Below are 60,945 nucleotides of genomic sequence, written 5' to 3' on the forward strand. Positions count from 1 at the left end.
AAGGGCAGAGGGTGGGGTGGGAACTGGGTGGAGGGGAGCTATGGGGGAAAAAGAGGAACAATTATAATAATCTGAACAATGAAGATTTATTAAATTTAAAAAATAAAAACAAAGCAATCCCATTTACTATTGCAACAACAAAATAAACTTAACCAAAGAGATAAAGGACCTATACTCAGAAAATTTCAGAACGCTGAAAAAAAAAAGATTATATATATATGTATATATATATATATATATATATATATATATATATATATATATAGAGAGAGAGAGAGAGAGAGAGAGAGAGAGAGAGAGAGAGAAAGGAAGACATAAACAAATGGAAGAATATACCATGTTCATCAATTGGTAGAATCAACATCATTAAAATGTCCATACTACCCAAAGCAACCTATAAATTTGATGTAATACCCATTAAAATACCAACAGCATACTTCAAAGACCTAGAAAAAAATCTCCAAAAAACCATCTGGAATAAAGAAAGACCCTGAATAGCTGCAGCAACACTGAGAAAGAAGAACAATGTTGGACGGATTACAACTACAATATAATGATCTGAACAGATACAAAAGCAGAGAAGCCATACTATAAAACCATTGTTCTCAAAACTGCCTGGTACTGGCACAAGAACAGACATATAGACCAATGGAACAGAACAGAGAACCCAGAAATCGACACAAGCCATTATGCTCAATTTATATTTTACAAAGAAGGCAAGACCATACAGGGGAGTCAAAACAGTCTCTCCTATAAATGGTATTGGTAAAACAGGACATATACTTGCAAAAAACTGAAACTAGACCACCAACTTACACCATACACAAAAATAAACTCAAAATGGATAAAGGACTTAAACATAAGATGGCAAACCATAAAAATCTTGAAAGAAGCCATAGACAGCAAAATAGCAGACATTTGTCATAGCAATATATTTAACTATACAGCTCCTAGGGTCATAGAAACTAAGGAGAAAATAAACAAATAGGACTACATCGAAATAAAAATCTTCTGCACAGCAAAAGAAACCATCAACAAAACAACAAGAAAGCGCACTGCATGGGAGAACATATTTGTCAATGTTATCTCTGATAAGGGCTTAATCTCCAACATTTACAGGGAACTCGTACACCTTAACAAAAGGAAGATAAACAACCCCATAAAAAAATAGGCAAATGATGTAAATAGACACTTTTCAAAAGAGGAAATTCAAAAAGCCAAGAAACATATGAAAACATGCTCAAAGTCACTAATCAGCCAGGACCGGTTTGGCTCAGTGGGTAGAGAGTCGGCCTGCGGACTGAAAGGTCCCAGGTTCGATTTCAGTCAAGGGCATGTACATTGGTTGCAGGCACATCCCCAGTGGGGGGTGTGCAAGAGGCAGCTGGTCGATGTTTCTCTCTCATCGATGTTTCTAACTCTCTGTCCCTCTCAATTCCTCTCTGTGTAAAATCAATAAAATATATATTTTTTTAAAGTCACTCATCATCCAAGAGATGCAAATCAAAACAACAATGAGGTACCATCTCACACCTGTCAGAATGGCTATTATCAACAAATCAACAAAAGACAAATGCTGAAGACCATGCGGAGAAAAAGGAACCCTTCTTTACTGCTAGTGGGAATGCAAAGTGGTACAGCCATTGTGGAGAACAGTATGGAGTTTCCTCGAAAAAATTAAAAATGGAACTAACATTTGACCCAGTAATACCACTTCTAAGAATATATCCAAAGAAACCAGAAACATCGATCAGAAAGGATACATGTACCCCTATGTTCATAGCAGCACAATTTACAATAGCTAAGATTTGGAAACAGCCTAAGTGCCCGTCAGCAGATGAGTAGATTAGAAAACTGTGGTAAATTTGCACAATGGAATACTATGCTGCTATAAAAAAAAGAAGGAATTCTTACCAATTGCAACAGCATAAATGAAACTAGAGAGCATTATGTTAAGTGAAATAAGCCAGTCAGTGAAAGATAAATATCAATACATGATCTCACTCATTTATGGATAATAATTAACATTATAAACTGATGAGCAAAAATAGATACAGAGGAAGAGAAGCATCGAACAGACTGTCAAAAGGCAGCAGGAAGGCTAGGGAGTGGTGGGGGGAGGCGGTAAGAGATCAAACAAATGGCTTGGATGCATGTATATAAGCATAAGCAATAGATACAAGACACTGGGAGGGGGGTGAGGGCATGTGCAGGGGGTAAGGGAGGCTGGGGGAAGTCAATTGGGGGGGAAAGTAGTCATGTGTACTACTACCCTGTTTCCCAAAAAATAAGACAGTGTCTTATATTAATTTTTGCTCCCAAAGATGCACTAGGTCTTATTTTCAGGGGATGTCTTATTTTTCCATGAAGAAGAATATGGTACACATTTATTGTTAAATGAAAATAAAGGAAATTTATTACCTGTATATGGTACAGTAGTACGGTAGTTGTCAACACAAACCAGACAAACTGTGAATCCTATAGTATCAAGAATTTACTCATTTATTCAATGACAATCATGTCATCATCTTCTGGAACATCATCATAACAATCCAATTCCTGAATTTCCTGGTGAATTTCTTGTGACTCAATTTCTTTCAGAATCAGTGGACCAAATCTCTCATGTTTAGCAATAACACTGTCTTTAAATGAGTACTTCTTGTCAAGGTAGCCTGCTCGCAGTGCATTTGCAATGCAACTGTCAATGATTTTCTCCCATGAATTCTTTACCCAAGTCACAACTTCTTGTAGTTTAGGTTTCACAAAGTTTCCACGCTGATTTCTCTCCATTCTATTTTCAATGTAGTCATTAATTTCCATGCGCAAATTGTCTTTGAATGGCTTGTTTATTGCAATATCAAGAGTCTGGAGATAGGCCGTCATTCCTGCGGGAATCATTATCTGATCTATTTTTCTTTTGTGAAGAAATGTCTTCATGTCTTTAGCGCAGTGAGTGCTGGCTGCATCCCAGACTAGCAGACCTCTTTGGCTCCCTCGTATAAAAATCGGCCGCATTAAATCGACCCACTTCCTTATAACTGCTTGTGTGGCCCAGGCTTTTTCAGTTTCAAGAATAAAAACGCCCAAAACACGTTCAATCTTTTCCTTCTTGCCTTTAGAAATGATTAAAGGTGGGATTTTAGTGCCCTCCAGACGAATTGCCAAAATACAGGAAACACGTGCACTTTCATAAGCAGTGGAGGGAATGTACACTAAGGAGGCACCCCGCTGTTCAATTATTGTTTGAGATGATTGGCCAGTAAACACTGCAGTTTCACCCATAGCAATCATGTTGGAAAGATTGTATTTAGAGAAGTCAGCATTATCAATAAAGGACTTGAATGCAAGTGCTCACTTAATAACTTGAGTATCTTCCAACCTAAACAATGTTGTAGATCTTCTTAAAGACAGTTCACTTCGCTGAAGGAAATTATCCAGCCAGTGATGCTTTGAAGTCTTCTGGGGCTATGTCAAACTGTGGTGCCATTGCAAGGGCAAACTCTTGAATCTGAGCCCTATTCACAACCAAAGCCTTTGCTCTCCTGTCAACAACCCATTCACAGATCAGGTCTTCCAGCTCAGAAAATAATGGTTGCCGACCTGATCCATACTTGTGCTTTTTAGCATTTCCCTTGTCCACTTGTTCAATGAGGTTACCATACTCTGCTTGCCATTTTTGGACCAATTGAATACTCAACATCTTCTCTTTGCAGAAAGCAGTAAGATTTTGGCCCCAAGAGTCTTCCATGATTCCGTTCTTGTACTCCATGGAGTAGCTTTTTCTTTTTGTGCTTATTTCTAGGGGTAAAAAAAAAATTTAAAAAAAAAAAAAAAAAAAGGAATTGGGGTATCAAGGTGGGGGGAGGGGAATCACTTAAAATGACACAGGGCGGATCAGTGGGGGGAATCAAATGACGCAGGAGAATCAGAGTGGGGGTTCCATTTTAGTAACCCCTTTTGATCCTCCTGTGTCATTTTGATTGCCCCCTTTGATCCTCCTGTGTCATTTTAAGTGACACCCCTCCCCTTACCCCCGTGCCACTGAACACCTTCACCAGACATTCCCCCTACCCCTTTATCAGACATTTACCCCCTGGGGCCTGCCTGGGGACTGTCACTGGGCTTGCTGAGGCCTGGATCTGGGTCTGCCACTGAGTGAGAACCTTCAGTCATCATGAGGGCAGCCGCGAGCATCAGGTAGTGTCACCAGAGACAGACCAGCACTCACCACCTTCGCCACGTCCCATCTGCTCTAATCCTCCTGTTCTTCTACATGCATCTGTGAAAGTCTCCTCCTCTCTCCCGCCCCATGCTCACCACTCACTCCGACCTCAGGTCCACTTCCACACAGCAGTGACATCAGAACTCCGAGTAACGTCACTGGTTGCTAGACACCAGTTGGGGAGGCCCTAGCGAGCAGTTTACGGTAAATTAATTTTCATTCTGAGACAGAGCCTAGGGGGGGCCTTATTTTCAGGGGGATGCCTTATATTTCACTCAGAAGGAAACCTGTAAATAGGTCTTACTTTCGGAGGATGTTTTATTTTCGGGGAAACATGGTATTTGTAATACTTTAAACAATAAAAAAAGAAAAAAGAATAGAAAGAAAGAAAGAAAATGTGGGGGCTGTTATTTTTTTTTAAGTCCTATTTAAAGTACTAAAATATAAAGGTTTTCTTTTCCATTGTTCTCTCAACCTGGTATGGTGCTTTATTTGGTGTTTAATGTTTCACTCCCTCAGGCATGGGCATACTTGTGGGACAAGGGCTCCTCATTTGTTTCTGCATCAAACCTACTAGCTGCTGAGTTTCCCTTCTTACCAGCCACCGAACTACATTCCCCAGCTGTGGGCAGGAAAGTCAAGCCAAACATCTCTCTTTCCCATGGTGTATTGCAATCCCCATGGGTATTGTATCCCTGCTGGGGGCAGAGAGTAGCAGTGGTTGTTAGCAGGTACTTGGAGGGTAACGCTGAGAACCCATCCAAGGGAGATGGGTAGGAGGCAGGATCATACTTGAGCCGAGGCTCCAAGTTCTTTTTTTTTTTTTTTTTAATATATTTTATTGATTTTTCACAGAGAGGAAGAGAGAGGGATAGAGAGTTAGAAACATCGATGAGAGAGAATCATCGATCAGCTGCCTCTTGCACACCCTCCACTGGGGATGTGCCCGCAACCAAGGTACATGCCCTTGCCTGGAATCGAACCCGGGACCTTTCAGTCCGCAGGCCGACGCTCTATCCACTGAGCCAAACCGGTCCTGGCAGGCTCCAAGTTCTTGATGCATGCTTCATTGTCCCATTAGTCTTCACTCTTAAAACAAATTTAAAGATAATATTAAGAATTTCAAGATGGCAATTGCCTACATGCCCTTCTGAGCAATAGGCCCTGTGTAGGGCACTTGTTCATCCCTAAAGCCTGTTCACTGCTGTCTGTTTTCCACACAGCAAATGACATTTTCAAACCCAGATTTGATAATGTACCTTCCCATTATCACCTTGCTGTGATTTCCCATTATTTTCAGGACAATGGTCCTGTCCTTACTCTGCCTCCTCACTGGCAGTATAAACTCTGAATGATATGGCCCTAGCCTATCCTTTAACCTTATTTTGTATAAGAAGAATCTGAAGCCTTCTAGAGAGAGCACAAGGCTACAGAGAAGGAGTGTCTCAAAGCTCTTGGTGACATCGGGAAACGAGAAGGCCCTTATCATGAATTTCATTTAGAAACAGCATTGCTACTAGTTCAAGGGGCATTTGTTCTGTCCCTTTCATTACGAACATGCTGTCTTAATATCTGCCATTCGCTAGGCAGACCATTCGACACCTGTATCTCCTTCCTGAAGTAGCTGAGTACACTGCCATGATGCTGGCCATACTGCTACTCATACTGCTCTCAGCTACTCACTCACTCACCACATAATTGAAGTGGAATGTTCCTGTACCTGGCCATTGTGGGTCACTGTTCTTGAGTGGCCAGAAGCACATGTTTACTGGGCTGGGGTTCCTACTCTCATCCCCACCTTTCCTTGCCCCAAAAGAGAACAAGCCCCACTGTATTGTAGCCATAATTACATTTACTGAGCCTTCCTGTCTTGGGACATAGACATAAACAAGGAAAACTTTCTGCTAATCTGCTGAGGGTGGTCACCCAAGAGGAGAAGTGTGCTGAGTAGCAGCAGAGCAGTGTATGCAAGGAGAAAGGCTCTGCTGAGGATCATAAGCTGAAAAGACCTCCCACAGGAGGGGAACTGGGGCTTATTAATAAGAAGAAACTCACTGGTGAGACCAGGCAGGAAAGAAGTTCCAGCATAATAATAGGCTGCTGAGTTTTACTGCAATGGGCCATATGCTAAGCACTTCACATGCCTTGAATCTCACCTAATTTAGCAGATAAGAAAACTGAAACTCAGAGAGAGCAATTAATTGTCAGAGTCCTATTCTAAGTGGGATCTTCATTCCTAGAGCGTGGAGCTGAAGGTGAAGGGCCAGGCCAGGGTCTGGGGCAGAAACATGAAGAGCAGGGAGTGGAAAGAAGGGAAGTCCCCAGCTGAGAAGGAAGTGCAGAGACCAGGGGCCATGTGGGGTAGGGGTGGGGCTACCACATGGTAAATCTGACACCAGGAGACATCCTAGACTCAGGCCTTGGTTGATATTCAGGGAGTGGCACTCAGTGCTCAGGATGTGATATAGATTGTTTTTTCAGTTTGCCCTGGAAAAAGGGTTGAAGAAAAATAAAGCACACAACTCTTCTGAGTTGACAGGTAGCTTTCAGATTTACTAACTTTCAACCACAAGAGTGTGATTCGGAGTTTCCAGGCACAGAAGCTAGGGTAGACACAAAAGAGGTGTTAACATGGTGAATAGGCAGTCAGCAGAGTAACTGAAACATAGGCCCAGTAGATGTGGGGGAAGGGTTCCTTCAGTGAGGACCAAAAATTACCTCACCACCAGCTCACTGGTCAAAGGGAGGTGGCTTGCACTGGTGAAAGGGTCTTCAGAGACCATCTACATGAGCCTATCAGAAACTATAGAAAAACATAAGGTCAGGCCCCAACTTAGACCTGCAAACTGGATGGGAGTCAAGCAGGCTGCATAGTTTTTAGGTTTCATAAGTGAATCAGACACACACTGCTGCAGTTGCCTTACTGCTTCACTTTATAGATGGGGAAACTGAGGCCTAGGGGGACACAATGACTAACCTGACTCTAATAGGGAAGGCAGGGTGTAACTACCTCCCAACCACAACACCCTTTCTCCCCCACTACCATCTTTTCAAGCTGTTGTTTTCTTTTTTCTATTATGGCAGCTGTTAACCAATGATCTCACCGATTCAAACACCAACAGAATTCCCCAATTTGGGATGTGGTGAAAAAAGAAACTTTATTCAGTACAAACAGCTCAACAATGATACAGCACAGCTGTGAAAACAGCACTGCATTGGAACAGCTCAATTTGAGTCAGCGTGGCTCTGAAAACAGCACAGCTGTGTGACTGCCCCAGAGCCAAGCCTCTTTTCAGTTACCATAGGCAGCTCTGCTCTACTCTGATGAGACATATTCAGAGTTTCAGCTCAGCTAGGGAAACAGTCTTTAGTGGAAAGGGAAAGTGCATTCCCTGAGCCAGAGGGGAAGCTGGCATTTTTGCCAGGAATCCCCACCCCTAGTTCCTAATTGGTTCATTTTCATGTAAATGAGGACTCCAAATCTTCACAGTTTAATTGCTCCAAAAGCACTGTCCTGATTGGTCAGAATAGAGCCACGCTGTTTGGTCAGAGTTACACAGCTCTGATTGGATGGAGAAAGCCTCAATCATATTGGTTGAAATTGATTCCAGGAAATCCTTTACAAGAGCTGGTTCAGATGGTAGAAACACAGTGTAGGCAGACTAGTGCAAGCTTCTTTGTGAAGTCAGTTTGTGTGAGAGGCCCCTGTGCAGAAATGGCTGCTGGGCTCTGTTTTCTAAAATTTGAGTAGAGTTATTCATATGGAGCCCTTCTTAGTAGATATCTAACCCTCGTGTGTTCACAGCTGTCTTCAAGTTCCAAGCACCTGGGGCACCTTCAATGCTGAAGGTGTTTGTTAGCTCAAACTGAAGGATTCTGGAGGTGGGGCCTATCAGGATCAATCTTACTGCTCAGCAATTCTCCCTGATGTATTCTCTCTTGGTGGCTATTTCAGAATAGCTTGGGTGTCCCCCAACTCTGACTTAGCCCTTGAGGGTGCTGATTTGTGAAGAAGCTGACTCATCCCTTCTTGCCAACTGGCTCTGGGTTTAGGCCCCACACCAGCTTAGTGGGCAAGCCATAGCTCCTCAGGCTGTGTCTGGGGTTCCAGCCTAGGGCTCTTTTCAAGGTGGTACTTAACAGTGCCCCAGCAAATGCCCAGCCAAACCAGAAACTCCAGTAATGGTCTCAACACTTTCTCCCTTTCAAAGATTGCGGGTGGCAGATGGGGAAATGGGGACTTATTGTGTTAGAGGGACAATTAAGTTTCCTCAACTATTGAAGGCTAAGGCCCAGACAAAACAGAAAGTGGGCCTCAACCTGGGTTTTTTAACTCCAACATCTATACCATTATAATGCTGTCTCTCTGGGTTTAACTATATTCTTCTGGCCTGAAGACATCTTTAGAGGGCTTCCTGCCCTCAGAAAGTGTCTAATCTGGAGACTTGGTGGGCAGAAGGTTGATGTCCATAAAGCCTCAAGCTGTTCTCCATTCACCCCACCTCAGTGTTCCTACAGCCCACCCCTGTTGCATTTGCCCCAGAAGCTTTGAGGGTAAGATGTGGATTAGGACACCATGTAGCCAGGATTTGATGAATGATAGTGAGTGTTCATCCTAGGGAAGCCCCCACCCCCAAATGGTTTGCTGGTGAGGCATGGAGAGTCTAGCATTTATGTACCTGGTCTGGAGTGAGGCTGGGGTGGTGGGCAACAGCACTCCTGATTCCTGACCCCTCTTTTCCCTCACCTTCTGTGATTTCAGTCTCCCTAAGTTTATGGCCTCTGAGAATAGCTCAACTAGGACATCAGAAGGAGGCAAGTGGAGGAGCACAGGAGGGAGGCAGGCTGCAGGCTGCAGGCGGAGCTACACACAGGAACACAGCAGCTCTACTTCCTGTGGGTGAGGGGCCTGATGCCTGCCCGTAGGGGGTGACTGCACAAACCTTTCTGCACAGGCTGCCTGCCCGCCCAGCCTCTGTACCTACCTGCCTCTCTCTCTGGCCACTGGCTCCCATCTGGGGCTGGCATTCCTGCTAAGTCCTGAAGCCTGGGCTGTGTCCTCTATCACCATGGGGCTGGCAAGGGGTTGGGCCGGAAACCAGAACCCGCCCTTCATCACTGGGCAGCGCTCCTTCCTCATTTTGCTGCTGATTCTAACCCCAAACAAAACAGATTGAGCTCTTTTGCTCCCTCTGGCAGCTCATCTCTAGCTTGTGGGTGTCTTCTGAGGTGCTGCAGACAGCATCAGCCAAGTCGGGGACGACTGGGCCAACACTGTCAGTACTGGGGCAGTGTGCCTGGTTCCTGGACCTCGTTCAACCCTGTCTGTGGGAGGAGAGAAAGCTTTGTCGTGGCAGCCTGAGGATGATGCCCCAGCTTCAATTCAGAGATGCCTTTTGGGTGAGTGAAGACTTCAAGGAGTTAAACAAGTAGAATGGGAAGACTGGCTGAAATTTCCCCAGAGTAGTTGATTGGGATGTGGTCAAGGGGAGAGAGAGATTTACTCATAAAAATAGTGGTTGTATTTTGTATTTGCGGAGGTAACCTGGGCCACCGTCCCTTCTAAGTTGGAAGATAAAGGGGTTCCTCAGCCTAGGGTATGATTGTTCTGCAAGCTTCAAGACAGAGGGTGAGAGATATCCCCTATATCTCAGGACTGGTTTCTCCTCCAGGTGACTCTCTCCCCGTAGCAGAATGTTTTGAGAGGAGAGTCCAATATGTGGGTGGGAATTTGAGGAGGCCAAATGATGAAAAGAAGGGAATGGGTCACGGTTTGGGGACCAAACGAACGAATCGGATATTGGCTCTGCTATTTAAGGGCAAGATAAGCTATTTTACTTCTCTGAGCCTCGTTTTCTCTACTCATGTAATGGAGGTAAACATTAATAAATATACCAGTCTACTGGGAGGATTAAACATGTTGATTAAATGTAACAAAGTCCCTAGTACCTTGGTGACATTCAAATAGTAATTCTCTTCCCTCACCCAAACCTCCTTCCTTGCAGTCTTTAGGGACCCTTGGAAGAGGCAGGAGGGCTGGTCAATTCCTTGCTTGTTTTCTTAAATTCAGTGCAGAGGTAAATCAAATCCTTTCTTCCATTAGAGAATGGCACCCAACTGGTGGCTTGGCCCACCCTATAAGCCCAGTTTGGGCCTCAAATCCCCTCTGATTTTTCCGACTGTTTTTCAGCCTTCTCCTCTGCTCCTGGACTTCTAGCTATCCCCAGTGCTCAAGGGGGGGTAAGCTGAGACCTCTCTGATTAGAGCTGAGGAATGTGATTGTCCCAAGAGCCCCGCTTTCAACCCCATATAGGACTCCATGGTCCTTTGTCTCAGTCAACAGCCTCCCCTCCCTGTATCCTTTTCTGGGACCTGGGACTAGCATGTGAGTGACCTATTTTGTGCCTACTCTGGCCACACAGTAGAGAGAGGGCTGCCTGGGTAGGGTACTCTGTGCCTCTCTGGACCTCTGTTTCCCCATCTCTACAAAGAGGGAGTGGGACCAGCCCAGAGGAGTCAATGGAGACTGACCTGGCTCAGCTAATCCCACCACCAGGTTGGCAGCTAGGGATTACAAAAGGAGGTGGATAGGTGGCTACAGTGGGGGAGGCAGGGAGTGGTGAATCACCACATCATTGCTCTAACTTAGAGTATAAGGTTGGGGAAAGGGGTAAGGCCTGAAAATCCAGGTTGCTCTGTAGCCCAGGAGACCCTGATTGTTTTCCCTCCAGGACATCTATCCCACACCAGGGTGCCTGGGCCCATCTTCCCTAAGGCAGAGCTGGGGGCAAAGAGATCTGGGCAGTAGGAGATAGTTATGAGGAAGCAGGGCGTGGCAGTAGCAGCAGCAATAGAAGCAGCAGCAAGAAAACAGCTTCCTGAGCCATATCCTGCCACACTCTGCACTTGCCCCACCTTTGAGCCACTGTGAGCTTCATGGGCTCCAGGTGCCTCCTGTCCTCTACTGTTGGCTCCCGAGGCCTGACGTGGGGGCACAGCTTCCCTGGAGAAGTCAGATCTGGGAGGGGGAGAGAAGTGATCAGTGGGAGCCTGACATACTGACCCTGGCAAATGCCTCAAAAGTTCACTATCACCCTCATTGTTCTCAGGGCTCTGAATTCTAGCACCACTCCCTGACCCTCAGCCCGTGAGGACATCTAACACTCACAGAAACATGTGTCAATTCACTCTTTTAAACCAATGAAGTAGTTTTTTGTTTTCCATATTACTTGGGGATAAATAAAGAGAGCTTAAGTAACTTGCCCAAGATCACAAAGCTTGGATTAAACCCAAAAGGCTGGCTCCAGAGTGCTTCATTATTCTCTATCAACATGGCAGATCACTAAATATATATATATCTGTCCTTCCTACCTCAGAAGTAGGGAGATCAGGCAAGGTTTATAGAAGTACCTTGAAGCTCAATTTACACATAAAGCTGTAAAACACAAAAGGCATATGATCTAACTGCACAGCCTTCCCCCTCTACTATTTCCCCCCTACCCAGCCCAAGGCAATACCACTAAACCCTGCAGCTTGGCAGCACACTAAAAATGACTAGTCTTTAATAATGGTAGTCTTTAATTGGACATCAAAAATGATGTCCAATACCACAACAGTTTAATTATCTGGCAATCTCAACTTTCTAGAACACAGGTGTCACCAGCCCTGTTTCTGGTACTAGCTAATAGTAAGGAGAGAAACAAAAGTCATTTTTAATGAGCTAAGAGCTTACACTAAGGCCAATATACTTTACTTATACTAGACTAGAGGCCTGGTGCACAAAATTTGTGCATGGGAGTGGGGGGAGGGGATCTCCTTAGCCCAACCTGCATACTCTCCAATCCAGGACCCCTCGGGGGATGTCTAACGGCTGGTCTAGCAGGCGTCTTCAAACTACGGCCCGCGGGCCACATGCGGCCCGCAGAGGAGTCTGATCCGGCCCGCCAGGTTTTTTGGGCAGTGAGCGCAGCCGAGGTGTTACAGTAGGAATTAGTAGTTCATATAGTCCGGCCCTCCAGCTCTCTGAGGGACCATGATCTGGCCCCCACTTTAAAAAGTTTGAGGACCCCTGGTCTAGACCGACAGTTGGACATTCCTCTCATAATTCTGCACTGCTGGCTCCTAATTGCTCACCTGCCTGGTTGCTCCTAACTGTCCCCCCCCCCCCCCCGCCAGCCTGATCATCCCTCACTGCCTCTGTGTGTCAGCCTGATCAGCCCTAACTGCCCTCCCACACCAGCCTAATCACCCCCAACTGCCCCCCGCCCCGCCAGCTCGGTTGCCCCCAACTGCACCCCCCCTCACTGGCCTGATCGCCCCCAACTGCCCCACCACCAGTCTGGTTGCCTCTTACTGCCCCCCTGCCAGACTGGTCACCCCTCAAGACCCCCCTGCCAGCCTGGTCATCCCACGCAGCTTGCTGTTCAGTCCTTTGGTCGTCCCTCATTAATCCCCCCTGCCATCCTGGTTGCCCCCAACTGCCACCCCTGCTGGCCTGGTCACCCCCAACTACCCCCCTGCTGAACTGATAACTCCCAATAGCTCCCTCTGCTGGCCTGGTCACTCCCAACTTCTCTCCCTTGCCAGCCTGGTCACCCCTCACAGCCCCCCTACTTGCCTGGTCAACCCATGCAGCCTGCTGTTCAGTCATTCGGTTGTCCCTCACTAATCCCCCTGCCAGCCTGGTTGGCCCATGCAGCCTTCTTGTTCAATCATTTGGTAGTCCCTCAGGCTGGCCCTGATGATAGGCAGCTGACATCTGAGGCTTGCCTGCACCTCTAGCAGGCCCTGGGTGGCTGGAGGTCTGAGGGGACTGGGGGACTCCAGAGGCAGACAGGTGGAGCGATCAGACCTGCCTGGGGGTGGGCCTGGAAGTACTGCATGCCTGCTGCCCCAGCGGGGCTGAGGAGACTGGGCGCCACCATCTTGTGGCTATGGGTGCTGCCAACTTTGAGGATGCGACAGTCAATTAGCATATTCCCTCCTTATTGGATGTGACAGTCAATTAACATATTCCCTCCTTATTGGATGTGACAGTCAATTAGCATATTCCCTCCTTATTGTCCCCACATCTTTGTGAGGGCATGATGGTCAATTAGCATATTCTTTCTTTATTAGATAGGATGGTTCATAGATTTTACATAGGGCCTATGAACTCTGGTTTTACCCACAATTTTTACAAAATCAGTTTTGTGATTTTTTTTAACAGATAGACGTAGCAACTAGTAGGGTTCTGCATGGAACCTGATGTATATTGGTGATTCATAAATATTGGTGGACCTGAATTTTTAAAGATAGTTTCACAGATACCTAGTAGTCTGATAGCAAGAGGAGACAAAAAAAATTATAAAAAGCAAACAGAATGGCTCATAAGTGGTGGAAACATTCAGCATAGGAGTAGAAAAGTTCTGTCCCTAAGTGGGTCTGTATTTGCTAAGTTGTCAGTGTTGCCACAAAGTATTTATAGCCTGCTTTTTTCTGTGGCAGAGCACTCAGATGCAGGCTGCTATGAGAATGGGGTGAGAGTAGGACTAGCCACGTAAGGAGGGAAGGGATAATTTGATTTATATTAAACACACACCAGGAAAAAGAGGATCATGGCTTTGCATGAAGTTTGTGGCTGAGCCTCAGAGCAGGGCCTCTCAGTGAAATATAGCTGTGGCTGAGAATACAGATGCCCAAGCTGAGAAGGCCTTAGATCTCCAATAACCTGCCTCATCACCAAGTCAGAGGCGCATAGAAGCCTAGAGAAGTCAGGATGCTTCCCCTCACCCCTCTCGTACACACAGCTCTCCTCTCCAGTGGCTGTGCTCCCAGCAAACAACCAAACTGCATTGCGAGAAACATCTGTCTGGGTCCTCAGCACAGGGCTGGCCAGTGGGACATATACTGAGTCAATGTTTGTAGAATAAGTACCCTTTTTCCTGAAAATAAGACAGTGTCTTATATTAATTTTTTCTCCCAAAGTTGCGCTGGGTCTTACTTTCAGGGGATGTCTTATCTTTTCATGTGCTAGGTCTTATTTTCGGAGGATGTCTTATTTTTGGGGAAACACGGTAAATGAACAGTGAATATCTACATGGTCCCACCTGTCTTTCTGAACCTATTTTCTCCTCCATTTTACTTTAGTTATATTTACAAATATTTGTTAAACAGCATTCTTGACTAGATTGTTTAAACTGTACTGCTCAGCCTCACCCCTACATCCAATCAGATGAATGAGACCATCTTGCCGTCAAGGAAGTCACGCCCCAGTGCTAGAAACTCAGGTTTCCTGATAACTGGGCTAGGCCTTGTGTACCAAGTGGAGGAGGGCTCTAAAGCATGCTTATCCCTCCTAGTGTCTCACTCTCTCCCAGACCTATATATCTAATGGCCTTTGCCAAAAAGTCACTGGGTATTGCTTTAAGAGGAAAGTTCTAGTCCAGGACCAGGTTTTATTGATATCTACATCCTACTTGTTTGGGGTTATTAAAAGGAAAAGTAAGAGCCTGAGGAGACTAGGCCAGAGTTACTACAGTGGCCTCTCACCTTTAGGCAGAAGCTACCAAGGGGGACTGAGAATAGGCCTGAAATTTTCCTTCTTCTTTGTAGTTACATCTCCCTTTTAAACTGGTGTCAGCTTCATCTGGAAAGCTCTGTGCCAAACCTCTCAGCCTCAGCTTTATTTCACTGAGAGGCCCTGCTCTGAGGATCAGCGTGGAGAGTCTGAGGGCCCCAAGAGACAGAGGACAGAGGAAAGTACTACTTCCTGGGTCGGGGCATGAGTTACTAGGGAAGCACATGGGACTTAGGCTGGGCCCCACTCCTCCCCCACTTGTCCACTCAGCTGCTGTAGCTTCTTCCCCTTCCCAGTTTTGAGATTCTGAGGTTCCTCATTTAGGAGACTACAGAGAAGGGCCCCACTTTTAACCTGTCCTAAAGCTGCCTGTCCACTACCTCAGGACCTGCCAACAGTGGCCCCAGGACTTCATGGAAAATCAGGAGACGTTGATGTTCACTGGGTACCTGTTCTGTTCTGAACACTTAAAGCTACGTACATAACTTAAAATAAAAAAATATAAGATCCTAAAAGGAAAATGGAAAAATAGAAAACAAAAACAGGAATAAAACAGCCTTAGTTGCCTCATCACACAGAGATTGCTGGTATTATTTTTCGGTGTTTCTCTAAGATTCTTAACATAGATGCAAGCTAATTTTCTTGCATTTTACATTTTATTTTTAATCATGGGAAAATATATCTAACATAAAATTTACCCTCTTGACCATTTTAAATGCACAGTCCAGAGCCGTAATTACATTTACATTGTTATAAGACCTGTCCCCAACCTTTCAACATAATTCCATTTTGAACATGTGGTTATGGATGTGGTTTCCTTGTCTTCAAAACAACATTGTTAATGATTGCATAGTCCTCCAGCTTGTGGATTTGGTGGACATGCTATGATTTATTTATTCAATCCTCTATTGTTGCACATTTAGGTTATTGCCAATTATTTACTATTCTAGATAATGATGCAATGGGTAGATCTTTTTGTATCAGAGTTTGCATTTGAGGATTACTTCCTTGGGTAGATTCCCAGAAGAGGAGATATTCGTGAGTAAGAAAGTGAGGGTTCTCTAGCATTTGGCACTAGCAGACCCTTTGGAAACCCTCTATGCCTCTGGCTGGATAAGAGCTGGAGGACCAAATTGAGAGGGGCTCTGCTGGGAACCTGTCTGCTCAGACACTGGGTGAGGACTTGCAGTAGGACAGGCCGTATGGCCTTGAAGGCTAAGGATGCCAGTGCCTGAGGAATAGGTCCTCCTGGAGCAATAGGGACTTAGAGGCCAGAGAGGGGGGCCTGGCTGTTCCACCTTTCCAACTGCCTTGTCAGTGTCTCCCGCTCATGGCTGACAGAAAGAATGAGGACAGAAGTTCTCTCTGTACTACTTAGGAGAGTTCTTCTGTTTTGTGTTTTGTGTAAAAAGCACAGAGCCAAACTGTGTGTGCCTGGTATTCAACCGGATGTGAAAACTGGGGAAATAAGCATTTATATTAGCTTAGGCTTGTTTTAACAACGAGAATCTCTGGAATGACGCACAGAGAACTAATTAAAGTGATGACCTTTTGGGGAAGTGAAAGAAAAGAAATTGGTGGGGGACAGGGCTGGTGGCAGTGAGTGCTTTCACTTTTTTATACTGTTTAATTTTTAGACTATGTAAATGTATTACTTATTGAAAATTTTAAATTAAAATAAAAATGAAAAAGGAGACATTTATTTCAAGATCCATGAATATTTTTTTATCCAAGTCCCAGCTACTTAAATCAACCCAGAGGAGTGGTAACAGTGCCTGTCTGCTGAGTACCTAAAAAAAGCCAGGTACTGTGACAGTCATCCACATGTATCCAAACCCAACCTACACGGGAGGGTTGTCAATGCCCTCCCATCTCCTACACAGAGTCATGGGCAGGTCAAAGGATGTTCTACAATCACATGTCTAGGGCAAAGCAAGGGATCTCATGAAGGTCTTTCAGATGCCATCATGCTCTGCAACTGACTTCAAGGCAATTGGCTAGTTCGTTCTTGGTTCAATTATAACTCCTGTAGGATAAAGGGAAGACATTGGTTTCTATGGTCTTGGGAGCAGGGTGATTTTTTTCCTCTCCATTTCTCTAATTTAATGCAAAGTGATCACAAATTACATGTGTCATTAAAAGAAAAATGTCTGAAAACAAAACTAAGAAATTCCTGTTTGCAAGGCCAAGATGGTAATTTTAGGCAAAAATTGTGGTTCAATGGTATTCCTTTCAGATACTTTGTGCACACTCTGTAATATATGAACCCCTCCCCATCCCTCATTCTACCCCCACCCACCCCTAGAGGACTGAGAACTTGGCTCATCTGTTCTCATCCCACAGGACATGGACAACTGTCTGATGGTAATGGTAGATTGCAGAGGTGTGTGGTCGGGCTTGCTATGCTTTTGCAATGCCTGCAGATGATCACCTATAGGTTTTACCGGCTGTAGTGTCCTGGGTCAAGAGTGTAACCCATGCTTCCCCCCCCCCCCTTTGGTGGAAAACAAGATCTGCTTCTCAATGATCCTCTTTACACTGCAATTCCCAGGAACCTGGAGGCTTTTTCTTCCTGCTCCTAATATCTATCCACAACTGAGGTAGCCCCTGAAAAGGAAAGGAAGGGTCTTGCTTGGGCTTGCTTGGGCAAGGATTTGGGAAATGGCAAGAGGACAAGTGACACTCCAGGTGGAAGGATGACATGGGCAAAGGTGTGGAGGGGGAGTGGGCACAGTGTGTTTGAAGACAGTTTTCTGGCCTAGAGGATTGTTCAGAGTAGTAAAGGAAGATCCCAGCTGGATTGTGAAAAGTCCTAATAAGTCTTAGATGGTGACAGAGATACTGTTTTTTGCCTTTTCGCAACCTCTCCAGTGGTAGATGTTTCCTCTCATGCAAAGGGGCCTGAAGGCTACAAGTTGTGGGCAGGGTGCCCTTTCCCTCACCTAGAGCCTAACTAACACTATGAACTGCACAATCAAAGGAACTTGGTGTAGAAACTAAAACCGCTTTTGGCTTCAGCAAGAGACGATGGTGCTCACACGAGGGCTCCCCACTGGGATAGCTCCAGAAGTTCCCTTCCTTACAGGCTCAGTAGCTCCCCTTCTTGAGGCTCAGAAGGAAACAGGCTTCTTTGAAGCCTCACCTGGCCCTCACCCTCACTTGCTGGGGGCCTTGAAGAACCATTTCCCCTGTCTGAACTTCAGTTTCCATATCTGTAGGATGTCAGAGTGATGTTCACCTTAGATGAAGGCTTTGAAGATGGGGAGGCTCAGGCCAGTGCTAAAGGGACTACCTTCTGCTGTCCTTCATAAAACAAGTCCCAAGGGACCCAGACTTATAATTGGATATGTACTATAGGGAGAGCCTCATATATGGATTCTCCTATTCCCAAAATGCCTTTCCAATTCTGTTCACCATTGCATATTAAATATCACCATCAGAGACCCTTACCGATAAGAATACCAAACTCACAGGGCTATTTAATTCCAACAATAGCCCTGTGAGTTTGGTATTCTTATTCCCATTTTACAGAGAGAAAACCAAGGGGATGTGTATGACACCCAGATGGACTTCGGGACTACTAGGCCAGGCCTGGCTGCTATCTTCTCAAACATGGGTCAGAGAGACCTTTGGGGTTAATGGGAGGGTGTGGTGGTTTGCTGAGACCTAGAACCCTGAGCAATTTGTGACCATACAGGCAGGCGAGTGACAGCCACTTCTGCTGATGCTGATAGGCCACCTACTATTGGGTAACAGGAAGTGCCAGTTGGAGCTCAAGTAGCAGTCCGGGTGGGGGTGGAGTGCCAGATGATACTCAGGGCTTCCCAGCAATGGATATGGAGAAACGGAAGCTGAGCCATAGTGGAGATGAGAAGAGGAGGTAATGAACTGAGGCAAGAGAGTGCTTTAAGGAACAACAAAAAGACCTGTGTGAGTGGGGCAGAGAGATGAGGTGAAGAGTAGTTGGAGATCAGATCAGAAATGTACCAGGAGCCAGATCTTGTAGGACTATAGTTCTTAAAAAAAAAAAAAAAAAAAAAAATCCCAATGTCCAGGCCATACTCCAAGTCAATTACCTCTGAATTTGGAGGTGGGATGTTGGCATCAATATTCTTCAAAGTTCTCCAGTGTTTCCAAAGTGAGACAGAATTGAGAATTATTGGTGTAGATAACGGTGGTGATCCTGGATGCACTGCCATTGCTAAGGAGCAGATATCTGGCTTTTACCATTTACATGTTTTTTTAACCTTAAAATCTTATAAAATTATTTTTTTATTTTAGTAAACTAGAGGCCCGGTGCATGACATTAGTGCACTGGAGGAGAGATCCCTCAGCCCATCCTGCACCCTCTTGAAATTCTGATGCCCCTAACCACCCTGCCTGCCTGATGCCCCTAACTGCTCACCTGCATGCCTGATCACCCCTAACCACTCTGCGTGCTGCCTGATTACTCCTAACTTCTCACAATCCAGGACCACTGTCTCCTAACTGCTTTCCTGCTTGCTTGATTACCCCTTACCACTTCACCTGCCTGCCTGATGCCCCAACCACTTTGCCTGCCTGCCTGATACCCCTAACTGCTCACCTACCTGACTGCCTGAATGCCCCTAACCACTCTACCTGCCTACCTGATCACCACTAACCACTCGCCTGCCTGCCTGATTGCCCCTAACCACTCGCCTGCCTGCCTGATTGCCCCTAATCACTCACCTGCCTGTCTGATTACCCCTAACCACCTCTGCCTGCCTGATGTCCCTAACCACTCTGCCTACCGCCTGATTGCCCTAACCACTTGCTTGCCTGCCTGATCACTCCTAACCATCTCAGACTCAGTACCTGCTGCTGTGGCTTCGTTCAGAAAGACATCTGGAATGATGTCCAGAAGGTCATTTGGCTGTCTGGTCTAATTAGCTTTTTTATGCTTTTATTATTATAGATATACATAACATAAAATTTATCATTTTAACCATTGTAAGTGTGCAATTCAGTAGCATAAAGTACATTCACACTGTTATACAAGCATCACCACTATTTCTGGACCATTTCATCATCTCAAACAGAAACTCTGTACCCATCTATACATATAAAAGGCTAATAAGCAAAGTGTCCCCATGGGAGTTCGACCAAGAGACTGGGAGTTCAATTGCTCTCTATGATGTGCATTGACCACCATGGGGTGGCAAAGAATGAAAGAAGGCCCTGGCTGGCAACTGGAAGGCTTCAATCAGCCCTGATCGCTAGCCAGACCAAGGGTCCCTACCCATGCATGAATTTTGTTCATTGGGCCTCTAGTTAAACAATAATTCTCCATCTCCATTCCCTTTTCTCCTACTTCTTTCTACTTTCTGTCTCCATGAATTTGCCCAAGTAGGAATCTCATATAATAATTGTCCTTTTGTATCTGGTTTACTTCATTTAGCATGTCTTTCAGGTTCATTCATGTTTTAGCATGTGTCAGAATTTCACTCCTTTTTATGGTTGAACACTATTCACTCACTTTGCTAAACCTCAGTTGCTCATCTGTAACATGGAACAATAACAGCACAATGGACATTACAGGGTTCTCTGAGAATTAGAGGTGATAAGATATCAGGAACACTGGCCTCTCTGTACACATCCTACCCAGTTCCCTTCCCTGAACTTGGAACCTGGCCTTCGCTCCTAGGAAAGTCCCACACCTTTCTCTGCCTGGCTCAGGACTCTTATTCAGCTGTCCTCAAGCCACATCTTCAGACATCTGTCCAGCCTCCTCAGATCTCTCACTGATGCCTTTCACTCAGGCCTACAGCTCTGAGCATCATCACACTTCCAGGCTCTTAAACCTGAGGGGCTCATTTTCTCTGCCTGGACTTGTGCTCACCTCCAAACCCTACTCCTCTTTGTTCTAAGTTTTCAATACATTTTGGTTTCATAAAGCAGAAGGAAGAAGTAGGATATTGAGCTGGGCCTTTAAGATTTGAGATGGTGGAGGGGAAGTGGACAGTCATCACAGACTTGGGAGAGGGGACTGTGATAGGGGAGACTTTTCCTTCCTGATAATGGAGGAGGCCTATTTAAAAGAACAAAGTTTTCAAGCCAGACAGACTTTGGTCTAAAGTCTGGCACACCCATAAAATTGCTGTTTGGTCTTGGAAAAATTATAAAACTTCTCTCATCCTCAGTGTCCTCAAACAATAGCACCATTCAGTCACTATTACCGAGATAAGAGGCACCAGATACACACAGTACGTCCTCTTCTGGTGCTTGTGTGCCCACCCCAACCTCACCTAGGTATGTGGGATTCCTGAGAGGCCCTGGAAGTTCAGAGCCTGACAAAGCCTCCATAAGGTTGCAAGGTGACTGTCAGACACAGACCTTCAGGCTTCCCAGCATGTTGGGACCAAGCCACGGAGGGCCAGATGTGTTAGGAAACTATCCAGCTGGCTGCCACTCTGGTGAGGAGCCCTGGAAAGCCCTGCATGGCCATCCATCACATGGGGGAGGGAGGGTGGTCAATAAAAATACATTTCTAATTTCAAGCTCCTGTCAGCCCTGCTAAAACCAGAATTAGCTCATCTAACCACATCACATTTGGTTCTTAAAAAATAAATGGCTGTCTATGCCTTCTCAACTTGCTTCCTGTGACACCTATCTTGAACTATCTTAGAAAAGCTGCAAATCATCTCACAATTATCTGCATATTCATGGTTCCTTCCAATCCTTGGGTCAAGGCATATCTAGACCCAAAATACCTAGTATAAGGACAGGTCTCTGTGGAACCTCCAACCTGCTCATAGACCACTAGTGAAGAGGTGTTTTCCACCTATTTTTTTTCTTTATATTTTTCTTTTTTTAATATATTTTTATTAAATTATTATTTTTGTACATATACCAATACCCCCCCTCCTGTACATACCCTCCCTCCCCAGAGTTTGTGTCCATTAGTTGTATTTATATGCATGTATACAAGTCCTTCGGTTGATCTCTTATCTCCCCCAGATCTCTCCAACCTCCCCACTGTAATTTGACAGTCTGCTTGTTGCTTTACTGTCTCTATATCTATCTTTTGGTTCTTCCGTTTATAATGTTCTTTATCATCCATATATAAGTGAGGTCATGTGGTGTCTCTCATTGACTGGCTTGTTTCACTCAGCATGATGTTCTCCAATTCCATCCAGGTTGCTGCAAACGATGAGAATTTTTTCTTTTTTATGGCAGCATAATATTCCATTGTGTAAATGTACCATAGTTTTTGGATCCAATCATCTGCTGATGGGCACATAGGCTGTTTCCAAATCCTAGCTTTTGTAAATTGTGCTGCTATTGAGGCAGCTTGCCCTGCATTTCATAACTGGGGTCACTTAAGCTCTTGGAAAACCCTTCCTTATATTGAACTGGAATTGGCCTCCCTGACTTACTGCCTGAGTCTTGCCTAAGGCTCTGAGAACATCATCCATAGATGTCTCCCTAAAAAAGCTCTAACACATGCTGAACAATGTGGAAGAGAGAGATAATGACTTTAGAAGGTAGAAGAAAGGAAAATTGTTTCCTGCTTTCACCCTACCATTCTTGTACAAAATCTTTCTAGTGTCTGACATGCTCTTGGGTTGATAAGCTTTTTGTTTAAAAAAAATTTTTTTTAAAAAGAACAAACACCACCTCTGTTTCTAATGGCCCCACAAAGATTTACAGATATTATTCCTCAATAGTTCCTTTTTTGGCTTGGGATCCTCTCCTCATTCAACCCTCCTCCTGGGATACTCTGAGTAAGGAACCAGCTTGCCTACTCTACTGAAGTCTTAAATCATCCATCCATCCATCCATCCATCCAGAGCAGTGTTTGGTCCTTCAGTTTCCTCAGTTTACTGAATAAAAACAGTGAAGGCGAGACCAAGTGTGGGGTAATAGGTGTTAGGCAGGGGAAAGAGCCTGGTTGCTACTCATTGACTTGCTCTCTCAAACCCTCAGTTTCCATATTTCTACAACTAGTATTGTATAAGAAGTAGAAGGAATGAGTCTGTCTGGTTATTTAAAGATGTTGGATAATGAGTTTTTGAATCTGTAAGGAAATGGTCTGGTTTCCTCCATCGGCACCTCAGAAGCCACCAGTCATGAAGCCACATTATCTCAAGAGAATCGCTGAGGCATGTGTTAGAGATTTTCTAGATATACTTACTCCAGTTCAACAAATTAATATCAAAATTTCACTCTCATTCAGCTTAAAGCTTCCCAGGCTACCATCTGTGTGTTTGAAGCATATGTTGGGAAATGAGAACAGGGTCCATTTCTTCACTTGCTACTTCTACACATCCCCACTTGCTGGAATTAATTCCAGCACCCACTGCCAGCTGCTCCTGGCTTCTCCATGGACAGGAATGGCATGGTTAAGGGCTCTAAAAGGGTGAAAGATATATTTCACTGGTACTGTTGTAGCTGGTGAAAGTGTAGTAGGTGGCAGGTATCCACAGATCAGTTCTTCCTCTTCTGGATAGCTTGTCAGGTTCTTTGCCAACTCGCCCCTCTGGAGTAGTACCCTCTGCAGTATTCACCCATTTTCTGCTGCTGTCTGCTCTGACCCCTCATAATCATATCCAACAGTTTGCTCCACACACTTTTTTTGGTGCCTCCTCTCTCCCTGCCAGGCAATTCTAAAGGGTAGAATTACAATGATGCTCTTCCGAGTTACCTTCTATTGGCCCTCACTTAGTTCCAAAGTAAAATATCAGTGCAATCCCTGGACAGGCCAGCTACTCTCACCCCAGACTCACTCTTTCCTCAGCCCCCAGGCAGCTCCAGCGCATCTCCTGACTTCAGATTTCTTTAGGTATGATATGATACTGCCACTGGTTACCATGGCTTCCAAAAGGCAGCATACACATATCAAACTCCCTACTAGAAGGTCAATTGAAGGTAACTTCTTCCCCTTACAGCTATTTCATAATTATAAAGGCCCAGAGAAGGCAAAGGGCTTTACCAAGGCTACCCAGCTTAGTCCTGACAGATGGGAACCAAATTCTAGGCTTCTCCCTCCAAGGTTAGACGTTTAGCTGTTCTCTGATGTGCTTTATGTCTTGAAATTCCATGTAAAGGACCACTTGAAAGAGTATACAGCCTTTTAAATGGATCTTTTGGTAGGGGAGAGTGTGTGGGCTATTGTAGGTAGATGGTGCTGGCCACACTGGGGGAAGGCTCAGTCTGGTGGGGTGGTAGAACAGGCAGAGATGAGGCAGGGCATGAGGACTTACCATTTGCAGAACAGTAACTGAGGTTGGGGCTTTGAAGAGAGGTGAAAGAATGGGAGGTTAAGAGCCAGGATCTTGGTCTGGAAGAGCTGCGTTCAAATCTCAGCTGTGCCCTGCAGGTTAGGTAACCTCTCTGGGTTCCCTCGTCCTCAGCTCTTACATGGGAGTAATGATCCTTAGCCAAGCATCTGCCTCCGAGCAAGTTCTGATCACTATTCTCACCTGATTTCATTGTCTTCTCAGATTACCATAGGTGGTAGGAACTATTAGAACCATTTTTGTGGGACTGGGGATGGGAGGAGAGTGGAAGTTGAGAACAGCCAGGGTCACCAAATAGGATGTGAATCCATATCTAGTCTGCTGAACTCTGTCCAGTCTCTGAGACAAGGCCTGGGCACCCTCCCTCACTTGGCAACCAGTCTGTCTTGATAGATTTGTGCTCTAGAGGGGTGACTGTCAGGGTCAGGAGAGAGATGGGCCTCTGCCCCCACTTCCTCAATTTGAAAACCAGGTTTCAAGAAGGGAAATGACTTGTTCAGCACCAGGGTCTCTGTAGCTACCAAGAGTGATATGGACAGGAAAAGAAGGAAGTGATGCTGGGTACAGAAAATGTTTCTCTACCCAATAGAGGCATGACAGAGTCATAGTCATTCCATAGGCCAAGACAATGGTTCACACCCAGATCCACCTAGAGTGGGAAGCAGGTGGACTGTCCCTGAGCAGAACAGGGTAATACAGGCCTTCCGTATACTGTCATAAGGCAGTGGCAGGAATATGCTTCTTCCTACCCAGAGCTTTCCTGAGTACCTCCTCCTGAAGCCTTAAGAGGTAGCCTGCAGCCTGATCTGGTCCCTTCATGGAGAATGTGAGGCACAGAGTGGTCACCCACAGAGCATAGTTAGCAAGCCTGTGATCCGCATCTGGCTTGAGCAAGCCTCTCAAAGAAGGGAACTGCATCTGTTGGCCACCTGGCACCCTATTGCAGGGTGGGTTACCCTAGATGCCACATTGTGGAGTTTCTGGCTGCTTGCTCCTTGTCAGTGCTTTGTCTGCAGAGCCAGCACAGCCCTTCTCCAAGGCAGCATTCCTCAACTGAATAATAGCCTGAAGTATAGCTTTGATTTGAACTGGAATTTGAATGATCATTTTTAAAAATAATTTTAAATAATTTTTCCTGATGTTTCAATTAAAAAAAAAAAAAAAAAAAAAAACCTTCATGGGAAGCTAAAACTAGTTTGGCTCAGTGGATAGAGTGTCAGCCTGCGGACTGAAAGGTCCCAGGTTTGATTCCAGTCAAGGTCATATACCTTGGTTGCAGGCACATCCCAGTGTGTGTGTGGGGGCGGGGGGGGGGGGGGTGCAGGAGGAAGTTGATCTCTCAATGATGTTTCCAACTCTCTATCCCTCTCCCTTCCTCTATGTAAAAAGTCAATAAAATATATAAAAAATGAAAATAGAAAAGTTCATGGGATTGAATGACGGTGTAGGTATGCGGCTTTGGGAATAGGCCAACCTGAGTTTGTATCCCAGACTCCGACCTTTACCAGGTGAGGACCCTGGGAAGTCACCTCCCCTCTTTGGGCCTCCTTGTCACCATCCGTACATCCTTGGGTGTATGTCTTCAATTATTATAGATAATGGCTGTGATGTTCCTGTTGCAGTATGTGGAGGTGGACTCCACAAATAGCAATTTCACAAACGGCAAAGCCATGAGCAGATTTCAGGTGACAGAGGCAGTAGGTGGAAAGAAAGAAGTGAGAAACCTTCCTTCTGGTAGCATTGGCATTGTGGAAATGTCAGCCTGAGCCTATAAGTGAGGGGGACAAGGAGGGGGCTCTTGGTATTTAGAGGGTGAAGTTAGGTGGGTACAGGAAGAGAAAGTCAGGGTAGACTCTGGAGGGAGTGATCTGGTGCTGGGTCTTCTATTGTGGACCTGGAGAACCAACTGATTATCTGATTGAATAATTGGTACATTTCTTTCCTCAACAGCATACTTCCCAGCTCTGAACAATGAATCATAACTCACCCCCTTGAGGAGGTGGCTGAAGGTGCAGTCTCGGGGAGGTTGCATGCAGCTCCTGGGGAGTCAGGCACTTCCTTAGAACAGGCTAGTCATTTGTGATGGTAGCACCACATGCTAGTACCACATGCTAGTGCCTCTGGCTCTGAGCAGATGAACAAGATTCTGGAGTCTGTGGCACTTTGGGGACATGAGTTCCTGGGGACTCAGCCTGCAATACCCCCCACTGCCTTCTGCTTCCACCAGAACAATGTAGGTTTGGTTTTGCTTCTCTTTCTACTCTGAGAATACAGACAGGGATTCCTATGGAGAGTCAAGTTGAGCATGGATTGGCAAGAAAGAGGAGAGTGTCTTATTGCAGGGCTGAAGTCCTGTCAGAGTTCACTGTTCAACTAATTCCCTGCCATCTCTCCCAGACACATCATGTAGTAATAATAGGTCCCTTGTCTTACAGAAGTAAGATCTGTGTGATCTCAGGTAGGCCCTTCATTTCTTTGGACCTCAGTTTCGCTAAGAGAGTGCACTGGACAAGATGTCTCCCTTATAGTTATCTGTGGAGTTCAGACCTGAATACTGGTGTCCAGCTTAAAGTGACCTCCTCATGAGGAGAGGGCAGGAGGCCTCCAGATTCATTTTCCTTCTGCCCTGTGGGTCCAGAGGGAGAGCAGATACTGGGGGGGGGGGGGGGGGGGAGGGCGCAAGAAGTCATAGTCTTCTGGCTGATTAATGGGCAATGGCTGTCCATGAAAGCCACAGAAATGGAAGTCTGACCCAGCTTAGCTCAGAAACATCAGCCTGGACACTAAAGCTATCCCTGGCCCCAGAATAGAACTGCAGAGGGCTTGGGGTTACTTCTTTCTGCTGGTGCCCTTAGTGGTCAACCACGGTCCAGACACCCTGCTTGTCACCCTGTGGGTAGTGGAGCCTAGGCCTAAGGAATTTCTAGGAATGTGGAAGAAAGAATAAGCTTGGGGTCCTAATTACTACAGGCCTAAAGATGCCACAATTCTGAGTTTGTTGAGTGTGGGCTGGGTCTGACACAGGGCCAGTTACATAACTAATGCCACCTCTACCATTTCCTACTACATCTGACTGTCCTTCGGAGCACCAGCAGCTTTGACTTTAAGACAGGAAACTTCCACCTCTAAGTATGTGTGGAAGCTTCCATGATTCTCTGAGAGTTGGGAACATGGCCTGTGAGATCTGAGAAATGGATCTGTTTTTCCCAGTTTCCGGGGCTATCTTGGGGTCTTTGAAGAAAGAAAAAAAGACACTAGGTGCTAAATCTTGACCTTATTTGCAATTATCTGGCTGAGTGCCTTCAAGGTTTGGGACCTTTCCTCAAGAATGGATGTGCGGACAAGAAACCAAGGTATTCACTGCCTCCCCAAACTACTTAAAAATTATAAATAAAATACAGAACAACTTTCATTCATAACCACCTCAAATTTGACTGAATAGAAGCCCTTCAGCTGGAGAACTAAAAATGAAACCACACCGAGTCTGGTAGGATGGGGTAGAGGCATGGAACCGGCTGGTCTGACACCCATATAAGGCGTGTTTTAATTGGGAAGGGTATCTTAGCCACAAAGGCCCCCATGAGGCGCAAGGGGTCCCAGCCCCATGCCAGATCCAAGCCTAGGGTTCCAGTGTTGGGAAGAGAAGTCCCCATAACTTCAGGCTGTAAAAACTAGTGGGGGTTGTGGCTGAGTGACATAAAGGCTGCTGGACTCCCAGGCAATTCCTCTTAAGGGGCTAGTGCACAGATTTACTCAAACCCTAATCTCCTGCACTAGGATAACAGCTTGAAAGGATCCAGGGATATACAGGGAGGAACTAACTTGTGTGGCATGAGGGAAAGAATTTGGGGGCAGCTTTATCCCAGACCAGCAGTTTGCTGCTCTGTTGATTAATGAGTTTGCCGACCACTTGATAGGGGCTTAATTACAAGGAACAACAACAGCCTGTAATTATTGGAATTGAGAGTCTAGGCCAGTGGTTGGCAAACTCATTAGTCAACAGAGCGGCAAACCGGGGCTTGTGAGCTGCATGTGGCTCACAAACCACAGTTTGCTGACCACTGTCCCAGACAAAAGTGTTGGCACCTCCCCCTAATAGAGCTGACTGGCAGACCATATCTGAGTCTCCATCAATCTGTTCCATACTGTTCAACCCATCTTGATGATTCTCTGAAATCCCACCCCACCCAATTTGCAGCCCCACCCAAACTATTTATAGTGGCTTTTCCATACAAATGGCCTATTCTGGCTCAGGCTTTAGACTTTCCTAAAATCTCTCAAACAAGCATCATCTGGATTTAGTGTGCCTCATAACTCTCAATAAGTGGCCCCAGGCCTAGTACTAGCAACAACTTGCTAAGGTGCACAGCTTAGCCTCCCTGGGCACCTCCAAGCCCAACACAAATAGCAGCCATCTACAGGTTGGCTCCAGGCAGGGCATAGGCAGTGATTGACTTTGTACCTCCTGAAAGGCCCCAGAGCCAGAGCACCTAGTGGACAGCTTCAGACTACACTATATTACAACTCTACCACATCTATGAGTGACACACTCAAAGGATGGAGTTAGTAAGTGCCAAAGCCCCACTGAAGCCAGTTCTGCTCCCTAGGGATATCTCTTGAATTGCAGCTCTCCCACTGTCCTCACAGCCAATTGGCCTGGGGGTCAATTCTTCCCCATGATGCCAACAGCAATCAAGGCTCAACTACAACAGAACAATGCACACAGCCCACAAAAGGGCACACCTAGAGTGCCCAGCTTAGGTGAGACTTGGAAGGCTGTGTCACTAGGCCCTATAGGACACCTACCACACAAGTCCATAGCATCAGTTCCAGGAGACATAGCAGTTCTACCTAATACATAGAAACAAACACAGGGAAGCAGCCAAAATGCAGAGACAAAGAAATATGTCACAAATGAAAGGACAAAAGAAATATCTGGAAAAAAAAGACCTAAATGAAGTGGAGGCAAGCAAATCACTAAATACAAAGTTCAACTGAAACTGGTTTGGCTCAGTGGATAGAGCATCAGTCTGTGGACTGAAAGGTCCCAGGTTCGATTCTGATCAAGGCCATGTACATTGGTTGCGGGCACATCCCCAATAGAGGGTGTGCAGGAGGCAGCTGATTGATGTTTCTAGCTCTCTATCCCTCTTCCTTCCTCTCTGTAAAAAATCAATAAAATATATTTTTAAAAATAATAAATAAATAAATACAGAGCTCAAAACAATGATAATAAGGTTGGTCAAGGAAATAAATGAGAGCTTCAAGGGACTTAATGAGAATGTCAAGGAACTTAGTGAGAATTTTAAGGAAATAGTGAGAACATCAAAGACATGAAAAAGGACCAGTCAGAAATGAAGGCAACACTAAAAATGAAGAATAATTTATAGGGTATCAAAAGTAGAGTAGAGGATGCTGAGAATCAAATCAGTGATTTGTAATACAAAGAAGCAAAAAACATCCAATCAGAAGAGCAAAAAGAAAAAGAATCCAAGAACATAAAAATAGTGTAAGGAGCCTCTTGGACAACTTCCAGCATACCAACATTCACATCATGGGAGTACCAGGAGGAGAAGAGAGGGAGAAAGATATTGAAAACCTATTTAAAGAAATAATGATTAAAAAAAAAAAAAAAAAAAAAACTTCCCCTACCTGGTGAAAGAAAGATATACAAGTCCAGGAAACATAGATAGTTCCAAACAAGGTGAACCCAAACAAGCCCACATTAAGACACATCATAATTAAAATGCCAAAGACAAAAAGAGAATCTTAAAAGCAGCAAGAGAAAAGCAGTTACCTGCAAGGGAATCAGTATGACTGTCAACTGATTTCTCAACAGAAACTATGCAGGCCAGAAGGGATTGGGAAGAAATATTCAAAGTGATGAAAAGTAAGGACCTAGATTACTCTACCCAGCAAACCTATCATTTAGAATTGAAAGTCAAATAAAGAACTTCACAGACAACCAAAAGCTAAATGAGTTCATCACCACTAAAACAGTATTACATGAAATGTTGAAGGGTCTTCAAGAAGAAGGAGGGCCAAAACCGGTTTGGCTCAGTGGTAGAGTGTTGGTCTGCAGGCTGAAAGGTCCCAGGTTCGATTCCGGTCAAGGGCATGTACCTGGGTTGTGGGCACATCCCTAGTAGGGGGTGTGCAGGAGGCAGCTGGTCGATGTTTCTCTCGCATTGATGTTTCTAGCTCTCTATCTTTCTCCCTTTCTCTCTGTAAAAAATCAATTATATATATATATATATATATATATATATATATATATATATATATATATTAAAGAAGAAGAAGGAGGAGGAAAAAGAGGATGTGGAGGAGGAGGAAGAAGCTAAAAATATGAACAATAAAATGGCAATAAATACATATCTATCAACAATTGAATCTAAATAAACAAAATCAAAATAAACAAAAAGTCTAATGGGTAAAATAAACTGGTGAATAAAATAGAATCAGAGGCATGGAAACATGGAATAAAGTAATGAATCTCTGAGGGAAGAGGCAGGGTAGTGTGAAGAGTTTAACCAAAGAACTTATATACAAATATACATTATCGAAGGACTCAGACAATGGGGTAGGAGGGGGGTCTTGGTGGAGGAGGGCAATGGGGAGGGGAATAAAGGGTAGGACATCTATAATACTCTCAACATTAAAACATATATATAATATGAATGGATGTTGGGACCAGAGACATAAAAGCCTCTCTTTTCAGTATGACATTTTTCCACTTCCTCCTGAATGGAGCTCCTTCCCTTGGCAGTCAGGTGTCCAGTGAACTTTGAGGAGCAGCCTGAACCCAGACCTACCCCCTAGACCTAGAGATGTCTTAGGAGAACTTCTGTCCCTTCCTAGTCCTTGAGTATGATCTCCCTCCCCAACTTCCTACACCGGAAGTTCAGAGTCCACTCCAGGGATGAGAACAAAGAATTAGATGACTCAGAAACAGCCAGCAAGTGCTGAGTGGGAGGTAAAATAGAAGCTGTGTTTTGAATTCTCTAAGATGTGCTTCCCCAACTGCCCTGATTAAGAGGTGGACCTGGGATGAACTAGGTGTCCTAGTTTTGTGTCAAATATGCTAGCCGTGCTAGATTTGCCCTAAGTCTCCTTGTCCTACCTGTGTTCTAAATGTGTGTCAGTGTGCTCAGTCCTAACTTAAGACACCTTCAGAGCCTACCTTACTTGGTGGGCATGAGAGGATTACCTGAGCCCACACAGACAGCCCATATAGTGCAGAGACCATATAGTGTAGAGGTTAAGAGCATGAACTTGACCCAGATGACTTTCAAGCTGTATCACCCTGGGCACACTTCACCCATCTATGACTCAGTTTTCATACTTATACAGCTGAAATAATAGGGCTATTGAAACAATGAAAGGAGTGAGCAGTGCAGGGGACCCTGCAAAGGCTGTCATCATGGGGCCTTTGTAGTGGCTCTTCCCATGGCTGTCCTATATTAGGGAGATGTTGTCTCCTGGACTTTAAGCTCTGATTCCAGGTAGGTCTCATTTATGTACCTGGTATCTTTACATGTGGAGCAGTGGGGAGAGAAAGAGCCTCCTGTGTGCCTGTGTGAAGCCAAGTCCTGAATCTTAAGAGTTTTTGAATGAGAGATAGAGGCAGAAAGGGAGGTGGTCAGAGCAGTACTTGCCAGGCTGTGCTCCCCACCCAGCACTGCCTAGTATGGCCCTCTCACATCCCTATGTTCTGTGTGACAGTGCAGGGACTTCACAGCCCACACAGGCTACGAGATGCTGCTGCAGCGGCTGCTGGATGGGAGGAAGATGTGCAAGGATGTGGAAGAGCTGCTGAGGCAAAGGTGAGCACCAATAGGGTCAACAGGGTCAGTGAGGGTAGGTGTAGGAGGAAGGCTACCCTCCACCTAGTTCAGGAAAATGACTGAGGCTGCCCATCTCAGCCAAGCTTCAGTCAGGAAGAGGGTGGTGGGGATAAAGAAGTTGAAGAGATTAGCCAAAGAACATATAAGTATAGCCCATGGACACAGACAACAGTGTGGTGAAGGCCAAGGTGGGTGAAGGTGGGCAAAGGATGGGGAAAGTGGGGGACATCTGTAATGGTGTCAACAATTTAAAAAAAAGTTTTTTAAAAAATAAATAACAACCATTTTTTCCTGATATTAAAAATATGAGTACATAAAAAATATTCAGCAAAGTGGACCATTTTTCTTAAAACATGTTGCTTTTTCCTATATTGTATTATAGCACATTTCATACATTAAAGTTATTTTCCTTTAAAAAAAAAAAAAAGTCATGACTGTGGCTTTCCTGTGTTTCCCCCAATGTGGGCCTTCCCCATGTGAGCAAATAATATGGACTCTTCAGATGTACCTGTATTTGGCCGACATTTATTTAGAATGAGTGTGGGGAACCTTTATTCTGCCAAGGGGCATTTCGATGTTTATAACATTATTCGTGGTCCTTACAAAATTATCAACTTAAAAATTATATTGCTATGAAAAAACTCCTAGACTTATTGAATTCTGAGTCCTGCTTGCTGTTGCCTTGGCAGGGCTAGACCAAATTGATAGGGCTTCAGGCTGGACATTCCCCAGATTTGGAGAAAGTGCTGGGGGCTTAAATTCTGAAGGAGGAGTCTGGAAAACCAACCTGCTCACAGATGCTAAGAGGGTGGCTTCTCTGGTCCTGTCACAGACTTTTGAGGGATCTGAAGACATTTGAGGGAGCCATGGCAAGCAGAACTGGAGGAGATGCAGCGGCCATGTTTTGTTCTTGCAGGGCCCAAGCAGAGGAGCGGTACGGGAAGGAGCTGGTACAGATCGCCCGGAAAGCAGGCGGCCAGACAGAGATCAAGTAAGAGGTCCCAGGCCCTGGACTTCCTTCTCCATTGCCAGGCACTTCCTAGGCATTTAGATAAGGTTTAGAGTGGACTGGGGATGGCCAGGGAGCGTCTGGGTGGCTTCCAGGGCAGGGGTGCCTGGAGGACACTGCTCTTGAGTATTGAGAGGTCAGAATCTGTGGATGGGAGAAAATCCAGTGGTCTGGGTGGTGGAAAGGTCCTGGGCAGGAGGGCAGGGGCCATCTGTCCTCAAGCACTTGCAGCATAACTATATAACCTCCTCCAAAGTCCTGAGAGCCCTGAGGGGCAGGTGACAGGACTTCCATGTGTTACTGAGCCCCCTACAGTGTTGGCTCAGCCTAGGCTGCAAAGTGAGGACACACATGCATTCTACTACCAGCTCCTCACCCTCCAGCTGTGTAATCACGGTCTGGTCACTGACATTCTCTGTGCCTGTTTCCTCGTCATTGAGTCAGGATAATAATGCAACCTTCCTCAAAAGATTAAAGGAGTCCAGGGGCATGTATAGAGCACCTACTACATGCCATGCCCCACACTAAGACAGGGGATTCAAAATTTTAAAAATAAATAAAATAAAGGACCCCACCATCCTGAAGCCAGAGTCTAGTACACTGAGGATGATTTCATCTTCCCTCTCTTTAGAACCCTCTAATGAAGGGGTTCTCAACTTTTTTAATGCCTTAACTCTTCAATACAGTTCTTCATGTTGTGGTGACCCCCAACCATAAAATTATTTTTGTTACTACTTCATAAATGTAATTTTGTTACTGTTAATGAATCGTAATGTAAATATCTGTGTTTTTCCCATGGTCATAGGCCCTACAGCAGCGGTTCTCAATCTGTGAGTCACCGCTAGCAGGGTCACCTAAGACCATAGGGAAACAGATATTTACATTACAATTCATAACAGTAGCAAAGTTATAGTTATGAAGTAGCAACAAAAATAATTTTATGGTTGGGGGTCACCACAACATGTCGTGGCATTAAAAAGGTTGAGAACCATTGTTCTAATGCCTATCACCTCCATGAAATTCTCCCACCTATTCTAGCTTTACCTAACAATCAGGGTCTTGGCTTTGATCAGATCACTCCACTCCCATAGCAACCTGGAGGGCTCTTTGTGGAGTGAATGACAGCCTGGGTAACTTCTGTGTTGTGGACTTTTGTGGAGGTATATTTGGGGTTGGCCCCTCTGGGGAAGGTGGCCTGACTGTTTAGCTTGGGGGCTGGCACCTCCTCCTATAGAGGGAGCCCCTAAGCTCCCTATGGCCAAGATCCCCAGGTCCCACAGATGCTCCTTCTCAGCCCCTTGGAGGGCAGGCAGAGGGCTGGGGATGCACAGGCTTGGTGGAGGCAGAGACAACAAAGCCAGGAAGTTAAGTGATACCAGAAATAACTCAGCGAGAGCCAAAAGGTCAGAGCTCATTGGCCTCCCTCACCTCTGCTGCCTAAAGAAGAAGCATTTCTGCATCAGCCCTACCCTCAGACTGGCCAGAAACCTCACTAGGGTCTGGAGGATCAACCACGTACATTAAAGAGAAGTTATTCCTGTCTTCAAATGATTTTTCTCATTCATCTTCTTCACATATTAAATCAGCAAGCATCCACTGGGCAATGGAGAATGCACAAATAAGACCTGGTCCCCACAGTCAAGAGATCCCCCATAAGCCCTTTCAATGCATTTTAAAGACAACGTTAGGAAGGCAGAGGAGTGTATCAATATTGCTTCTAGCCCTGCAGAAAGCTCACCTTGACTCTCCCTTCCAACTCCTAGGCCTTTGCTCTGACTGTTGCCCCCTATCTCTTCCCTGTCCAGTCCTACCTGCACTTTGAGCTCTGGCTGAAATATCAACTCCCCCCAAAAGCTGTACCGCCTCTCCCACTTCCTCATCCTGTGTGCTGGGCATGTGCTCCCAGAATTCGCACAGGGTAGAGGTTCAGGAAATGAAGAGGAATCAAGGTGGACATGGTTGGGGCCAATTTCCTTTAAGCCCCTGTGTGGTTACCTCAAGTAAGGACAGCTCCTGAAGGAAGATCAACTTATACCATTATATTCCCACATCACCGCCACGCTGTGGTTTTCCCATCAGGAGAGGGTTTTGTTGTTGCTGTTGTTTCCATAATTTCTCTTCCTCTGAGCTCAGAGAATGAAGACATCACTAAAGATGTTGGAGAGAGATAGGCAGGCCCTGTTACCAGAAGGGGCTCTTTGACATCAACTCACTTCAGGCCCAGCTTCCAGCAAAGGGAAGTGAGAGGAGCCACTCTTACCCTCTGGGAGGCAGCAGCCTCCCGTGTGCTGGTAGGCAGTGGGTAGGGAAGCCAAAGCAGGGGCCTGAGGTGGGTCATGCCACATGGTGGGATGGTTGCAAAGGAAAATATTTATATTGGAAGTGCATGCTGTGTTTAAGCATAAAATCTCAGGCTGAGCATCCTGAGATCCAAGTCAAAAGGGGCATCTGGATGAGATATACACAAGGATAGCAGTGACTAATAGCAGAGGGTAGAGGTCTGAATGGGGTTCCTGCCCTTGACATGCAATGAAGATGCAATAGAGGAGAGTTCAAGGTCTCGGAAATGATTTTTCTGAATGGCAAAGGGAAGAACCTGGAGATGATAGAAAAGCTAAGAGAAACCATCTTTGATGGGTCTCATGGGAAGAGAAAAACTTAAAATGGTCCCCAAATCCTCTATAAGATCAGAGTTTAAGGCCATTCCCCTGAGGAGAGTTGTGAGGATTGAATAATTTAGGCCAGCAGCTCTCACATTTGAATGGACATCAGCAATACCTGAGGCTTAACACAGTTTGCTGGGCCCCACCATGAGTTTCTACCTCAAGACTGGGGTGGAGCCTGGGAATCTGCATTTCCAACAAACCCTCAGATAATGTTGATGCTGCTGATGTGCAAACCACACTTTGAAATTCACTTAGTTTAGGGCTAGGGTCTGGCAGTGTGCTGCCAGTGTGCTGCATCTGCATCTGCTCAGCCTCAGTTTCCCTGACTGTCCAATGGGATGAAGGAGTCCCCTGGAAGCCTGCCTTGCATGGATTGCTAGGAGATGCAGACAAGAGGGCACCGCCAGGAGACCTGTGAAAGGCTTGGCCAAGGGCACCTGCGAGATGCATCCAGGACAGAACACGTCCCTGTTGCCTCCTATTGTGACTCCAATAAGCCTGGCCATTCTCTGGCCTCAGTTTCCCAGAGAGTGGACAAACTCTAACATGGAACACTGGAGATATAGCTCATGTTAGGTTCAGGGGCCTGGGGGACCCCCAGGACTGGTGGGGTATGCAGTTGTGGACTCAGAAAAGGTCTGCACAACAATATCTGGATCCCAACAGAGATGCTTTGTACATATAAATTCACTTAATCCTCACAACTATCCTGTTTGTGTTATTATTATCCCCATTTTACAAAAATAGACACAGATATAATTAGCTTGTCCAAGGTTACACAGAGCCTGAACTGAACCCAGGTTGCCTGGCTCTAGCGTCTGCATGTGGGAATCCAGCACAAGAGCCCCTATTCAGGGCCTGCTGCCTTCCTATGCTGGAATTCCAAATCACTGCTCTCCTGCACAGAACAGGGAGCTCGCCCCTCTGAAAGCTGATGTGCACTCTGCCCACCCATGCTGTTTCTGACCCAAAGAGCACTCTGTCTCATGGTGCCCCATTACCTATCAGCAGACAGAACTGGGTCCTGACTGGGCTCCAACATCTTTACTTAGGCCTCAACTTGGTTCATGGTTCTGGGTAAGAGCCCCCTCAGCTGGGCTGCCAGATAAAATACAGTACTCCCATTTAAATTTGGATTTCAGATAAATAGCAAGAGCTTTTTAAATATAAGTATGTTCAAATATTAATGGGGAATACATATTAAAACTGTATTTGTTGTTTAATCTAAGTTCAAATTTAATTGCAGTCCTGTATTTTTATTTGCTCCATCTGGCAACCCCTACCCTCTGGTGTCTTCTCCTACCTTCCGTGCCCAGTACCAGCCTCTTCCCTTCCTGCTCTCCCTGCTTCCCACCTTGCTGCCTCATGCCTCCTTCTTCTGGGTTCTCTCAGGCACCTCAGGTTCAGCACACCATAAAATAAACTACTTATCTTCCTTCCTAGGTCCCCCTCATAGGTGTCACCAGTCTCCACTGAGCCACCCCAGCCAGGGGCCAGAAATAGCCTCCCACTGTCCTCATCTGAACATCCTGTTCTCTTTGCTGCCTCCCCCCATTTCTCTCCTCCTTCACGCCTTCCCTGCTTGCCCCCTCCCATCTACCTTCCTCCAAAATATCCTCCAGACCAGCTGCCTAAATCCAGGTCTAAACCTTGTCTTCTCCTACTTCAGCCAGGAGAAGGGCTCCAAGGAGGAAGGAAAGGGGCCCTGAGGACATGCAGAAGCCAGGATCATTCCCCAGTGGGGAAGATCTGATAGTTTTATAATTTCCAAAGAAAGAGCTTTGCCTTCTAGAAATCCCAGCTCCCTTGGGTCTAGGTCAGTGTATGTGAATGAGTGACCTAGGGCCTTCCCACCAAAATAAAGTCCCTGGGGCCAGGTGAGACTTCCAGTTCCACTGCATTATCCTCCTGTTGACCCTGGCCTCTCTGTTTTGCAGCTCCATGAGGGCCTCCTTTGACTCCCTGAAGCAGCGTAAGTCCCAACTATCTTCTTCCCCAGGCTGTAGGGAACAGGACTTCTGGGACCATAAACAGAGGTGGATGGATTCTGGCCTGGAGAGGAGTTTAGGCTGCACACAGGTCTGTGGGACTAACGAAGGATTTGAGACGACAAAAGCTAGGTTAGGTGGGGTGAATGTGTATGTGGCTGACACCCATCTGGTCTGATATGGGACCAACGTCTATTCTCTGCCCTCAGAAATGGAAGACATTGGAAACTCCCACATACAGTTGGCCCTTTCCCTGCGTGAGGAGCTCCGCAGCCTTGAGGACTTCCGAGAGAGGCAGAAGGAGCAGAGGAAAAAGGTGAAGCAGGTGCTGGGGTGTTCCTCCATCACCAAGACCCCAAGTGTGAGGTAGTGATCTTCACTCTGGAGGTGGTGGGAGATGGACACTAGGTCAATGTATGTGAATGAGTGACCTAAGGACTTCCCACCAAAATAAAGTCTCTGGGGCCAGAGAGCCCATAGAGTATGGGGCAGTACCCCAGGTTTGCGGGTGAGGTGGATTTGAAGATAAAAGGGAAGGGCTCAGTTCACAGGCCTAGGAGCTCCCTTGGAGCCCTTCCCTGAGCCATAAGAAAGAGGAGAAGATATTTGTCTTATTGACCATCCTACCACAGCAGACTGTAGAGGGACAGTGACAGCTTGGAGTTATTCAAAGAGAGCAAACTAAATTGGGGTGTCACCCAAAGACTGGTCCTGAGCCCAAAGATCGAAGCTGTTCTTCTGAGAGAAAAGCAGACCTGGAGGCAGTCACTGGCCCCTCTGCATGACTGCCCAAGGCTGAGAGGGTAAACAGAGCCTACTATGAGTAGGGGGTGCCATGCTTACTTTAGCATCCACAATACTTCTCACCCAGGTGTAGGGCATGGCTGTTCCTAGATGGAGGAACTGCATGGAAAGGAAGTGAGGCTCTCATCATTGGAGGTATGCAAGCAGAGGTTGAAGGCTCTGTGTCAGGAAAGCTCCAGTGGTGGGGTGAGAGGTGAGCTTGGTGATCTCTGTGTCCCAGAGTCTCCTCCCAAACTTGAGACTGATTGGCTAAGCATATGGCCTGCTGGGAAGACAAGTGAGGACACATGCTCAAATTCTAGGGTCTTAGTGATAAGGGTGGTATTCTGGACTGGGAGGGAGACATCAGCACACAGAAACATTTCTTACTTGAAAAGAAAGTATTCTTGTGAAATATATATATAGATAGATAGATAGATATAATATAGATATAGGTATAGGTATAGGTATAGGTATAGGTATAGGTATAGGTATAGATAGACATAGACATAGACATAGACATAGACATAGACATAGACATAGACATAGACATAGACATAGATATAGATATAGATATAGATATAGATATAGTTATAGATATAGATATATAAAGGAAATGGAAAAGTCCATACAACTGAGCTGTAAAGGAGAAAAAGGTGTCAGCTTATTGTTGGAGCTAGGCTGGGCTTGGGTGTCCTCATCCAGCTACTTCCCCTCTCTGTGCCTCAGTTTTCTTCTTACAAGATGGGACACTTATTCCCGCTGCCTAAGCTTTGGGGCCCCTGTTAGTCTTCGCAGATAGGGCACCAGCTCCAATTAGTGGCTCTGGCCACAGAAATGCAATGTGGCTGCACTCCCTGTCTGCCCATCTGGTCAGGCAGGGTCTCAGGCTTTAGGGATTCTTAATTTGGGTTCCTGGGCAGACAGTGGGTCCCCAAAGCTAGCTCCAGAAGCCTGTCCTATCTTGAGATGCTGAAACAGGTGACCTCTTGGAGAGGAGACTTGCCTGTAGAGCATGCAGAGCACTTGCTGTGACAGTGAGGCCCCAGCCTGGCTATTTTAAGCTCTCCTGTGGCCAGAAGGTCTGTATGTTTGCAAAAGCTATTTTGGACAGACCAACATCTTCCCCAGATCGGCCAGAACCTCCACAAGTTGTGAACTGTGATACAGTGTTAGGGGAAGTCTGCGTGGGCATGTGCGTATGTGTGTGGGGAGGGGGTGTAGGCACACATGTGTGCACACCTATGAGCATACTTATGTGTCTCAGTGTGTCTATATGTGACCAGGTGGCTTGCCTGAGGTCTCACCACTGGCACAGGCCCTACTGTGACCTCAGACACAAAATGGCTCCAGCTCCAACATGAGGGTCATTTCATTTCCGATTCTTCTCATAGCACATACCAATTCTCTGTTTAGGCTGAGTGTTGTCTTCTCTATTTGAACAAGCTGCCTGGGAGGAGAGTTGAGATTACAATGGCCTGTGTACCTTGTGGGGTCAAGACTAAGTGTGAATAGGCCTGATAGGGGAACATGAGAGTTTGCTTGTGTATACTTGTGCATGGTGTCTATGTGAAGGACTGCGTATGCAAGTAGGAACAGTGGGAGCAGTAGGAGCATGGGGGGCTGTTAGTGTGTACTGCATGCCTGTCATGTGGAACTAAAGCGTGTACACAGTGTGTGACAGCTGTGAGTGTGCAGAGGCTTGTGAGTGAGGAGTGTGTGTGTGTGTGTGTGTGTGTGTGTGTGTGTGTGTACATGTAAATTGGATATTCTCCAGCTAGAGACCAAGTCCTGGCTCTAGTCTGCAGCCAATGAGAGAACACAGTGACATACACATGTCCTGATCTTCTCTAGCTTTCTGTTCTGAGAAGCAATTGTGAAAGAACAGACAGTGGGAGAGGGAGGACATCTTGTCTCTATGCCTTTCAGAGCTGGGCGAGGAGGAAAGATACTTCCCTACTCATGTGTCTCAGTGTGTTTGTATGTGACCAGGTGGTTTGCCTAAGGTCTCTCCACTGGCACAGGCCCTACTAAACGATCCCAGGAAAGCCCCATTCTCTTGGCCTAGGGGACCGTCCAGAGGCCACAGCCCCCCATTAAGAGCTTCATGTCCCCTGCAGTATGAGGCTATCATGGACCGTGTCCAGAAGAGCAAACTGTTACTCTACAAGAAGGTCATGGAGGTGAGTGCAAGGCTCTTGGGCTGTGAGGAATGCAGAGCACAAAGTGTAGACCCCAGGAGAGCTGGGATGGGCCTGGGAGAGGGCTTGCCTCAGATCTTTATCCAGAAACATCCACGTGCTCAGGACTGCACTGGGTACCAAAGCCCCATATGCATCAGTCCTGGCACTGCTCAGGGGAGACTCTTGATAGATGGGCAGGTGGTCAGTCCCAGACAGTGGCCCACAGTGTGATCCATGCTGTCAGCTGCAAACTCCAAGAGTGGAGGGAGAAGGAACCCCTGAGCTGTGTCTCTTAGAATACTGGGTGAGGGGGGAAAAGGCTCCACGAGAGGGGATAGCATGTGCAGAGGCTACTAGTATCATGAGGATGCATGGTATTTTCAGGGACTTATTGGTGGTTTAATGTGACCTCCCCTTTGAAAAGGCTGGGGCCTTGGGCAGGGCTGTCCCTGGTGGGTAGGGGTCTGGGAACAAGATCCCCTCTCCCTCTTATTCTGGACCTTCAGATCCCTGTCCCTGGGGAGGAGGCCCCCTCTCCTCCATAGCCCCCAACAGGAAGAAGGGAGACTGGGCTCAGGGAGCCTCACTCTGGGCCCCCGCAAGTCACACCTTGCACACCTCCAGTCCAAGAAGACATATGAGCAGAAGTGCCGGGACGCAGATGACGCTGAGCAGGCCTTCGAGCGTATTAGCATCAATGGCCAACAGAAACAGGTGGAAAAGGTGTGTGAGGCCACTGAGGCCATATGCTGGGAAAGGGTAGATAAGGCAAAGAAGGTAGACACCCTCCCCCCCAGGCAAGGTCTGCATATGGAACATGCTAGCTGCCCACCCCTCTGAACCTCACATTTCCATCCTAGAATCTTGGGGCATGAACTGACAGGGCCAGCTTGATCCCCCTTTGCCATCTCCAGGCTACACCCAAGGACCAATTCCTCAAAGCAAGCCCTCTGCAGCCCAGGCCCAGAAATCACAGGGCAATGAGAACAGAGACTAACTCTCACATAACCCTTGGAGAAGGGTGCATTGGGCCCATATCACAGAAAGGAAACTAAGGCCCAGTAATGGTGAGTGGCTTGTCCAAGGTCTCAGGGCCAGGAAGCAACAGAGAAAGGATCCAAACCTAGGTCATCCAGAGCCCAAGCTCATGACTACCGTGTTTCCCCGAAAATAAGACATCCTCCAAAAATAAGACCTAGCGCATGGAAAAATAAGACATCCCCTGAAAATAAGATCTAGTGCATCTTGGGAGCAAAAAATTAATGTAAGACACTGTATTATTTTCGGGGAAACAGGTACTATGGTCTCTGGGCCAGAGTGGAGGTAGCAGAGCTACCAGAGCCCAAGAACATCACTTGCCCATTGCATATACAGGAAAACTGAGGCCAGAGAGGACAGGGGCTTGAGGGTGAATTTAGGGGCAGAAAGTTGGTGACCAGAGCCCAATTCCCAACCAGTAGATTCAGCACTGGCCACATGGAGCCTCAGGTCCTGGCTCCTGATCTGTATTTCTCTTTCTAGGTCCTGACATCTAGTTTTCATGAGCTACAAGTTTCTGTTTTTACTTCTTTTTTATTAAAACCTTTTTTATTGTGGTCCTTTGTGAGGTGAAGCTGGAGTAAAAGTTCACAAGTTGGCTCTTGATTGTCCCTTGGGTGCTCAGGGAGTGGGGTGACAGAGGCACTTCAGGAGGCTGGGTGTCCTAAGCTGGGGCTGGGTGACTCCAGGACAGAGGTTCAGCACTGCTTTTTCTTTGCCTCCTCAGAGCCAGAACAAAGCCAAGCAGTGCAAGGACTCAGCCATGGAGGCAGGTACGTGGCCCACCTGTCTCCTTAGACCTAGGTGGTGGATTGTACAGACCCTCCCAACACTGCATGCTTTCCTACCCTGGGGATATACACACTCACAGGTGCCTACAGTGTCACAAGCTCATCACTCTCACTTTCATACTTATGAAAGTAAAATAAAAACATTCATGTTCTCTCATTTGCCAAGACTATTCTTGGTGCTTTTCATGTTTTTTAACTAATTTGCACAACAATCCTCTGAGGTGACTGATATTATTATTATCCCTTTTTTTTAAGCAGTTGAGGCACAGAGAGGTTAAGTAACTTGCCCATGGTCACAGAGTTAATAGTGGTGTTGACTACATTCCAAACCAAGTCTTTGGGCTCTAGAGCACAGGACTTTCACAGTCACCATCATGGCAGACAGATCCACTCAAACCTCTCCTGTCTGTCTGTCTGTCTGTCTGTCTCTCTCTCTGTCTCTCTCTCTCTCTCTCTCTCTCTCTCTCTCTCTCTCTCTCTCTCACACACACACACACACACACACACACACACACACACACACTGCCTTTTCTGGGTCTGTCTCCTCTGTCCTTCACCTGATGCCAAAACCCCAACTCCACTTGTTTCTACCAGCATACCTCTTAGGTCAGAAAACTCATTCTGCTTCCTTCTCCTGGAAAAGATCTCCCTTCGGCTCTGCCTCTCCCAGGACCCAGTTTCTCCCATGACCAGGGGATGTGTGAACCCCAGAGTTCTGGGGACAGAGGTCATGGCCAAGCCTGCTGGGTCCCCAGCCAACAGCCACCATACTCCTCTCTACTCTCCTTTTGTTCTGCCCTTGGTTTCTTATCTGGAAAGTAAGAGGGTGGGACTGAGGGATGACAAAACACCTGGACTCTGACTTTGGATATATGTGCTCTACTCCAGACTTGGGCAACACAGAGCACAGCAGAGAGCTAAGAGTCACCCCAAAAGGAGAAGTACCATGGTGGGTGCCCTGACAAGTGTCCAGATGAGGTACCAGCAGCCAGGGCAGGTCTAGCTTAGGGAAAAGGCACTCTGAGCAGGAGCATTGCAGGAGCAAAGGAGTGAACAGTGGAAGCGCGTGTCTAGGCTGTTGGCCTCCCTGAAGGCTACTTGTGTTTCTAGAGCGGGTGTACAGGCAGAACATTGAGCATCTGGAGAAAGTGCGAGGCGAGTGGGAGCAGGAGCACCAAACCACCTGTGAGGTGAGTGACCCTGGGTGTTAATTTCCCCAGCTACAAAATAGGAAAGACATGCATCCTTGCTCCAGCCACTTCATGGGGGAAATAAGGCAGTGGGGGAGGGGGGAGGCCTCATTCCTTCATTCATTCACTCATGCACTCACTCTCTAGTCTCCTGCTGGGTCCCTAACCCAGGGAGCCCACTGCCTGGCTGTATGCCCTGGCCCCCTTTGTTTCAGGCAGGCATCCTTCACTCCTTTTTGTTGAGGCCAAAACTGAGGCTCAGACAAAACCCATAGCTTCCCTGGACCCCTCAGGACTGCCCCTCTCACAATGTCTTCCCGGGGCCTTTCCAGTGTGTGGTAGGGCTTGGAGAGAGGGTGGAAGCAGGAACCCCACAAGGAACCTCCCTACCAAAAGCCTGAGGTGTGGCACAGATGTGGGGGTGGAGAACACCAGCAAGGGTCTTTTGGTTAAACTTGGCTTTCAGCAGAGGGAGTCTGGCTTGTCAACCCCAGCTGAGCTGTTGAGTGGGGCCCAGCCTGGCCTGCCTCTGCAGCTCCCTTCTCACTTCTCATCTCCCTCCCTCCCATAACCAGGCCTTCCAGCTTCAAGAGTTTGACAGGCTGACCATCCTCCGAAATGCCCTATGGGTGCACTGCAACCAGCTCTCCATGCAGTGTGTCAAGGATGATGAGGTCAGGGGGCCAAGGACAGGGAGGGTACAGAGTGACTTGGGAGGGGAGGGGCATAAAGAGAGGGCAACAGTATGCCCAGGTTCCTCTGAGTCTGTCAGCAAACACCTTAGGCTTCAACCTCTGCGCTCAGGACTCCAAGGACAGGGAAGTCAATATTGCATAGGGTTATGGCCTTGCTGCTGGAAGACTGTGCTTTTGTGATTTCCATGGCATCTGCCTTCTTTTCTCACCCCTAGTCCAAGATCTTGACTCTACTCTAAGTACGTGCTCTTTCTGCCCTTGCTAGGAAGAGAGGTGGAAAGAGGTCTGCGGAAAGGCTGGAGAATGCTGGGCTGCTCTGATCCAGCCCCCCCTTTGTAGGAACTGAGGTCCAGTCCCTTTTCTGTCCCCCCAGACATTTGTTGGGTGTCTTGGTTCCCATACTTAGCTAGCTGAATTTGCTGGGTGATTGGGGTGGGACCTATCCAGCAGAAAGGGGCCAATACCACCCTACCAGGGTCTCTGACCACTGTTAATGGAGCTCCAGAGCCATGAACTCTCTTGAGGCAGCTCTGACTCCCTGGTGCTCACTGCTGTTCTTTACCTGCTATCTCCTCCATGCGCTGTGGGGTTTTGGGTCCCTCAACCCAAATGACTTGAACCCACCTGGGTGGCCTCCTATCAAAGAGGAAGGAAGATGGGTTCTGGATCCTGCCATACTGGAATGAAGCCCAGATGCACTGAATTCTTGCTCTGTGACATTGGGCAAGTCACTTTCCTGCTGAGTTTCCTCATCTCTAAAATGGAGGGAATAATATCTACCATAGAAGGAGTGAGTTAAGTCCCTGGCATAGGATCTTGTGCATAAGAGGTGCTCAAGAACCAGGAGATGCCATCAGCCAGGACTCTGACCCCTCAGGAAGGCCTGAGACAGATACACCCCAAGACCCTTCTGAATACAGACATTGTGCTGTGCATAGAAGGCCTGTGAGGAAGCTGATGTGGTGGAAGCCCCTGGCCAGAGTTCAGACTCATAGAGAAAGAAGGCTTTGACGAGGATGAACATTTAGGTGAGGCCTGGCCCCTCAGCCTCTGTTCTTTCCCACCTCTAGCTCTATGAGGAGGTTCGGGTGACGCTGGAAGGCTGCAGTGTGGAAGCCGACATCAACAGCTTCATCCAGGCCAAGAGTACAGGCACTGAGCCCCCAGGTAAGGCCCAGCCCCACAGGCAGCATGGCCTCTGGGTCTATGCCTGCCTGTCCCTAGGAATCCTTGCCCAAGTTTTCTGAGCCTCAACTGCCAAGACAGGACTGGGGTGGTTCACACATCCCTTCTGGGTGGAGGAGATGTGGCCAGATCTCAGAGAAGAGCCAAGGATAGTACAGTCCCCTAAGGCAGAGGATGAGCAGAGCTTAATCCTATGTAATAAAGAGGCAATATTCAAAGTAACCCTCATGCCTTCACAAGATGGCTGCCTAACACTAGGCCAGCAGGGGGGTTAGTAGGGGATCACCAAACTCCTGAATATCAGGCTGCATGGGGGGATCAGGCCAGCAGGAGGGGTTAGTGAGGGATGACGAAACGACTAACCAAGCAGGCTGCGTGGAGCAGCCAGGCCAGTGGGGACACCATGAAGGGTGACAAGGCTGATGGGATGGAAGCAGTTGGGGGCAACCAGACTGGTGGAAGGGCAGTAAGAGGTAACCAGGCCAGTGGGGACAGGGGGGTCAGTTGGGGGCAACCAGGCCAGCAGAGGGGTCAGTTGGAGTGACCAGGCTGGCAGGGGAGGCAGTTAGGGGCAATCAGACTGGTGGGGGGGGGCAGTTAGGGGTGACCAGGCAGTCAGGCAGGTGAGCATTAGGAGCCAGCAGTCCAGGATTGTGAGAGAAAAGTCCAATTGCCAGTTTGGGCCCGATTTCTGGAATTAGGCCTAAACTGGCGATCAGACATCTCCCGAAGGGTCCTGGATTAGAGAGGGTGCAGGCTTGGCTGAGGAAACACCCCCGCTGTACAAATTTCACACACCAGACCTCTAGTAACACTATAATACTCAGAAAGGGAGTGTATATGGAGAGCCTCTTCAGAGCCTCTACTCCGGCCAGTTTGGTTCCACTAAATTATGAGACCAGAAAATTCATTCTTGGTGGTGCCCACAGTGGGGTATCTCATGGAAGTGAGAAATGCCTGTTCCTCAAATACAAGGGCAGGCCCGAGCCAGGATGGGGAAGTGGGGCCACAGTCTGATTTTCTGGATGGGAACAGATTGGGGTATCAGGTGGTGAGGTCCTTCCTGCCCTGCCCTGGACCTCACAGCTTGCTACCTATAGCTCCAGTACTCTACCAGAACTACTATGATCGGGAAGTCACCATATCATCTGGCAGTCCTGGCATACAACCTTCCTGTGGCATGATAAAAAGGTGAGATACCCACTTTGATGCAGATGTGGGGCGGGGAAAGGTAGGGAGGGGGAAGAAGCAAGTCCAGACTCTCCTCCTGCACCTGGCTGTTTCACATGTATTTATTAACCATCTACTATGATGCAGTGTTCAGGTGCTGAGTACTCTCTTAGAGACAAGACAGGTTCAACCTAGTTTCATGACACCTTTACCCCAGGCATTAAACAAATAATCACATCCAACTTATTCATTAGTGAATGCTGAGAGTTCCAAGGAGTCCCAGCAAACACCTTAAGCTTCAACCTCTAGGCTGACTTCATTTTCTCTTGGACTATTAGGCTACAATGGCAACACTCTCCCACTAGTGCAGGTTCAGGGCATAGGAGCAGGCCCTACAACCAGTATTCTTGGAAAATTCTCCAAGCTCTTCAGGGGCACTTCCCTGACCTAGTGCCATATCTCAGTGTATCATTTGCACAAGTCACTCCCCTTCTTTAGGTCTAGGGCTATGAGTGTTGGGATCAGACTCAGAACCAAAGGACCCTCTTGCTTTAGGCCTTGGGTAATGTTCTGGGCATCTAAGATAAGGTGACCAGACATCCTGCTTTTGGCGGGACAGTCCTTATTTTTAACAATTTGTCCCTCGTCCCCGCGGCATTTTAAAAAAGTCCCAATTTTTTGAAAGAATGCACGACAAGCTAGGGAACGACGGGAGAATGGGAAGGGAATATATGGTTTTCGACGGCCATGTGGCTATTTAGCCAGGATATGAGTTTTATATTATTTTTGTTAATTTTATAATGTTAAAATTTAATAATAACAAATAATTGTTGAGAACTGATTATTGAGAACTGCTTATCAAAGTTTGCAATGGTGAAAACATTTTGTAACTGTCTCTCAGACAATACACATCATACTGTGTGCTAGTAAGCTAGTTAAACAAGTGATGTCATTACAAATCAGCTATTCAGATAATTTAGGTAAGTAATTTATTTATTTATTTCATGAATACATAAATTTTCTTGAATGTAGCAGACAGTACTCGTATTATTTATATTTTATAGTGGCAGCAAAAAGTCTAGCGCCGGCCTTGAAAGTGACACTTAGGACTTACTTTACAATTAAGTGTTGAGACTTTGAAAGCCACTTTATGTGTGAAATATAATTTAACAAACTCTTGTAAAAAATTTCATGACCATTTAAAAAATGACAGCAATCTACTAAAAAAAATTCACTCAGATGAGAAATATGCCAAAGAATAAAATAATACTATACATATTTTTTTTATTTATTTGTAAATTGTACTTATGTTGAAGTTTTAAAAAAATATATTACAATACTATTTTTGCATTCTATGAAAATTTTTGTTGCTCCATGTAGATCAAATTTTTAATTAAGAACCCCCAACCCCCTGTCAATGGTGTCCCGCTTTACCAATGTTAAAATCTGGTCACCTTAATCTAGGAGCATCTGTGGGTTTCACATGGTACCTGTGCCCAACCTCCAGCTTGAGGCTTCCATGGCTGCCTTTCTCCAGCCAACCTTGTGCAGAGAAGGCCCTGCCTTTGGGAAGTAGACAATAAAAATGGGGTGGGACCGGGTGGGGGGGGGGGAGGTTGTTAATGTCACTGTCAGCCCTCTGAGGACTGCTCATTTCCAAGACCTCAGGAGCCCCATGCAGGAAACCTCCAGGAAACAGAGGTTCATGAGAACTACCGCAGCTCAGAGCAGGGAGCACAGCACTCTTCTCTGAGAATTTCAACAAGGCAGTGACCCCAGAAAAAAAAAAGACATTCACAACCTCACAATGTTACCCAATATCTTGGGATATTCAGATCTCCTTGCAACCCCAATAAGGACCTGCATCCCGTCATAGGTGGTCATTTTTTAAAAAATGGATGAAAAATCTTACCTGGGACAGTGTCAAGCAAGGACAGAAATGAAACATGAGAAATGATTTTGAGAGCCTTATATGGTCCACAGGCTGGACATTCCCCATCTCGCAATAGGCAGTGTTGGGCTAATTCACTCCTTCCCTGTGCCTGGCTCAGCCCTGGACTGAGCTGGAGCTATGAAGGTTCAAAAAAGAAATGGAACAAGCAAGAGGCAGATACTGGGGTTACCCCTTGAAGCCAACAGTGCTAAAGGATAAATAAGTAGAGGCTGATGCTGCGTACCTGCCTCAGGAAAGGCTGCCTGGTGGAGACAAATTTTGAAAGACTTAGCTTTAATAGGCAGAGACTGAGGTGCAAGGCATTGCCAGTGAACAGGAGAGGGGATGCAAAGGTGCAGAGCAGAGACTTGACAGGGGGAGAAGTTTGGGGAGTGGAAGCCAGGAGGCAGGCTAGCTAGACCCATGCAGATGATGATCACAGTGGGTGAGTGTGCCAGCCTCTGAAGGATGGCTTATTGCCCATCAGAGGAAGCTGGAGCAAGGATCTGCTGGGGCCAGGTGCCCGAGAGGAGGTTACAGTGTGAGGTTCTGAAAGGGTGCTGCTGGAATAAGGCCACTGGGACCACCCTTTTGGGAATGCTCATGCCTGAGAGAAGCACCCCATAAATCACTTCAGAGTCGGGAGACTGGGAGTGGCCCCACCACAGCTCTGAGGGCTCCCTGCCTCATTCCCTCCCTGAAGGACCTACCTGCTTCTTCCCTGTCCTCAGATTCTCTGGGCTGCTGCATGGAAGTCCCAAGAATACACAGTCGGCAGCCTCTGCAGGTAACTGGCTGGGTGTGATGTGGGGGCTGAGGGTGAAGGAGGGAACTTCTGCATGCCCAGATGGGCCCTCCAACTACTATGGGGAGAAAAAAGCTAAGCCACTCTGGGGACACTCCATGCAGGAGGCCTCCAGGGATCAGTGTCCTATGAAAGGGGTGGGCTCCAGGCCTCACTCTGCTCTCAGCCTCCACAGACACCCTGACTCCCATCCCCAATCAGAATGAGGATGTCTACGCTGCTGTCGCAGTGCAGGAGGCACCAGGACCCCCCCTGCCAGCCCAGGGATACAGGGTGATCTATGACTACACAGCCCAGGTGAGGCCATTGCCCTTCTCTCCTTCTCAGCAGGGCACAGGGATACCCAAGGGTGAGTTCATATGTAGGCACATGAACTGTAAGTATGCTCTGGGTGTTTGCCCTTAAAGTAGCACACAGCACTTAAGAGGGGCTCTGTTAGTATCTGTTGAGTGAATGTTGATGAATATGGTACCAGGGCCTATGTCTCCTTGAATCTGTTCACACGCACACATGTGGTGCCCAGATACTGACATTGTATGTGTCCTTGTGTGCATCCATGTACACATGTACAATCAGATAGCGGAACGTGGGCTACCTACAGAAAATGGTCCAAGCTTCAAGCTCTGCACCCTCAGGTTAGAGCTCTGTGCTCCGTGGCATTAGGTGCCAAAAAGATGGCCAGAATAAATCCCACAACTGAGCTCAGTTTGGTTTTGTGAGGTCTGTGTGGAGAGGATGGGTCAAGGAGTCACAGGGCAGCTGTGCTGAGTTCCCCACAGAGTCTGAACTGATCCCTGTTTTGGGGTGAAGGATATAGAGACAGACCCCATATCAATCTGGACTGAGCCCAGGCACCCACTCAGGGCGAGGTGGGCTGCATGGTAGATTACACTGATTCCCAAAGCCTTGTCCCTGGCAGGGGAGAGTGGCCCGGAGAAGGATTGTGTGGTTGTGAAAGAGGCAAGCAGAACTGAGGAAGCTCAAGAGAGCTCACCAGCAGAGGGGAGGCTATGTATGGTACCCCTTAGGCAAGGTCATGACCTGGCCCCTGACTTGCTAAGGTCACTGTGTGCCTGAAGCAGAGTGCGAGAAGGGACAGCAGGGAAGAAGCCAGGTTTGTGGGAGGCCTACAATGACAAACCAGGAGGCTGGGGTGGACAGGAAGCTGAATCCACTGCCCCAGCCCAGAGATAGGCCTTGTTCTATAGCCCCAGGAAGATGGGCATGTTTCAGGTAACTCAGCCTACATAGGAAAAAGCTCAAATTTATGGCTTGGGGTGGGGGGTTGCCCGACCAGACCCTCTCACCAGGCCCCTCCAGCTTGATGCACTTTCATTCTGTTGCCAAGAATTCTGATGAGCTGGACATCTCTGTTGGGGACATCGTGGAGGTCATCTTAGAAGGGGAGGATGGCTGGTGGACAGTGGAACAGAATGGACAGCGTGGCTTTGTACCTGGTTCCTATCTGGAGAAGCTCTGAGGAAGGGGCAACAGCCCCCATCTGGACCTGCCCGATCTGTGGAGCCAGCAGTATCTTCGTCACTGCAAGGCTGAGTCCCCAAGACCAAGCCAGTCCCAAACCTCATGAGTGCTGGCTGTTCCCATAGCAGTCTCTCATACAGGGAATAAAGGAGTACATTCTTTCTCTGTCTGTAGAGGTCCATGTCTCTTTTAACCCTGCCCCGTGTCCAAGTGCTCAATTCAGAGAAAACAAAGGAGCGAGGGGAGAAGTTTGGGAGACCAGAGTTGCTCATTTCTAGTAAGGCTCGGCCAGGATTGGCTGGGGATAAAAGGAGCCCTGGTTACAGCCCCTGGAAACTCCCAGACTGCCAAAGGGATACATTCACACTTAGGAAAAAGGGAGAAGACCATGAGGATCAGGGATGAGGGAGGAGGAGCAAAAAGGGGCTCAGGAGAGCTGGGATGGGGGAATGAGGCCTCCTGGGAGCAGAGGGACTAGAGCAGGGCAGTAGCAGACAGGACACAAGGAAGAGAAAATCATCAAGGTCAGGCAGACATGTGAGCAAAAGGAGGAGGCAGAAATGCCTGAACCATTCTAGGGACAAGCCATGCTTGGTTTGAGGCAGGAAACAGTAGATGGCACCACTAGAGGTGGAAGGTCCTTGTTGGGAAATTGGGAAGGCAGGCTGAGGCTTAAAGTTCGAGGGATCCTTACTGTCTCCCTAACCCAGCTGGGGCCCAGGGAAGCCAGTGCTCCCTGTGTTGTTTCCTCTCAAACATGGCAATCCTGCCCAGGCAGGGGTGCAGACTGACCCAGGGTACAGAGGTGGCCATGCTCCTCTTTTGTTCTTGATGCTCTCAGGCCTTTCTTCCTTTGGATCCAGGCCCCCAAAACGTAACTTCTACTGCTGGCCAAGACCTGCCAAAGTCATGCTCCAGTCATCGAGGGTTGCATCCATGCGAAAGGCTTCAGAAATGGGTGTGTGGATAGAGCTGTGGGAACTGGTAGCTCTACAGTCCTGGGCCTCCCCTGCACTAACCTGTGGGAGCCACAACACTCTACCAGCACAACAGTCAGGCAGCCCACCCCAACTCAGAGCCAGAGAGACTTTAAGGAGTGGGATGGGACACATGTGGTTCTCTCTAATGGACACACCTTGAAAGACACTGTTGAGGGTGTTATTGCCCCCATAGATCTTCTTCTCTGGAACTGGAAGTTACTTTGCTTGTTTATTCATAAACCTTTGTGGCCTGCCCCCTACAAAAGCAAGATGAATAAAGCCTCCATCTCTTGCTTTACTCAAGGAGCTTTTGACCCGATGGAGGGACCAAACATCCCAGAAAGTTGGTGATGATACAGGATGTGCAGAGCAGTAATAAGGCTTCTGGATCCAAGGAAACAGGGAAGCTATTCCCAGAGAGGAAAGAAGGGTTCCTTTCCATTCCTGCCTGCTTCTGGTAACCCCACAGAGGGCAGGGGGAAGGTTTGTGTATGTAACAGAGAAGGGAGTTTCATCAATGAAACACCTCAGGATTTAGAATTAGAAGAAACTCATAAAAAACTAATCTGACCTACTGCGTGCTGCCCTCCCTGTCACTCCTGAAGACTGGGAACTGGGCACCCCAGTTGGTTTCAACATCTCTGATGACAGGGTGCTCAAGACATGGAAGTCTGCAGTGGACCTGTGGCTTCCCACTGGCCCTGGCTTTGCCTGGACGGCCATCCACCTGGCAGCCTCATGGAGGACCATCTCACAGGCCCAGGCAAGTTTCAGATGCCACAGGGGCAAGCTCTGTCCTAAAAAGAAGACGATGAGGGAGCTGGTAAAGGAAGATGCTCTTATGTTTACAGCAGATGTCTATCTTTGTGCCCTCATCTTCATGACTTGAGCAAAAACGTGGGTGTGATTAAACATACATGATACCTGGTACAGGAGAGGGTGGGCTTTCTTCTTTCAGGAGAAAATGTGCCCTTGGATTATATCCTCTCACCCCAGTCTCAAGTGTGTGGGCAAGTCAGAAGTCTATAAAGCATTCAGACGGGGGCAAGGTAGAGGTGAAAAGGCATAGGCTGTCTCATGGTAGGTTCCTAGAAGCAGGACCAGGCTAGTTTTCTGCTAGTGTCACTGACCACTGCTTCCACTGGAGGGTGTGTGCCAGACAGGGTGGGAAAGGCTGAAACAAAATCATACTGAAGCTTAAATCCTCCCTGAAATGTCATTTCATTCATAAACCACATCCTGAAAGAACTGACCAAATGTCCAGACCTGTCCCTGACCCATCTGAGGTTTTTACAAAGGGATATTTGGAGAGGAAAAAAATGTAATCTTAATGTTTGGTTTTATACCTCCCTGGAGAGAGAAAGAATTCAGTGAATAAAGTAGCCCAGGTACAAGACTTTGACCTAGATATTTATCATATCAGACAGGGGTCAGCAGTGTTTATGAGCTCCAGAAGTGATGGGCAGTTGGTGTTTCATAATACAGTCTGCAATTCATTCAGGCAATCAAAGAATTTATACCAGGGAAAACACACACACACACACACACACACACACACACACACACACACATACACGAATCACTGCTCCCCTGCCTAGGCAGGATTGCCATGTTTGAGAGGAAACAACACAGGCAGCACTGGCTTCCCTGGGCCCCACACAAGTCAGATTCACTGCTTCTACAGCTTTCTCCATTCTCTCTGTGCACCAAGTCACAAGCTCAGCTGCTGGGAAGCAATCGCATGGATAATGTTTCCAATAGAGAAGATAGTGCCAGATAAAGGGGGAGCTGGTCTCTATAACTGGGTGCATAAATAATTGAAGCCCTCTTCCTGATAGAGGGCTGCTCAAAGACAGAATGTAGCAGGGGAAAGCATGGTCTCTGAAGTCAGAACATTAGGATCTGAATCCATGCTCATGCTTCTTTGCATATCTGCATTGAAAATTCCTGCAAAAGGTCTTCCTGCTCTGCTCCCCCCAACCCCAACTGCTTCCCTTCCTTCTCCCCCATCCTGCCTGCTTCTCTTCCTTCTCCACACCCTGCTTGCTTGCTTCTCTGCAGCTTTGCTCCCTTCTGCAGGGCTTGGCTTCTTTCTACTGCTGTCTTGATGTGCAAATTAACCTCCATTTTGGTTGGATTCATTTGCATACTTGCCCTGATTGGCTGGTGGGTGTGGCTTTTGGCATAGCAAAGGTGCAGTCAATTTGCATATTACTCTTTTATTGGGTAGGACTAGAGCACATGTGTCAAACACAAGGCCCGCGGGCCAAATCCGTCCCGCCAGGCCTTGCAATGTGGCCCGCACCGCACCGCGCTGTCATCACTGCACTCCGCTGCGTTTCCATCACAATGACAGTTTATGACTGTTCAGTAAACCATTCAGCCTGCGATTTAGGCTGGATTTTAGATTTTGGCCCCTTCTCTGATTGAGTTCGACACCCCTAGACTAGAGGCTTGGTGCACAAGATTTGTGCACTCAGGGGGGGTCCCTCAGCCCAGCCTGTACCCTCTCACGGTCCAAGAACTCCAGGGGAATGTCAGACTGACAGCTTAGAGTGTGGGCCTAAGCCACAGTAGGACATCCTTAGAGGCTCCTGCCACTGCCACTGCACTTACAAGCCTGATGGAGTGACGCTTCCCCTGTGGGAACACACTGACCACAAGGGGACAGCTCCTGCATTGAGCATCTGCAGCCTAGTGGTCAGTGTGCATCATAGCTACCAGTCATTCTGCCTTTCAATCGATTTGCATATTACCTTTTTATAATATAGGATAATCTGCATATAAGGGGATTGGTGCTGTTCAGTGTTGTCAGGGATCAATTGTAGTCTGGAAGAATATATACTACATGTAAACATGCTTACCTGTGGGTATTTTTTTCATTATAGATATCTGAATAGTTTTCATTTTTAAAGTAGTACTAGAGGCCCAAAGCACGAAATTCATAGAAGGGATTCAGCTCTCACAGCTCCGGCTGCTTCGCCATCCTTCACGGCCCTGGCCATTCCTCGCAGCTCCTCACGGCCTCGGCCAACCGTCGAAGCCCCTCACGGCTTCAGCCAGGCCTTGCAGCCCTGGCTTCATCTGGAAAGTCATCCAGACGGTCATTCTGCTATTTGGTCTAATTTGCATATTAGCTGTTTTCATGTAGGATTATTCTTGTTAAAAAATTAGGAAAAATTAAAAATATAATAAGACAATATCTGATAGATCAAAGACACAACATTAGTAATAAGCACAGCTAGTATTAGGGACCAGGGCTCCTCAGAGAGACACTAATTCCAGGACTGGGGCCCAGTACTCACAAGATGAGCCTGAAACATCTTGTTATGACAAAAATTACAGAAATGTTTAAAAAAAAAATGGTTGGAACAAAAGAGGTGACTTGAAGAGACTCCTGCTGGCCAAATCTGAAACTATCTGAGAACCAAAAGCAAAGCAAAACAAGAGAAGAAAATATTGAATTATAAACCACTAAAGAAAATAGGAATCCATCAGTCCATAATGAATATCCTATATAATAAAGAGGTGATATTCAAATTAACCCGCATAAGATGGCTGCCTACAACCAGGCCAGCAGGTGAATTAGTGAAGGACCACCAAACAACTGAACAAGCAGGCTGTGTGGGGCAACCAAGCCAGCAGGGGGGTTAGTGAGGGACAACCAAACAACTGAAGAGCAGGCTGTACGGGGCAAGCAGGCCAGCAGGCAGGGCAGTTGAGGGCAACTGGGCCATCAGTGAGGGCCAGTAAGGGGTGACCAGACTGGCAGGGGGGCAGTTAGGGGTGACCAGGCCAGCAGGGGCAATTAGGCTGGCAGGGGTGAAGTGAGGGGTGACCAAGCATGCAGGGTGGGGCAGTTAGGGCCAACCAGGCTGGCAAAGAGGGCAGTTGGGGGCAGCCATGATGGCAGGCAGGGCAGTAAGGGGTGACCAGGCTGGCAGGGTGGCTGTTAGGGGCAACCAGTTCAGCAGAGGGGGGAAGTTGGGGGTGAACAGGCTGGCAGGGGGGCACTAAGGGTGACCAAGCTGGCAATTGGTGCAGTTGGGAGCAAACAGGCCAGTAGGGGCAGCAGTTGGGGGCAACCAAGCCAGCAGAGGGGGGCAGTTAGGGCCAACCAGGCTGGCAAAGAGGGCAGTTGGGGGCAGTCATGATGGCAGGCAGGGCAGTAAGGGGTGACCAGGCTGGCAGGGTGGCTGTTAGGGGCAACCAGTTCAGCAGAGGGGGGCAGTTGGGGGCAACCAGGCTGGCAAGGGGGCAATAAGGGGTGACCAGGCTGGGCTGGTGGGGGGTGCAGATGGGAGCAAACAAGCCAGTGGGGGAGGGAGGACAATTAGGCTAGCAGGAGGGCACTAAGGGGTGACCAGGCTGGCCAGGGCAGCAGTTGGGGGTGACAAGCCCAGCAGGAGTGGGACGCTTAGGGGCAACCAGGCTGGCATAGAGGGGCAGTTGGAAGTGACCAGGACAGCAGGGGGGCACTAAAGGGTAATCAGGTTGGTTTGGGGTGCAAGAAATATTCAAGGTGATGAATAGTGAGAACCTACAGCCAAAAATAATCATAGCAAAGCTATCACTCAGAATCGAAGGCCAGATAAAGAGCTTCACTAACAAAAAACAAAACAAAAAAAAGCTAAAGGAGTTCATCTCCGCCAAACCAGAATTATATGAATTGCTGAAGGAGGTTCTTTTGGAAGAGAAAGTAAATAAAGATAAAAATTATGAACAACAAATACGTAACTATCAACAAGTGAATCTAAAAGCCAAGGAAATTAAAAAAAAATCTGATGAACAATATTAACTGTTGAATATAATAGAATCAGAGGTATGGAAGGGAAGTGAACTGACGATTTTGGGGAAAGGGGAGAGGGGAAGGTGGGAAGAGACTGAACATAAACTGTGCACCTATGGATGAGGACAATGGTGGGTGGGGAAGGGGCGGAGGGAGGGGTAGGAACCTGGTGGAGGAGAACAATGGAAGGGGGGGAAAGAAGAGGAACATTTGTAATAATGTGAACAATAAAGATTTATTTTTAAAAAATAGATCACTGTGTGAGAAGAGAGGGGGGACAGACTGATAAAAGAAGAAAATGTGTTTTGCAATCATCATACTAAAGCTAGAATCTAAAACAGCAATTATCTTGGTAAAGATTTTATGAGGACAACAATATCTGCTAAATATCAGATGTTTTGTGAGGAACAGGATATTTATTTGATCTTAAAGTATGTCTACAAAGATTACTTATGAGCTGGGAGAGAATAGTAACTATCCATAGAGGAAACAGAATACACTATGGCCAGGTAGGCAAAGTATTAATTTGTTGCCTCCTACCTCCAAATTCACCCTTCCTTTCCCTTCCTTGCTACACTGAACAAAGCCAGGACCCGAAGAACTCCATTTCTCTTTTGCAAGCTAGCCAACGGGGACCTCTGGTGGGGTGGAAAGGCTAGAGGAGACCATTTGTGTCTTGGTCTGGCATGGGTTTCTGCAGTTTTCTCCACAGCAGGGTTCTCTACTCCTGCAGCTCGGTGGCAGGCACTTCCAGTGAATTATTCTGCAGCACAGGGCAGGCAGCCATTCCTTTGAGTTTCCATCCAAGTTCCTTACCTACCCTCTCTTCCCTTGACCCTCAGGGTGGATGCTGTTTTCTACTATGCTGCTTTAGAGCTCTCTCTCTCTATTTCTCTATCTCTATCTCTATCTCTATCTCTATCTCTATCTCTATCTCTATCTCTATCTCTCTCCCCTTTTAGTAGTTAACCAATCTTTATGCAATTAACAATACACTTATATTAATACAAGAGGCCAGGGGCACAAAATTTATGCACAGGGTGGGGGTGGTCCCTCAGCCCAGCCTGCACACTCTATAATCTGGGATCCCTCTCACAATCCAGGATTGCTGGCTTGCAACTACTCGCCTGCCTGCATTCCTGATTGCCCCTAACCACTTCTGCCTGCCAGCCTGATCACCCCCTAACCACTCCCATGCCAGCCCGATTGATGTCTAACTGATCCCCTGCCAGTCTGTTTGCCCCAACTTCCTTCTCTGCCAGCCTGGTCACCCCTAACTGCCCTCCCCTGCTGGCCATCTCGTGGTGGCCATCTTGTGTCCACATGGGGCAGCCGTTTTTGATCACATGGGGGATCAAAAACGGCTGTTGGAGTGATGGTCAATCTGCATATTACTCTTTTATTCGATAGGACAGAGGCCTGGTGCATGGGTGGGGGCCAGCTTGTTTGCCCTGAAGGGTGGTGTCCCAGATCAGGGGGGGAGGGGTTCCCTTGGGGTGTGGGGCAGCCTGGGTGAGGGGCCTGTGGTGGTTTACAGGCCAGCCACGTCCCCCTGCAACCCAAGCAAAGGCCCTGGTATTTGGGGTTTATCTTCTACAATTGAAACTTTGTAGCCTAGAGTGGGGCCAAGCCTCCTGCTCTCTCCATGGTGGCAGCCATTTCTGTTGGAATTTATGTATCTTCTATAATTGAAAGTTTGTAGCCTTAAGCAGAGGCCTGGGCCGGCCAGGGTATGTGGAAAGTTTGGCTTCCTCCATTGCCAGGGGCAACCTAGCCTCCTGCTCTTCCAGCTCCGTGGCTGCTATCATTTCTGTTGGAATTTATTTACCTTCTATAATTGAAACTGTTCCCTTGAGTGCAGGCCTGGGCCCGCTAGGGTGTGCAGAAAGCTTGGCTTCCTCCATTGCCGGGGAAACCCAAGCCTCCTTCCTGCTGTCTGTGGCCGCAACCATCTTGGTTGGGGTTAATCTGCATACTCGCTTTGATTGGCTGGTGGGCGAGGTTTGTGGGTATAGCAGAGTGATGGTTAATTTGCATATTACTCTTTTACTAGGTAGGACTAGAGGCCTGATGCACAGAGTTAGTGCAAGGGACTCAGTCTCTGCCAGCAGTCACAGCCTGGGGACCTCTGCCATCTCTGCCTCAACCCCTGCTACCCCGGCTTTGACTGGAAGGACATCCAGTCTAATTAGCATATTATGCTTTTCTTATTATAGATTTTCCTCTTACTGGTCCCTCAATGATATACCAAGGTGATCTAAATGAACAAAGGGCAGATGATACTGTAACCTCTTGATGTGACTGATGCCTGCCCCAAGAGGATGGGACACAGGTAGTATTCCAGCCACCTGGAATGCAAATCCTACTCTAATTCAGTTAGAGGAGATAATCCCCAAATATATTTTATTTCAAAAAGGGACTATGTTTTTCCTAAATGTCTACCTCAGCTATTTTTTAAAATAAATCTTTATTGCTCAGATTATTGCAATTGTTTCTTTTTCCTCCCATAGCTCCCTTCCACCCAGTTCCCGCCCCACCCTCTGCCCTTACCTCCCCACCCCACCCCCGCCATTGTCCTCATCCATAGGTGTACTAATTTTGTCATCTCTTCCTGCACCCCTCACACCCCTTCCCCCGATAATTATCAATCCACTCCCTTTCTTTGCCCCTGATTCTATTATATTTGCCATTTTATTCTGTTCCTTAGATTTTTAATTCACTTGATTTTTAGATTCACTTGTTGATATATATGTATTTGTTTATCATAATTTTTATCTTTTTTCTTCTTCTTCCTCTTTTTAAAGAATACCTTTCAGCATTTCATATAATATTGGTTTGGTGGTGATGAACTCGTTTAGCTTTTTCTTATCTGTGAAGCTCTTTATCTGCCCTTCAATTCTGAATGATAACTTTGCTAGATACAGTAATCTTGGTTGTAGGTTCTTGCTATTCATCACTTTGAATATTTCTTGCCACTCCCTTCTGGCCTGCATAGTTTCTGTTGAGAAATCAGCTGATAGTCATATCGGTGCTCCCTTATAGGTAACCAACTGCTTTTCTCTTGCTGCTTGTAAGATTCTCTCTTTGAATTTTGCCTTGGCATTTTAATAATGATATGTCCTGGTGTGTTCCTCTTTGGATTCTACTTGTTTGGGGTTCTGTGTGCTTCCTGTCCTTGTAACTCTATTTCTTTCACCAGGTGGGGGAAGTTTTCTGACATTATTTCTTCAAATAGGTTTTCAGTATCTTGCACTCTCTCTTCTTCTGGCACCCCCATAATTCTGACGTTGGTATGCTTGAAGTTGTTCCAGAGGCTCCTTATACTATCGTCAACTTTCTGGATTCTCTTTTCTTCTTGCTTCTCCAGAGGAGTGTCCTTTGTCTCTTTGTATTCCAAATCTTTGATTTGATTCGTGTGTTCCTCCAGTCTGCTGTTGGATCTCTGTATAATATTTTTTATTTTAGTCAGCTAATGTTTAATTTCTAGTTGGGTCTTATTAAATTTATCGGCCTTTTCTAGGAAATTCTTGAAAAACCTTATAACCGTGGTTTTGAACTCTATATCCAGTCTTTTATTCTCCTCCATCTCTTTCGTTTGAGATCTATTTCCTTGTCTCAGCATTTTCACTGCTTCCCAGGATTGGTAGGATGGCTTTGTGTTTGGTGTCCTAAATGGCCCAGTGGGTCAGCCTCCCCAGTTACCTGAGGTGGACACTCTTGGTGCTCCCCCTTGTGGACTGCATGTACAGCCTTGTTGTAGTTAAGTCTTGAATGTTGTTGGTATCACTTGGAGAATTGACCTCCAGGCCCATTGGATGTGAGTATTAGCTGTGTCTACGCAGGGATACCTTCTGTATTAGAGACAGTCTTATAGGATCAGACTTGCAAAATTGCAAAAGCCTCTGTGCTCAGCTTGTATGGGACAGAGTCTCAGGGCTGAGCTGACAGTCTTGGCTTCCGTCAGCCCTTGTGCGCTCACCTGTTTCCGCTCTGCCTTCCACAGCTTCCCTGAGTTTCCGCCTGACCATCCTGATTCCCCGTGCAAGAGCGTGGGTGCCCCAGGGGCTTGCCCAGAATTGGGTTGGGTCTCTATAGTCTGGAGCTTCTGATTCCCTTCGCTATGGAGACTGTGGCAACATCCGTGGTCAGACCTCTCTGCATGCAATCACTCGCGCAAGACTGTAGACCCTGCCTGCTACAGCTCCTGGCTCCCCCGGTCTCCCAGTCTCTGAGTCTCTGGGTGCCTTTTTCTACACTCCAGACTCCACCCTTATGAGCCTGGGTCTATGGGGTTTCAGCCGGGGTTGGGGTTCAGTGCAATTGGAGACTTCCTTTCCCCTCCTGCCAGCCAGGCATTCTGCCGCACTTCCT

The 60,945-nt window shown here is 46.9% G+C and overlaps 1 protein-coding gene across 6 annotated transcripts; it reads left to right on the forward strand.

The window, feature by feature from the left end:
• The first annotated feature begins 8,770 nt into the window (after positions 1-8,770).
• Positions 8,771-50,970, forward strand: PSTPIP1 (proline-serine-threonine phosphatase interacting protein 1). 6 transcript variants are annotated; one of them, XM_036454798.2, is made up of 15 exons: positions 9,331-9,622; positions 31,766-31,866; positions 32,804-32,878; positions 37,500-37,534; positions 37,760-37,866; positions 40,454-40,516; positions 41,141-41,239; positions 42,282-42,327; positions 43,456-43,535; positions 44,111-44,209; positions 45,301-45,397; positions 46,516-46,606; positions 49,250-49,305; positions 49,472-49,620; positions 50,672-50,970. In XM_036454798.2, exons 1-15 carry the CDS (start codon positions 9,587-9,589, stop codon positions 50,801-50,803), a joined length of 1,266 nt encoding a protein of 421 aa, XP_036310691.1. In that variant the 5' UTR covers positions 9,331-9,586; the 3' UTR covers positions 50,804-50,970. The 6 variants fall into 6 exon arrangements, with proteins under 6 accessions (XP_036310719.1, XP_036310678.1, XP_045442428.1 ...); XM_036454808.2 differs by having other exon boundaries at positions 9,353-9,622; positions 49,490-49,620; XM_036454785.2 differs by lacking the exon at positions 43,456-43,535 and having other exon boundaries at positions 8,775-9,622; positions 42,282-42,425.
• Positions 50,971-60,945: the final 9,975 nt, after the last annotated feature.

This window comes from Pipistrellus kuhlii, unplaced genomic scaffold (assembly GCF_014108245.1).
Source record: "Pipistrellus kuhlii isolate mPipKuh1 unplaced genomic scaffold, mPipKuh1.p scaffold_m20_p_1, whole genome shotgun sequence".
Taxonomy (NCBI): domain Eukaryota; kingdom Metazoa; phylum Chordata; class Mammalia; order Chiroptera; family Vespertilionidae; genus Pipistrellus; species Pipistrellus kuhlii.

What these genes read in the sequence shown, in the direction of transcription:
- PSTPIP1 (XM_036454785.2), top strand. Translation starts at nt 9,587, where the DNA reads ATGATGCCCCAGCTTCAATTCAGAGATGCCTTTTGG. An exon ending in TCTACAAGAAGGTCATGGAG is followed by an intron (nt 40,517 to 41,140) that starts GTGAGTGCAAGG and finishes GCACACCTCCAG; the next exon opens with TCCAAGAAGACATATGAGCA. An exon ending in AGTGTGTCAAGGATGATGAG is followed by an intron (nt 44,210 to 45,300) that starts GTCAGGGGGCCA and finishes TCCCACCTCTAG; the next exon opens with CTCTATGAGGAGGTTCGGGT.